The 72,089-nt window shown below is 38.2% G+C and overlaps 2 protein-coding genes across 2 annotated transcripts; both read right to left on the bottom strand.

Annotated features, from left to right (window-relative positions):
* Window positions 1–36,261: 36,261 nt before the first annotated feature.
* Window positions 36,262–37,410, bottom strand: LOC133792492 (uncharacterized). Its single transcript, XM_062230400.1, has one exon. It carries the CDS (start codon window positions 37,408–37,410, stop codon window positions 36,262–36,264), a length of 1,149 nt encoding a protein of 382 aa, XP_062086384.1.
* Window positions 37,411–45,790: 8,380 nt separating this feature from the next.
* LOC133792491 (uncharacterized) lies at window positions 45,791–47,018 on the bottom strand. Its single transcript, XM_062230399.1, has 2 exons — window positions 46,822–47,018; window positions 45,791–46,736 (listed from the first exon to the last, which is right to left on the bottom strand). Exons 1-2 carry the CDS (start codon window positions 47,016–47,018, stop codon window positions 45,791–45,793), a joined length of 1,143 nt encoding a protein of 380 aa, XP_062086383.1.
* Window positions 47,019–72,089: the final 25,071 nt, after the last annotated feature.

The raw sequence follows: 72,089 nt of genomic DNA, 5'->3' as shown, positions 1-72,089 counted from the left end.
TGGTAACGAACAAGTCAAAAGATTTAAATAATATAATTAACAGAATATTATCACTCAGAATTAAGATCGACTTAACTTATGGTTAATGTTGTGACATTGATTAGATTCGATAACAACGATACTTATTTATCAATCTATAAACAATATCTGTCCTAGCCGATGTAACCAAATACATCCGATTTTATCTACTTGGTCAATGCCTTGGACAAGTCATCACACCCCAAATGTGTAAGTAAATTATATCGTACATTGCCTAATCTGTGAAAATCCAATGTACTAATCTAATCTTAGGACTTGTTCTTTTGTAATGACCCAACTAATTCTAAGATCTTGGACAATTAAAACTACTAGATATAGCCACTATTTTTGAGAAAACATATATATGAAATAATCATAATTTTATTAAAAACATCAAAGTAAATATTAAAATACATAAATGAGTGATATGGGATCCCATTGTTTTAAAATAAAACACAACTTTAAACTAAAGGAAGTTGTTTACAAAGCTAAATGCAGAAAATACATAAAGAAACATAATTTAAAGAGATTAAAAATAACGTCGTCCTCGAATTGTCACGCAGTCCATCAAATCCCTTCATCCTTAATACACAAACCAAGCTTCCAAGAATCCTTCCGCCACCATATCTATTTTCCTGCTTGCATTAAAAATAAAGGAATGAGCCTAATGCCCAGCAAGGAAAATCTACTAACACATATAAGCATATACATAAAACTAAATCATAAACATATACTATAAAACATATATTCTATAAACTACAATGGCCATCATACCTCTTGGGGTTTGTTAACTAAGCAAGTCATATGCCCATAGATTTGTGGGGCTTGCGAGCCAAGCAAGTCAAATGCCCATAAATTATTGGGGCTTGCTATCTAGACAAGTCATATGCCCAAGGACTATATACTATACATAATGTAAACATAACATAACATAAGCATAACATATCATATAAACATATAAAATTCTATCCTATTTTCCTTACCAACACTGGGATATTTGAGAACAAGATGGGGATTTGGAACACTCCTAAAACCAACAATAAAAATGGTGAGTATTTCCAAAGATAAGAGATGATAAAGAAAAGAACTAAACCACCAAGAAGAAGCTTACCTAAAAGAAACCTTAAGTTCAAAGAACTTATATACCTAACCAAGAATAAAAAACAACGAGTTAGGATTTGAGTAAAGAAAACTAAGGAAAACTAAAGAACCATACAGAAATGAACTTGAGAATAAGAATACCTTTGGATGTACTAGAATTGATCTACACCTCGATATTGAAAACACACTCTATATCTCACTTCCCAAGTGTTTATAAAGCTAAAGATGATAAAGCTTTTATCCCAACCCAAGTGTTTATCACTTTATAGTAACCCTACCAGCTTGAAGGCTCTGAACAAAGCTTGAAGAATGAGAAGAATGGCTCGGTACTAGGTCCTATTTATAGAGTTAAATGAGTGAAACTACATCCTTTTAGCTTGAATAAAATAATGAATATTAATTGAAAAATATTTGAATATTCGCTCAACGGGTGCCTAAGACTCGGTTAAAAACGTTCAAAGGCAAGTCAAGAGGTTAAGGCTTGTTATCCAAAAAACAGGCATGGATGACATGGCAGACATTTGGTACACGTGGCTGACATCTGGCAGAAATCTTGTTCGACCACCGACCAGAAAGATTTCCGCGGCGCAACACTCAATCGTTATATATGACCAGCTTGGTCGTATACTTGTCATATTTGGAGAAAATCTTATGCAGTTATGATCATATCCGAAATTATCTCCCATGATTTCCTGAGTATCCGATTATTTAGGAAAGAATATCTGTAACAAATTAATGTAATCTTCCTTGAGCCTATAAATAGAGAAAAATGGCTCAAGGAAGGGACTTTTGGACTACTTTTGACTTTTTGGCTTTCTAATTACTTGAGATTAGAGATTTACGAGAGAATTAGAGCTATCAAATTTGATATTTTTTTTTGTTCTTTAGAGGTTGGTTAAACTCATTGAACCCTAGTTCTTTGATCACTCCTTTGAAATATTATATCAATAATAGCTCAAGTGGATGTAGGTTATTACCAGATTCTGGGGCCGAACCACTATAAATTCTTGTGTGCTTTACTGTTTTTGTCATTATTCTCATTTCAACATATCTGTCCACATCAAGCATTTTTGACTCCGTGTCAGTTGACCAAAATCAGGGTCAACATTCTGGTGCTTTCATTGAGAGCTTGATATAATATTGTTGAAGTATCAATGGCGAGAACAACAAAGAAGACTGGGCAAGCGGCTAGCGCTGCACCATCTCAACCGCCTCCTCCTCCAAACGTGACCGAAGATGAGCCACATTTGGAATTCGATGAGGAAGAACTAGATTCTGAGACGCTGAGGAATACCCTGGGGATATTGCAGGACGAACTGGCCAATCTGAGGGCCAGCCAAGAAAGTGTTGTCGAGATTATGGCACGGCAGCAACAAGATATTGAGCGACAGCGCCTGGAATTGAGTGAAAGGCAGGCAGAGAGGGACTGTCGCCAGAGGGAGGCCATGGCAGCCCTCGAAGCAGCCCTATAGCTGGCTAGGAATCAGGCTGCACCTGCATCGTAGCCTGATCAACCTTTAAATGGGCCACCCCAAAGGGGCTCTAATCCTAGCGCGTCGATCCAGCCCTCAAGCCCCCAAAGGCCCGAGCAGCCTCCAATGCCTCAGGACGATGTCCCTCTAAGGGATCCTGAAGCACAGCCTCCATCCCAGGCTGGTCGCGGTAATCCCCTGCAGTCAAGGCAGAATAGGGCCAGGTAGCAGCCCCGTAGTCCTAGATACCATAGGGGCGAAGAGCCGAACCCACCGAGCAGAGGGCAGCGTCCTTCTAGTAACAGAAGGAACTCGGAGACAGGCTCTGCGGTCTGGGTCCCCCCACGGCGTGACAATGCACGGGGACCCACCGACCAACGCAGGCCACCCTTTAACGCTCGGGACGTTCCAGCCCGAGGAGGCAACTGAAGGAACAGTCAATCCCACCATGGCCAGTCCAGGTTCAGAGATGGCCATGGTTATAATGAGACTGACTCAGGCAGAGGAAACGCCGGTCAGAGAAATGAAGAAAGAGGTGGGGACAGAAGCCCACCACCTAGGGATGACCAACCCGAAAGACGTGACGCTAGGGGGCAGCCCAGGCAAAATAACGTCTTCAATCGGCTCGGAGCCAGCGAGCACCAGAGAAGAGATGAGGATTTAAGAGATGTACTCAACGATCGCAGGGAAAAATACGATGAGTACATTCCCCCTGCAACAGAGGCCCTAGAGATTCATGGCGCCGTGCAAGCCCAAATTGATGCCCTCAACCAGGCAGTGCAACAGCTGGTCGGGGGAAGAACGTCTTATATCGATCACGATAGGAGAAAGGGCACTCCTTTCATTCAAAGGATAGCTATGGCAAAAACTCCTAGCAAGTTTAAGATGCCTACGCTTCCAAACTTTGACAGGTATGGTGACCCAGTATCTCATGTCAACAAGTTTGAGATACAAATGGACATTCAGGAAGTGTCTAAAGATGCTCGGTGCAGGATCTTTCCTGCAACACTTTTTGATGCTGCATAGGAGTGGTTTTTCATATTCCCTCCTGCAAGTATTGTTTCTTGGGAGATGTTCGTAAAGGAATTTTACAGAAAATTCTATGCGGGTCGTGTGCACCCAACTGAGGCAAATTAGCTGGTCGAAATACGCCAACAAGACGGAGAACCACTGAAGGATTACGTCCAGCGTTTTATGCGAGCAGCTGCTATAGCCAAAACAATGGGAGACAAAGGCAAGATGATGCCCATAACTGCAGGAGTTAAGCGCCGCACCCCTCTTTGGAGCAGCCTCAGAAAGCATGGGGTTAGGACTACACAGGAATTTTTGGATCGAGCTGGTCGATACATCAAGCTCGAAGATGCCATCGCTAGTGAAGGAAAGCCCTAGGCAAGGATAAGGGGACTGTCGAGCCCGCCAAAGCCGCCAATGGGTTAAAACCCAACGGCAACGGCAAAGGCAACGGGAACGGCAATGGCAATGGAAAGAATGGGGGGAAACGGCCACATAATGAGCCTTCCACCTCTGACAATAAACGAGCCAAGGGTAATCGTTATGAGCCACAGTTCACTAACTACACTGCCCTTGTTGAGTCTCGAGGAGAGTTATATCAGGCCACGAGTTCCAGTGTGCCTTATAAAAATCCCGCTCCCATTCGAAAAGATATTTCGAAGAGAGACACTACCAAGTTCTGTCGTTATCATAACGACTACCGACATGATACAAATGAATGCTACTAGCTGAAGGATGAAATCGAGTTCCTTATTAGACAAGGACACTTGAGAATATATGTTCAGGCCTCCGGAAATTCCTAACGAGAGGCTCCAGGTGGCAACGAGCATGCACCCACACGCCAACACTCGCCACCTTTGCAGCCTGACCCCGATGCTGGCATTTTGCTCACCATCTGTGGAGGCCCGCACCTCGTGGGAAGCAGTGGAAAGGCGAGGGAACGATCTGCTCGGACCCTATGTCACGACCAGGACATCGAGATGATGACTGTGGAGGACAGGGCATCAAAGAAGGCTCATTCAAAGGATGGCGAGATAACCTTCTCTGACATCGACGCCCAGCATGTTCGATTCCCACATTCCGATCTGCTGGTCGTGGACGTTCAAATCGCCAACATGATGGTGAAAAGAGTACTAGTTGATACAGGAAGTTCAGTGAACATCCTGTGCAAATCTTCGCTAGAATGCATGAAGTTGTCCGTTAAGGACTTGGAGCCCTGCAACCAGAAAATTTACAGCTTCTCAGGCAAGGGACTCGCCCCAGCAGAGTCAATCAGACTTCCAGTCATAGCAGGTACAACGCCTGCTACCAGGACATTGCTCGCTACTTTTATAGTAGTCGATTGTCCTTCGACATACAATGTTGTCATTGGAAGGCCCATACTGGTTGATCTTCGGGCCGTCACCTCAGTATGGCACTTGGCCATGAAATTCCCAACAGACGCAGGGGTAGGACGCGTGTTGGGAAATCAGAGAGAAGCAAGGGAGTGCTACAACGCCTCAGTTACAAAGGCGAAGAAGGGAACGTCGAAGAGCACTCCCCCAGATAGGTTGCAGATGGCAATTGATACACAAGCCCAATCCGGTGATGGAGTCACCAAATAGGGTGTTGCCTGAAGTGAGGATAGGGACTTAGATCCTCGCTTTGGGGATTTTGAGGAAGATGTTGGACCCGTCGAGGAAATGGAAGAGGTCCAACTTGACGAAAAAGACCCGACCAGAGTTGTGAAGGTCGGGAAAAACTTAGAAGCAACAACAAAGCATGCACTGGTGGAATTTTTGAGAAAGAACCAGGAAGTTTTTGCCTGGTCACACAAAGACATGTCTGGGATAGATCCTGCAGTTATCAGCCATGTCCTGAATGTTGACAGGAGTTTTCCACCCGTGCAACAGAAAAGAAGGCTGCTCGATAAGGATAGGTCGAAAGCCTTAAGAGAGGAAGTCCAGAGACTGAAGGAGAATGGGTTCATCAAGGTGGCGTTTTATCCATCGTGGGTCTCTAATCCAGTACTGGTTCCTAAGCCTAACGACAAATGGCGAACCTATGTGGATTTCACAGACCTCAATAAAACCTTCCCAAAGGATTGCTTCCCACTCCCAAGGAACGACCAGTTGGTCGATGCAACTACAGGACATGAGATCCTCTCCTTCATGGATGCATACTCAGGATATAATCAAATTAGTATGCATCCCCCTGACGAGGATCACACTAGCTTTCAGACCGATACAGGGTTATACTGTTATAAAGTAATGCCCTTCGGACTGAAAAACGCTGGTGCGACTTACCAGCGATTGGTTAACCACATGTTTCAGGAGTTGATCTGAGTAAAAATGGAGGTGTACGTGGACGACATGCTCGTAAAGTAGAAAAAAGCAGAAGGACATGTGAAGGATTTACAAGAGTGTTTCAATATTCTGAACAAATATCATATGAAGTTAAATCCTCTCAAATGTTCCTTCGGAGTAGGATCAGGGAAATTTTTGGGGTTCATTGTTAATTCAAGAGGAATCGAGGCACACCCCGACAAGATAAAATCCCTGATCGACATGAAATCGCCAGCAAAAATCAAAGATGTACAAAGTTTAATTGGGAGGATTGCCGCGCTCAGTAGATTCATTTCATAGTCGACAGACAAATGTGTCCCTTTCTTCAATCTACTTAGAGGCAACAAGAAATTCGAATGGACAAGAGACTGCGAGCAGGCTTTCCAGGCCTGAAAGGCCCACATGGCACAACCTCCTGTTTTATCAAAACCCATGGACGAAGAAACTTTGTTCATTTACCTGGCGATCACCGAATTTGCAGCCAATGCGGTGCTAGTACGAGAGGAAGAAGGCGTACAAAAGGCGGTTTACTATGAAGCAAGAGGTTAATCGGGGCTGAATTGAGGTATCCTCCAATCGAAAGGTTAGCCTTGCTTAATTTTGGCCTCAAGGAAGTTACGTCCTTACTTCCAAGCCCATCCCATCATAGTCTTCACTAACCAACCCCTTCGGCAAGTTCTGCAAAAGCCAGAGGCAGCTGGACGCTTGTTAAAATGGGCAGTCAAACTCAGGTAGTTCGATATCACATAGTCACCATGAGCAGCAGTAAAAGGACAAGTCGTGGCTGACCTTATCGCTGAATTCACTGATCTCCCAAACGATGAGAAGTGCGAAGAACCTAGTGCGCCTGAGCCACAAGTCAATGCTCCCTCATTGAGGTTATTCACGGACGGATCGTCCAACAAATCTCACGCAGGAGCAGGAGTGATATTGATAACGCCAGAAGGGCATCGATTTCATTGCGCTATTAGGTTCGACTTCACTACATCAAAAAATGAGGCCGAATATGAAGCACTCCTCGCAGGACTAAGGTTAGCCAAAGACATGAATATAAAAGTGCTTGATGTCTACAGTGATTCACAGCTGGTAGTGAATCAAGTCTTAGGGGAGTATCAAGCACGGGGTCTCAAAATGGTGGCCTACTTAAACAAAACTAGAGATATGTTGGCGCAATTCGAAAAGTACACCCTCCAGCAAATTCCCTGAGATCAGAATTCAAATGCAGATGCCTTAGCCAAACTCGCAAGTGCGAAAGACGCTGACACTTTGAATATAGTGCCATTAGAGAGATTATACGAGCCGAGCATACGAGCAGATGAAACTAATATGGAAATCTGGATGGAGGATACATGGATGGCACCATACTTGGAGTATCTCATAAATGGTGTATTGCCGGCAGATAGGAACAAAGCCAGAACTCTTCAAAGACAGGCTGCTAGGTATATTCTGGTCGATGATGTTCTTTACCGAAGAGGATACTCCATGCCACTGCTCAGATGTATTACACCAGAAAAGGCTAAAGAGCTAATGAAGGAAGTACATGAAGGTTTCTGTGGGGACCACGCTGGGGGGCAGAGCTTGTCATAAAAGATTCTGAGGCAGGGTTATTTCTGGCCGACTATGAATGAGGACTCAATGGAGTTTGTACGAAAATGCGATAAGTGTCAGAGGTTTTCCAAGATCCCACGCACAGCTCCCAACGAGTTAAAGTAGATGCAGAGTCCTTGGCCTTTCGCAGTATGGGGTATAGACTTGATTGGATCCCTGCCAACAGGGAAGGGTGGCGTACAATACGCAGTTGTAGCAGTCGACTATTTCACCAAATGGGCCAAAGCTAAGCCTCTCACTACCATAACGACCAAGAAAGTTCTTGATTTTGTCATCAAGAACATTGTTTGCCGATATGGTTTGCCTCGAAAAATTGTCTCAGACAACGGCACCCAGTTTGACAGCGACTTATTCACAGACTTCTGTGAAAGGCATGGAATTATCAAAAGCTTTTCTTCAGTCGCACACACACAAGCAAATGGGCAAGTCAAAGCAGTGAACAAAACACTTAAAGATACCCTAAAGAAAAGACTTGAAGACGCTAAAGGAGCATGGCCACAATAGCTGCCTGAAGTACTCTGGTCGTATGGAACTTCTCATCGAACAGGGACAGGTCATACCCCGTTCTCCTTAGCATACAGGTATGAAGCTATGTTGCCCGTCGAGTTAGATCTGCCCTCACATCGATGAATTACATACGACCAGGATCAGAATAGCCAACTGATGATGGAGTCCCTAGACTCACTTGAAGAGAAACGGGAAAAAGCCCAACTCCGAGTAGCTGCGTACCAGTAAAAAGTCACTAGGTATTTTAACTCAAAGGTGAAAGAAAGAAAGTTCAACATCGGAGATCTAGTACTTCGACGAGTTTTCTTGAGCAGCCGCGACCCAACTGCTGGAGTACTTAGACCAAACTGGGAAAGACCTTACCAGATTGAAGAAGTCTTTCATCCAGGTACCTATAAGCTTGCACGCTTAAATGGAGATCTCGTTCAACGCTACTGGAACAGAGAACTCCTGCGCAAGTATTACCAATAAACAATCCTTTTTAAAGGACTGGCTTGTATTAATTTTACTTTTTACAAGTTTTGAAAAAGGGTTAGCCACGTTGTATGGCTAATCGCTTATAAGTGTAAGATCTTTTTAAGATCACTCGTAAAGACATGTTTAGTCCATTTTTAATACGAGAATTATAAGGGACTTTGCACAGTCAGTCATTCTTGCCAACCTTTGTAAATTTATTTTTACAAGTATTTGTTCATTACGTGTGTTGTTTTGCTGTATTATAAGTGTTGAATTTCCTACCGAGCAGTAATGTTCGCACAGGTCATGGTCAAGGCAAGTGACCAAGGACCTAAAGCTCCTCGATCACTTGAGGGGCATATAAGGTACATCGATAGCAAAGCATACCAAGAGGTATGTAAACACACGAACAAAATAAGTGAAAGCATGCTACGATACTTAGAGTATTTTTCAAAATTTATATTTTGTTAAATCAAGCCAAAGTTCTATGCTAAGTTCAATCATGCGAACAAATGTTATAATAGACAGAAATATTATAATATCAAAAGGCATTCTTTTACACCGCGAGCAGTACTGCTCGGATGTAATTGTTTAATTAAAAGTAAAAAGCTGCCCCTGCAGCAACAAAAACAAATTGTCTTTATAATACGACCCATGGGCCGTGTGAAAACAAAATAAAAAGAGAAAAATTCTTAAGGAGCTGAAGGATCCTGGGGGTTAGGAGGAGTGCCTTGGTCAGCCAAAGGACCAGCTTCAACATCAGCACCATCAATCCCCCCTGCTTGGGAGGCAGGCACTTTGGCCTTTTCTTCTTCTTCCAGCCGGATGGCGCACTGCGCCATCAGAGTCCTCTTCAAACGTTCAGACAAGTAGTCGAAGTTAGCCTCCCGGTTATGCTTTCAGAATTCATAGAAGCAGAGGTAAGTGGCCTCCTTGTACTTCTTCAAATTCTTGGCCCCAGCCTCCTCGAGCTCCTGCACTCATTTTTCAAGCTCCCCCGTCTCCTGCCTGCTGGAAATCAGATCAAGCTCAAGCTGAGCACATGCTTGAGTGTTAAGCTTGGCACTTTCCCTGAATTTTTCCCGGGAGTCATTGGCTTTCTTCTGGGCATCTCGGGCGTCGAGAAGCTCCTTGGTGAGAGTAGCTTTGTCCTCGCACAGTTTTTCTTTCTGTTTGGACAGCTCCTTATTCTCCTCGAGCAGCTTGTTGTGGTCAGCCTCAAGTGCTTGCTTAGTCTCGGCAAGCCTGGAGTCAAAGTTCTTTCACTGAGAAACCAACGCCCTAACACGGTGCCAGCCAGCAGTTAAAGTTAGCAGCCCTCGAAGATAGAGAATAAGATAAAGTAAGGACAAGAAATCAGAAATAAATGATAAAGTAAACAGGAGATAACTTACGCTAACTATCTCATTCAGCCCTCTGTTGACGACCTGATCAGCCTCCATGGAGGCAGTTTCAGTAATGGTTGCCTGGCTGCGTTTGTGCTTGGAGAGATTGTATATCCTCTCCCTAGCTGAGCTGACCACGAGGCTGGGCAGGGAGCCTTCGGGCCAAGTGTCCAATGCCTCTTTGTAAGGAGCCTTGGAAGAAGGCTGTGGATCAGCAGGAGTGGGAGTCGCCTGCTCGGAGGAAGGTGGAGGTGGTGAGTTCTCCTTGGAGGGGGCAGTGGCTGGAACATCGTCTGTTCGAGCCTTCTTCGAGGGGGTCTTGCTACTTTCCCCTCGGGCCCTCTTGCTATCTTTCTTTTGAGTAGAAGAAGCAGCAGCAGCCTGGTAGTGCTAAAAATTATCCTCGGAGTCCATACCTGCACAAAAGGAAGCAACACAAAAAGTAAGACTAAATGGTCATGCAGGATAAAAGAATGAAAGAAAAAGGATTACAAGTAAAGTACCCATACTACAACTACTGGTTGTAACATTATTTACTGAACGACCTACTGCCTGGAAGAAATTTGAATTTAAGGAGGGAGCATTCTTAAAGTTGCCATCCCCATCAAATAGATGAGAGGGAATTGGCAAATGATTTAAAAGCGAGATTATTATACCATTTTCATCCAACGAGTCGTCAGAAAGTTCAGTAGGCTCGGCAGCCTTTTGTTTTCCTTTGTCCTCGAGGGCCAAGGGTTTCTCTGTTCGATGAGGGACGGCAGGTTCCCTGATCATAACCCCAGTTGGTCTCCTCCGCGGAGGAGACGCTTGGGGTTGCTGCTCGGGTTCCACTTTGGCTTGGGCATTTTCTGCCAAAGGTTCGCTCGTCGCTGGTTGGGGATTCCAGAGGCCAGCCAACCTAAGGTTAGCCTCAGTAACTAAATTTTTGACACTCTTATCAGCATTCGGCATGCTGGCTAAGAGTGCCACCCTTGACTCCATCCCTGGAGTTGGGATCGGATGTAACCATGGGCCTTAAACACAATGAAATTTCAAAACATTGTGGCAAAAAAACACTAAGCGAAGAAGCTAGTGACATAAGAATTTTTACCTCCTTGGGTGAAGGCCAAGTTGTCTGCGACTAAGTCGGGTGTAAGAAAGTATTCCTGATGATACCTCCCCACATTGGAGATGTGAGTACTCTTGGTTAGGAAAGTGCGCCCGGTTTCTTGATGGAAAAAATTGAAAAACCCCGTGCTTTCTTGGTTAAGGTTGGACTTAAGGTCAAAAAGAAAGTTGACCTCGTGGGGAGTGGGCTCTGGCCATTTTTTGAGTTTGTAAAGGATATAGAGTGCGGCCAGCATTCTATATCCATTTAGGGTAATTTGAAAGGGGGCAACTCCAAAATAATTTGCCACCCCCTGAAAGAATGAGTGAAGAGGCAAAGTGGCACCTGCCTCAATGTAAAACCGCAACCAGGCGCTGTAGACCCCTCCTGGCAGGTTGGCCCTCTGGTCAAGGGAAGGTCTAACCAGGGTCACCCCTGTCAGTTTATACTTATTTAAGTAGTTGGTGATCATCTTGATCGTCACTCTACTCTGGGGAACAACATGCCACTCGACATCCGGCTGAGTAGCGTGTCAAAGACGGGCATGCCTTTGTACATTGGCGTCAGGAACGTTTTCGCCTTGACCATTGGTCGATGGGACATCAGCAGTAGGCTAGCATGAGGAGTTTGGGATTTTCCTTTTTTCAGCTTTAGTTTTTGTTCGAGCCATTCTTTGGGTTGGAACTGGAGAAGTGTTTGGGCTAAGGCGAGAGAAAGGGATATCAGGTATCAGAGTAGAGGGGTTTTCTTCGCCTTCAAGAAGCTGAGCTAGGAGTTTGTCTTCAATGGGTCTTTCTCCTCCCCAAGGGTCTTGCATATGAACTGCAAACAAACAAAGGAGGAGATAAGACACATAGCCTGGGGAGTTACGTGGGAGATTGGGATAACGTTGCTCACGTCTATTGACCAACAGCATCCTACTCATACACTAAGTTTGGTGCTAGCAGTTTGAAAAACGGATCAAAAAGGAAATAAAACATTTTCTGAAAAGAAACTTTTTCAACTCCTAAAGGGCGGGAAAAAACCCAGTTTTTTCAACTAGCTTAAAGATAGAATTTTTATGTCGATCTTACGCCCTAAACCTAAGATCCTTACTATCGAACTAACTCCTAACTTATATAAAGAATAAATACACTCTCTTACCAAGCATCAGATGGTTTATACAAAATCTTCATAAATTTCTACTCAAGAACGCAGGAAATCACAGAGCACAGTAACTACATGCATGGCATCACATAAAGTTTGAAAGACTGAGAGATTACCTGGGCAAAGGTTGGAGATTCAGAAAAACAAAAATTTCAAGTTGGAAAGATCTTCGGCAGGATGTCTGAATTGTTTCAAAATTCTGGGATTCGGAGCAAAGTTCTTGAAAGTTCTTGATTGAAATGGTGAGTAAAGGATTATAAGGGAGATAAAAAGGTTACTTATAGAGGCTAAAGTATAGCAAAAAGTGACAATCATGACTTTCCCATTTTCAAAACATGGGGAAGTGTATAAGCCGTCGCATTGGTTTCTTGAAAACCGAAAAGGCTTGATTAGACATAATTATGTCACGGTTTTCAAAAACGTACGAAGACTCTGACAGATTTCGTGGGGCATATGAACGGTTGTTTCCCTAAAGTTTCTTTATTGCTAGTCGCATTAATCAAACTTGGGGGGGCAAATGTTATCCAAAAAACAGTCATGGATGACATGGCAGACATTTACTACACGTGGCTGACATCTGGCAAAAATCTTGTTCGACCACCGACCAGAAAGATTTCCGCGGCGCAACACTCAATCGTTATATACGACTAGCTTGGTCGTATACTTGTCATATTTGGAGAAAATCTTATGCAGTTATGATCATATCTGAAATTATCTCCCATGATTTCTTGAGTATCCGATTATTTAGGAAAGAATATCTGTAACAAATTAATGTAATCATCCTTGAGCCTATAAATAGAGAAAAATGGCTCAAGGAAGGGACTTTTGGACTACTTTTGATTTCTTGGCTTTCTAATTACTTGAGATTAGAGATTTACGAGAGAATTAGAGCTATCACATTTGATATATTGTTTTGTTCTTCAGAGGTTGGTGAAACTCATTGAACCCTAGTTCTTTGATCACTCCTTTGAAATATTATATCAATAATAGCTCAAGTGGACGTAGGTTATTACCAGATTCGGGAGTCGAACCACTATAAATTCTTGTGTGCTTTACTGTTTTTGTCATTATTCTCATTTCAACATATCTGTCCACATCAAGCATTTTTGACTCCGTGTCATGACCAAAATCTGGGTCAACAAGGCTATTTTTTAAAATTGAAAAACCGAACTTTAAAAAATACATAGGTGGGGCCGATATATCGCCCCCTATAGGCGATATATTGCCTCTCCCAATATTCTCGAGGCTGGTTTGATCGTTCGTGCAAAGTTGACGTGTTTTTCGTATCTCTCGTAGGTGATATATTGGCCCCCATGTTGCGATATATCGTCATACGTGAATATATTAAACACATAATTACACTTTTTCAACATAATTTGAATTGATTAATCAAGTTTGACTGAGTAATACATGATTCCAGCAAGTTTTGGAAGGGTCTAGAGCTTCTAGAAACTTCTATTTTTGAATTAACCACTTAAAATGCATAAATCCTCAAATAAACAAGATTGTGACAAGTGTCATGCTCTTATTAATTCTATCTAAACTTTATAGTATAATAAATGACATCTTTATAATCAGCTATATTAATCAAACCTTATGTTATAATTAATATTCTTAAACTATAGGTTAAACTTATAAAATCTATAGGACTTTGACTATCGGAATACTCTTGGACCGTAACTGCTTCATCCCTCTATCTAGGATGCTAACTGGTCGTTCCTCGTAACTCAAGTCTTTCTGGAGTGCTATTGTATCATACTTGAGGACGTGAGATGGGTCTGACACATACTTTCGTAGCATCGAGATGTGGAACACATTGTGGCTATCTGCTAGAGCTGGCAGTAGGGCTAATCCATATGCAACTGCTCCCACTTTGTCCAATATCTCAAAAGGACCTATAAACCTGGGACTAAGCTTGCGTTTCTTCCAGAACTACTTCACACCTTTCATAGGAGATATCTTTAGGAATACGTGATCTCTGACTTTGAATTCCACATCACGCTCTTGGTATCCGCATAACTTTTACGACGGCTTTGAGCAGCGAGCATACGCTTTCTAATTAGTTCTACTGCTTCCTGAGCTTTTCTAACAGCTTCGAGACCAAGAAATTTCCTTTCTTCTAGCTCGTAAGGTGCCATCCTGATCGTTGACGTGTAGCTATTGTTGTAAGAGAATCCTATCAGCGGCAAGTACTTATTCCATGATCCTCTGAAATCAAGTACACAAGCATGCAACATATCTTCTAAAATTAGTATGGTACACTCGAACTGACCGTATGTTTGAGGATGAAATGCTGTACTAAGACTTAACTTGGTACCCTTGGCTTGCTGCAAAATTCCCCAAAATCTCGATGTAAACACCGATCCTCTATCTGATACTATTGTCTTATGGATTCCATGCAGTCTTACTATGTCTTGAACATAAATGTCTGCGTATTGATCTGTTGTATATGAAGTCTTAACAAGCAGGAAATGAGCTGACTTAGTTAGTCTATCTATTACTACCCAAGCCAAATCATGCTACTTAATTGTTTGTGGCAAACCCATCACAAAATCCATGGCTATATCATCCCATTTCCATTCTGGAATGCTAAGTAGTTGGAATAAGCCTGCAGGCCGCTGATGTTCTGCTTCATCACTTGCTGGCATACTAAGCATTTAGACACATACTCCCCTACATCATTCTTCATTCCTGGCCACCAATATATTGCCTTAATGTCGTGGGTCATCTTGGTTGACCCTGGGTGAACTGAGTATGGGTATTGTGCGCTTTTTCTAGAATTTTCATCTTAATCCCTTGATCATTCGGCACGCATACTCGATCCTTATATCTCAATAGCCCTTGACCTGATATTGAGAAATCTATGGCCTTGACTTCTTTAACTGGATCCATATGTACTACTAATGTGTCATCCTACCCTTGCCCAATCCTTATTTCTTCTAACAGACTTGACTGGATGGACAAGTTAGCCAGCTTGCCGATGACTATTTCTATTTCGGCACTGATCAGGTCCTGCTGTAGCGACTTTCTATTCCAGCTAAAGTTTTTAGGCTTCCATAACTCTTCCTACTTAGCGCATCAACAACTACGTTTGCCCTTCTTATGTGGTATAGGGTTTCGCAATCATAATCCTTCACTAGTTCTAACCACCTGCACTGCCTCATGTTGAGCTCCTTCTGAGTGAAGAAATACATTAAGCTTTTGTAGTCTGTATAAATCTCACGTCGTTCTCCGTAAAGATAATGGCGCAAGATTTTCAAAGCAAAGACCACCGCTGCCAACTCCATATCGTGTGTTGGATAGCGTTGCTCGTACTCCTTTAGTTGTCTTGATGCATAGGCTATCACCTTATCATTCTGCATCAGCACATAACCCAACCCTTGCTTCGACGAATCCCAGTAGACTACAAATTTGTCGTTGGGTGTCGGTACACAAAGTACTAGTGCTGAGCATAGCTTATCCTTAAGCAATTGGAAAATCTCTTCACACTTATCAGTCCAGTTGAACCTTTGTTGTTTCTGGGTCAGGTTGGTGAGTTGAGTGGCTATCTTAGAAAAGCCCTCAACAAACCTCTGATAATAACCTGCTAATCCCAGAAAACTTCTTACCTCTGACGCGTTCTTTGGTCTTGGCCAATCCTTCGCAGCCTCTTCTTTAGATGGGTCCACTACAACTCCGTCCTTCGATACTATGTGGCCAAGAAATGCTACTTGCAAAAACCAAAATTCACACTTCTTAAACTTGGCATAAAGTTGGTGCCCCTTTAGTCGTAACAAGATCAACCATAAATGTTTCTCGTGCTCGGCTTCGTCCCTTGAGTATACCAAGATATCGTCGATGAATACTACGATGAATTTATCCAAGTGGTCTTTAAAGACCCTATTCATTAAATCCATAAACGTGGCTGGAGCGTTGGTAAGACCGAAAGACATCACTAAAAACTCGTAATGCCCATAACGAGTTCTAAAAGCTGTCTTAGGAATATCCTCTTCCCGCACTTTGAGCTGATGATACCCGAACCGTAAATCAATCTTTGAGAACACGGTTGCTCCTCAGAGTTGATCAAACAAGTCATCAATCTGGGGTAGCGGGTACTTATTCTTAATCGTCACTTTATTCAGCGCGCACTAATCTATGCATATCTGCATGCTTCTATCCTTTTTCTTCATAAAGAAAACCGGTGCTCCCCATGGCGAATGGCTCGGTCTAATGAAACCCAAGTCTAGGAGTTCTTGTAGCTGCGTCTTTAACTCCTTGAGTTTGGTAGGTGACATTCAGTATGGTGCCTTGGAGATAGGCTCGGTGCCCAATGCTAATTCGATTGTGAAGTCAATTTCCCAAGTCTACCGCAGCCCTGGTAAGTTGTCAAGAAATACTTCTGGAAATTCCTTTACAATGTGAACGTCTCCAACCTTTAGTGGTGTTTCCTTTACAACATTCATGATGCTGGCTAAGAATGCTTGACTTCCTTTTTCTATCATCCACTAAGCTTTGAGAGATGATATAAGCGATGTGCGTAGTCCTGAAACTTGTCCCATAAAGCACAGTCTCTGGCCGTCAGGAGTCTCGAACAACACTTTCTTGCGTTTTTCACTCGATGGTTACGCCATGCCTTGCTATCCAGTCCATTCCAAGTATCACGTCAAAGTCTTTAATCTCTAATTCTATCAGGTCTCCTTCTAGTTCTATGTCCTCAATCTTGATCGGTACGCCTCATACTATCCGTGATGATAAGACTACTTCGCCCAAAGGCAACTCTATTACAAACCTAGTTCTAAATCTTTCACAAGGTTTGTCTAAGTTCTCTATCATTCCCAATGAGATATACGAGTGACTGGCTCCCGAATCAAATAATTCAGAACATATATAATTGAGGATAGGAATCTAACTTGTGACTACTTTATTGCTAGCGTCAGCTTCTCCTTGGGTTAAGGCAAAGACCCTGGCAGGAACCATCTTGTCTTCCCTTTTTCCCTCTTGCTTGAGCTGAGGACATTCTCTCTTTCGGTGTCCTTCCTGACAACAATTGTAGCATCCCTTAGTATTTGCATGGCATTCCCCAGGATGTTTCTTTTGGCACTTAGCACATATTGGGTATTCTACCTAATCCGGCCTATTACTTCCATTGTTCATCCGTGCCCTTTTATCGTTATCAGATTGCTTATTGTCAGGATGTCGTCTCTTTTGACCATTACTATTGTTGCTAGACTGATTGTTGTTGTTGTTGTTCTGACCATTCTGAGGTTGACTTTGATGTTTCCTCCTCTTTACTAATACTCATCTGAAGCCTTTCTAATTCTATTGACGCTTCTAGAACATCGGCATAGGTAGTATTTCCCGGGTTTGCTAGCATAACCCCTAGCTAATTCTTTGGTCGAAGTCCTCTAACAAACTTGGTATCCCTCAGAAAGTCAGTTGGAACCATTTCTAGTGCAAACTTGGCTAATCGATCAAACTGCCGAGCATATTCTGCTACTGATAAGTTCCCTTGCTTCAGATCAACGAACTCCTCGACCCTTGAAGCGATGACTGCCGAATTGTAGTACTTTTTGTGGAACAGCTCCATAAATCTGGTCCAATTCATTGTGGCGACATCGTGAGTCTGTTGAACTAAGTCTCACCATATTCTAGCATCTTTCTTAAGCAGAGACGAAACACAGGATATGCAGTCTGCGTTGCTGAGATTCACGTGCGCTAGGATCGGCTCCACATTTCTGAGTCATTCTTCTGCCTCGAAGGGGTCTGTTGTCCCTTCAAAGTTTGGAGTGTGTTGCTTACGAAGCCACTTATAAATTGGCCCCATGTGATGAGCTAGGTATAGCGCATAGTTCGCCATTTGCCATCCCCCATATGGACCAACTTGTTGGGGTGTAGGAGCCATAGGCTGTGGTTGCGGAGGAGGGTGAGTCTGAGGCTGAGCCTGTTGTCGCTGTTGCTGTAGTAATTCTTCAACTTGCTGTCGTAGTCTGGTGATTTCTGCAATGTTGTCAACCGGCAGTGGCAGCGGCGGTGCATTTCAGTTGGAAATAGCACGCACTCCCCTTGTGCGAACTGGAGGGGCTTCATTGCTCCCATGAGCGGCATTGGAGGCATTGGCGTTGGTGCGAGGAAACCATCTAAGTGACATCTTCAGCGGAGTTCTAACAGTTAAGAAAAACATATTAGAACTTACCCTAATAGGCTTTAAGGCAAAAACTTAATCTAAGCAAACATAACTCAGACCTATTAATTATGATTTCTTATGAAAAGAATTATATAAGCCTTCTTTTAATTAGGGTATGTTTCTAAACTTAGAAAAATAAGCTATCTTTATAATTTACTAAGTCTGTTTCTAATCATCCTATATGACTTAATTCTCAGGCTCAAAACCCGTCATTGTTCCAAAGTTAACCATATTGAGGGAGGGCTGGGATCAGTAAAATCATTCCCACTACTATGGCCCCTTAACTCTCAATAAAGAACCCGGTTCATTGATTTGTATCCACCCTCATCGAATTTGGTCATTATTTATTAAATTTATTATCTATTATGATTGCAAAAGAAAAATTAAACTCATACATGTCATCAAAATAACGATGATATTTATTTGGAAAAACAGTTTTCACCAAGTACAATCATAAAAGCAAAAATAATAAATAAAATAAATAAAGAAACTATCTATTCTAAAAATTGGGATCTTCTACATCTGATCCTTCATCTAACATATCATCATCTATCTCCTCATAGTCATCATTATCTTGAGCCTCAAAATGCCCTCGAGGAAGATTCGTAAAGATTCTATGTTTTTGCTCGTTTGTGAATTGGAATTCCATTTTAGAAGTGAAACAAAGTATGAGAAAATAATATCTCATAGCTACCGGTAATTCATCTTCATCATCTATAGTCTCCCATATATCTTCTAAGGCTGCAATTACAGTAGGATAATCTTTAAAAAAGTCTAATCACTAAAACATATTACTCTGTAGCTCTCATCATGATTTGCTTAGTTTCTTGGAGGTGACCCATCTCCCTATGGAATAATAGTAATCTTCGAGTGATTTTTTCTAGCACTCCTACGATATTCTTGGCTCTCTAATTCTTTTCTAGGCCTTAATGGCTCGAATATCCTCATAGGTTAATGCTCCATTCATTCTTAATTGAAAACATAAGGCTAAAACGTTAGCTAAACATATAAACATAATCACTATAACATATATACTTACATTGACAGTTAGATTCAGAGCTTAAGCATGTGTATCAAGGAGAACTTCATGAGAATGAACCGTTTGCTCTGATACCAACTCTAATGACCTAACTAATTCTAAGGCCTTGGACCATTAATACTACTAGACATAGCCACTATTTTTGGGAAAACATTTATATGAAATAATCATAATTTTATTAAAAACTCCAAAGTAAATATAAAAATACATAAATGAGTGATATGGGATCCCATTGTTTTAAAATAAAACACAACTTTAAACTATAGGAAATTGTTTACAAAGCTAAATGCGGAAAATACATAAAGAAAAATAATTTAAAGAGACTAAAAATAACGTCGTCCTCAAATTGTCACGCAGTCCATCGAATCCCTTCATCCTTAATATACAAACCAAGCTACCAAGAATCCTTTCACCACCGTATCTATTTTCCTGCATACATTAAAAATAAAGGAGTGAGCCTAATGCCCAGCAAGAAAAATCTACTAACATATAAACATTAACATATCCAGGTCCAGGGCTCGGGTCGAGGAAACGAGGGGCGAGCATCAGACGGTTTTGGCCGCCCATCAAACTACCTTGGCCGCCCTGCAGACGGCCCAACAGAAGGAAAAAGAAGCCAAGGATGCTTTGGCAGCTGCGCAGGATGAGCTGGATGCAGCCCGTTCTAAGCTCCAAGAGGCCAAGGCCACCAAGGCCGCCCTTGCTGCCGCGCTGGCCGAGTTAGACTCTGCGAAGACTGGGGTCGACGAGGCTAAGGCCGCCCTGGAAACGGAGAAGGCAGCTTCCAGCTCCGTCATGGAGGACATGCTCTACCACTGCTGGGTCTATAACTCGAATGGCGACTTCTCCTTCTTAGGAGCGGACTGGGAGATGTTTCAGGAAGGGTTCAAAGCTCGCCTCCAGCAAGAGGCACCTTCTGAGACCGGGGAGGCCTCCGCAGCGGCCGAGTAGGAGGGCGAGACAGCGACCTCAACGGAGCAGCCCGGTGGAGCCTAGGGCCCTTCCTTTTTTCTTTTACATTATATTTTATTTTTGTAACTTTGCATGAGGTTTTTAACACCTCGAGACAACTGGTTTTATCAATCTTTACTTTTAATTGATTTACATCTTTTTGTCTCTATGCACTTAATAGTCTTAGTTTTTAAGCTTCTAAGACAAGTCCTGGTTGAATCCCAGACCTCGCTTTAAAAACCTAGTTCGCATTAATTCTTTGAGTAATATCTTGTGCTTTTTAAGAAAAACACTAATCAATCAATTTGAACCAACTTCTAAGTTTTAGGAGCTGGTTACATCCAGGACATTAGTTTGAAAACTTTGTTCGCGCTAATTCTTTGACTAATATCTTGTGCTTTTTAAGAAAAGCACCGATCAACCAATTTGAATCAACTTCTAAGTTTTAGGACCTGGTTACATCCAGGACATTAGTTTGAAAACTTAGTTCGCGCTAATTCTTTGACTAATATCTTGTGCTTTTTAAGAAAAACACCGATCAATCAATTTGAATCAACTTCTAAGTTTTAGGACCTGGTTACATCCAGGACATTAGTTTGAAAACTTAGTTCGCACTAATTCTTTGACTAATATCTTGTGCTTTTTAAGAAAAACAACGATCAATCAATTTGAATCAACTTCTAATTTTTAGGACCTGGTTACATCCAGGACATTAGTTTGAAAACTTCGTTTGCACTAATTCTTTGACTAATATCTTCTGCTTTTTATGAAAAACATCGATCAATCAATTTGAATCAACTTCTAAGTTTTAGGACCTAGTGACATCCAAGACATTAGTTTGAAAACTTAGTTCGCGCTAATTCTTTGACTAATATCTTGTGCTTTTTAAGAAAAACACCGATCAATCAATTTGAATCAACTTCTAAGTTTTAGGACCTGGTTACATCCAGGACAGGACTTAGTTCATGCTGATCCTTAATCAATATCTCGCGTTTTTTAAGAAAAACATCGATCAATCGATTTGAATCAGCTTCTAAGTCTTTAAGGCGACCTGGTTATATTATCCAGGTACCATATGCCCCCCAAGTAATTAGGAAAGGGTCTTTCGTGGTTACTTAAGATTACATTTGCAAATATATACAATCATGAACGAAGATTTAATTCTCATTGCTCAATGCATAAAAGATGGCCTTTCTGAGTAAGCCTTACAAGGGTGTCATTGATAATACTTCTTCAAGTGGATGGCATTCCAAGCTCGTGGGACCGTTTCTCCATTAAGCCGGACTAGCTTGTAGGTTCCTTCCTTTATGACCTCGGCTATTTGATAAGGTCCTTCCCAGTTTGGTCCCAATACTCCGTCTTTGGGATCCTTGCTGGCTAAGAAAACTCTCCTGAGGACCAGGTCGCCAATGCTAAAAGCGCGTTTTCGAACCTTTGAGTTGAAATAAAGCGTAATTTTTTGTTGGTAATGTGTGAGCTGGAGCTGTGACTCTTCCCGCCTTTCATCAATCAGGTCGAGGGATGAGTAAAGCAGTTCCTGATTGCAGTCCTGGTCATACGCCTGAACTCTATGAGAATATACTTTTAACTCAACACAAAGAACTGCCTCACTTCCAAAAGCCAGGGAGAAAGGAGTATGCCCCGTAGGGGTCCAATGCAAGGTCTGGTATGCCCACAGGACCTGAGGGAGCTGTTCTGGCCAGACTCCTTTGGCCTCATCCAGCCTCTTCTTAAGGCTCGCCTTTAGCGTCTTATTGACAGCCTTGACTTGGTCGTTTGCTTGAGGATAGGCCACGGAGGAGAAGATTTTCATGATGTCGTACCTTTCACAAAATTCGGTGAAGAGGTCGCTGTCGAACTGAGTCCCATTATCGAATACAATTTTCTTCAGTAGCCTGAATCTGCAGATAATGCTCTTGACTATGAAGTCGAGGACTTTCTTGGATGTGGTCATTGCCAAAGGCTCTGCCTCAGCCCACTTTGTGAAGTAGTCGATAGCCACCACGGCATAGCGGACCCCACCCTTTCCAGTTGGGAGGGCGCCAACCAAGTCGATTGCCCAGACTGCAAATGGCCATGGGGACGAGATCATCTTCAGCTCAACTAGGGGAGCTCGGGAAACTATGGCGAACCACTGGCACTTGTCGCATTTCTTGACATACAAGATCGAGTCCTTTGATAGAGTGGGCCAGTAATACCCTTGCCTTAATACTTTTAGGGCCAAGCTTTGCCCCCCCGTGTGATCCCCGCAAAAACCCTCATGTACTTCCTACAAGATGGTCTTCGCCTCGCCTGGAAGAACACATCGAAAAAGGGGTAGGGAATGCCCACGTCGGTACAACATTCCATCTATCACCGTATACCTTGGAGCCTGGTACAGTACTCGCCGTGCATCATTACGCCCCTCGGGTAACTTTCCTTCGGTAAGGTACTCGAGGATGGGGGTCATCCAGGTCGGTCTGGCGTCGATCATCTTGACCTCCACCCCGACCTCTTCTATACTTGGTTTCTTCAGGAACTCTACCGATACTAACCCCAACGCCTCCGTCTCCATGGAAGTAGCGAGCTTGGCGAGGGCATCTGCGTTAGCGTTCTGCTCTCGAGGTATCTGCTCGATTAAGCCTCGTTCAAATGCGAATAGTTCGACTTTTACCTTGGCCAGGTAAGCAGCCACCTTGGCTACCCATGCTTGATATTCACCCAGCACCTGGTTTACCACTAGCTGGGAATCGGTGAAGCACTGAACGGAACAGGCCTTCAGCTCCTGGGCTACCCTTAGCCCGACCAACAAAGCTTCATATTCGGCCTCGTTGTTGGAGGCCTTGAATCTGAATCTCAGCGCCGAGTGGAATCTATGCCCTTCTGGGGATATCAAAATGAGTCCAGCCCCGTAGCCGTTCTCATTAGATGAGCCGTCCACGAAGATCTTCCATGGCGCCTGGGGTGAGGTGACCTAGGGTGACTCTTCCACAGGTTCCTCCCTGAATCCTGTGCATTCTTCCACAAAGTCGGCTAGGGCTTGACTCTTTATGGCAGTTCAGGGGGTGTACAAAATCTTGAACTGACTAAGTTCGATAGCCCATTTTAACAGAAGTCCTGATGCTTCAGGTTTTTGCAAAACCTGCCTTAAAGGCTGATCGGTCATGATGTGTATTGAATGGGACAAGAAATACGGCCTGAGCTTTCGGGAGGCCGTGATAAGACAGAAGGCCAATTTTTCCATCAACGGGTACTGGGATTCGGCCCCGAGAAGCCTCTTGCTGATGTAGTAGACCAGTTTCTGAACCCGGTCTTCTTCACGGACCAATACAACACTAGCAGCGTCTTCTGTGACAGCTAGGTAAAGGAAAAGAGGCTCTCCTGCCTTTGGTTTGGACAGTACGGGCGGCTCGGCCAGATGTGCCTTCAGATCGAGGAAAGTGCTCTCGCACTCCTTGGTCCATACGAACTTCTTATTTCCTCGGAGCAGGTCGTAGAATGGCAGGCACTTGTCGGAGGATTTTGAAATAAACCGATTTAGGGCTGCCACCCTTCCTGTCAGGCCTTGGACGTCCTTTTGCAACCTAGGTGAGGGAAGCTCGAGCAATGACCTGATCTTATCAGGGTTTGCCTCAATTCCCCTGGTGTTGACTATGAAACCCAGGAATTTTCCAGATGCAACCCCGAAAGTGCACTTCTGAGGGTTAAGCCTCATGTTGTATTCTCTTAGTATCTTGAAGAAATCTCCTAGGTCGGAAACATGGTTATCGGCAGTCTTTGACTTGACCAGCATGTGATCAACGTACACTTCCATGTTCTTCCCGATCTGGTTGGCAAACATCCTATTCACTAATCTCTGGTATGTAGCACCGGCGTTTTTCAGTCCGAACGACATGACCTTGTAACAATAGACGTTAGTCGGTGTCATGAAGCTGGTGTGCTCCTGGTCCGCCGGGTTCATGGCGATCTGATTATAGCCTGAGTATGCGTCCATAAAGGACATGAGATTGTGCCCCGCTGTGGCGTCTACCAATTGGTCGATCCTCGGCAAGGGAAAACAGTCTTTGGGGCAGGCTTTGTTCAAGTCGGAGAAGTCAATGCAGGTCCGCCATTTCCCATTGGGCTTTGGGACGAGCACGGGATTGGCAACCCAGACCGGGAACTTAGCTTCATGGATAAAACCGCACTTCTTGAGCTGGGCTACTTCCTCCTCGAGGGCTTCAGCTCGGGTTGTCCCTAAGCGCCTTTGCTTTTGGGACTTGGCCGGCATGCCCTTATCAAAATGAAAGGTGTGCATGATGATACTTGGACTGATTCCCACCATGTCCTCATGTGACCATGCGAACACATCCAGGTGCTCGTGCAGAAACTTGATCAGCTTTGCCTTCCTTTTGTCACAGAGGCTATTCCCAAGCTTAACCATCCGTGAGAGATTCTGTGGATCTATATTCACTTCCTCGAGCTCTTCAATCACTTGGAGCTCGGACTTGTCCTCGCCCATTCGGGGGTCGATATCCTCACTTATGACGATACTTTCCCCTTCGGCGCTCTGAGGTTTTTCAATCTCAGGATCAGTGAAAGGCTCCTGAGATTCCTCTTCTCCACCTTGGACGACCATTGTTTGCTGCCCGGGTTTTAATTTTCCCTTCATGGAAATGCTATAGCATTCCCTGGCAGCAAGCTGATCGCCACAGACCGTGCATATCCCTGTGGAAGAAGGGAATTTCAGCGCAAGGTGGCATACAGATGTGATGGCTTCAAAAGCTACAAGTGTAGGTCGACCCAAAATGGTATTATACGCGGCGGGATAGTCGATGCCACAAACTCAAGGAGTTTTGAGACTGTCCGAGGTCTCTCTCCTAAGGTGATCACCAGCTCGATTGTCCCTATGGCCGCTGATCCTTCTCCCGAGAAATCGTAAAGCATCATGGAGGACGCCTTCAGCTCGGCGACAGACAAACCCATCTTCTCCAGCGTGGATTGGAATAGAAGGTTCACTGAGCTCCCGTTATTGATCAACACTCTCCTAACTCTCTGATTGGCGAGTTGCACGGCTATGACAAGAGGGTCGTTATGAGGGAACAGAACATGGCTGGCATCTTCTTCAGTCAAAATGATTGGTTACCTTTCCAATCACTGCTGTTTTGGCAATTGTTGCTCGGGGACGAACTCTACTCCATTATGAGCCATGAGTTCGTTGACGTACCTCTTTTGGGCACCTCTGCTTGTGCCAGCCAAATGAGGACCTCTAGAGATTGTGGATATCTCTCCTTCTATCACTGGAGGAGGGACGTCTTGGTCTACCCGGGATCCGGGCTGATTGATTGGGACTTCCAGGGCAAGTCGGCTTGCTGGAACCCTGTTCCACGCATATTGAGCCAAGGGGCCGGCTTTGATGAGAGTCTCGATCTCATCTTTCAGGTGTCTACAATCGTCGGTATTGTGGCCAACGTCGTTGTGGAAACGGCCAAACTTGGAGGGGTCTCACTTCCCTTTCTGGTGCTTTAACGGCTCTGGCTTCTTCCAAGGGAGGCGAGCAGAGTTTGCTAGGAAGATGTTCTCCCTAGAGTGGGTGAGGTCCGTATAAGTCGCGTAGACCGGCTGCCCTCGCTTTTCCCCTTTCTCTTGCCCCCACCGAACTGGTTATTCTATGTAACGTTCTGGGTCACTGTCACGACCTCCGTTCCCACTCCAGCAGGCTGCTCGGGGACCTGGCTGGTTCCCGCAGCTGAGGCTTGGGCTTCTTCCAAGTTTAAACACCCTTGGGCCCTATTTAGGAATTCGTTTACCGAGCTGACTCCTTTTCCCTGTATTTCATTCCAAAGTCCCCCTCCAATGAGGATTCCAGTCCTCAAAGCCATGAGCTTAGAGCTGTCATCTGCGTCACTGGCCCGAGCGTCGACGTTCGCGAACCTGCTCAGGTAAGCCTTCAGAAGTTCATCGGGTTGCTGCCTCACATTTGCTAAGGTATCGGCCTTGACGCGGGCAGCCTGGGAGGCTCGGAATGCTCTTTTGAAGTCAGCAGAGAAAGTTTTCCAGGAGCTGATTGACTGCTTCTTGCTTTGCTTAAACCACTGCCTGGCTGGCCCAATTAAAGTGGATGGAAATATCAGGCACCTCAGCTCGGGGCCAATATTGTGGGCCATCATCAAAGTATTGAACATGCCCAGATGATCTGACGAATCTCCGTCTCCGTTAAATTTGGACAAGTGCGACATACGGAAAGCGGGCGGATACGCCGTTGCTGCTATGCTGGGGGCGAAGAGCTTAAGTTCGTCCCGGGAGTCGTATTCGTCCTTTTCTTTCTCTAATATAAGCTTCTTCATCAACTCCTCCATTTGATCCAGGCACTCAAGGGTTTTGTCATGATTTCCTTGGTTATTCCGGGGCGGCTCCACAGCTCCGGATCCATTGTACACGTTTGGTGGGTTATTGCCCATCCTATCCTGAGATAGGTTATATGGGGCGTTCCCACTGTCGCGTACCTCGGACAGGTCTTCCCTTGGGCGGGCACGGTTGTCGTTTCCTGCTAGAGCCGTCCTCTGAGAGTTAAGGCGATCTCAGAGATCGCCCCTCAAAGTGGTTTGAGGGCATTGAGCGAAGCTCAAGCATTGGCGCAGGTCTCCGCCAGAAAGGTCGCTTCGGCGAATTTCGGTCCAATAGCTCCCGTTTGAGATGCTTGGAGCCCGCCTCTGTGGATGAGGATCCGGGACTTCTCTGGGCGCCCTGCCACGGCGGGAAGGTCTTGCGGAAGGTGGGTTTCTTCGACTGATCCCATGAGCTGGAATATCTCGGATAGGTCGAGGAGGAGAGGGATATCTTATCGGTGAAGGAGGATGCCTGATCGGGGATGCAATCCTAGTTCTGTCAGGGTGAATCAGGTTAGGTACGGGCCTTTCGGCCTTGCCAACTTGCGGGTCTTGAGCTTGGCGATCTGAGCAGGGCGTAGGACGGCTGGCCGAGAAGGGTTGTCGCTGTGAGCTCTCCCCGGATCTCCTTCTAGAACTCCCTCGAGCCCTTCTGGGTGCACTCGAGGCTGGTTGTGAGCTGGGAGTTGAAGTTCGGACCGAGCGGCTATACTGTTGCTCGGTCCTGGGTATTTCTTCGAATACTGCCTCTCGGCGGTGCGATAAGGGGGTAGAGTTAGACGTCGAAGGTCTGGTCGACCGGCTAGGCCTGGACCAATTACCCCGGCGGGACTTATGAGTCTCGCCTTGCCTCTTTCCGACGTTAGCGTCGGTTGTAAGAGGGGGTAATCGGGCCAACACCTCCTGAATCTGCTGGTTAGCTTTCGCCAACTGACTCCTCAGTTGTGCATTCTCCATCTCCACCACCGTGTAGAAATATGGATTTAGATTAGGTGGCCGAGAAGCCGAACTTCCAGTGTCATCTTCACCTATTGGCTGTTTGCCTGGCCGCTGTTGTACCTCAGGGTTCTGATCATCGGAGACGGCGGCATGATGGGCCTCCTGCCCATCACGTTGGTCTGCCTCGTTACCATGTCTTGAGCGAGTGACCACCATGGTTGGGTATTTACGATAGCACCAATCTAAAAAGCTCTCAACGAAAGCACCAAACTGTTGACGTGGTTCTTTGCCAACAGGTAATTAAGAAAATAAGAGAATGGGATTAGTGCTGTAACGCCCTGGATAGCCAAGACCGTTACACTGTGTGTTTATAAAGTGCTAGACTTGCTAACCAAGTCATTAAAGTAAAAATGTGTTACTGAAACAGTAAAGGATCTAGGGTTAAAAGTGTTTTGGTCTCAAAAGTTACATTTTCATTACTAAACATTGTTTCGTTACATGGGATCCCAAAAATGACAGTTTCAAAGGTCATTTACAAAATTTACAAGGTTTAAATACATTAGCGGCCGTACTAAGGCAAAATGAGCAGTTAGGTAGTCTCTGTCCTGACACACTCCTCGACCATGGTGATCGAACGGCTGGCTATGTACATTACACCTCGGAGCTCTCCACCTCAGGCCTGGTCCAGCTTGCCCTTGCCCTTGCCCTTACCTGCACCACGAAGCACCCGTGAGCCAAGGCCCAGCAAGAAAACACAGCAATAACAGAGCATGAACAACTAGCAATCAAGTCATTTACTCATATAGCATCTCATAAATTTCAAGTATATCATCATTCAAGCATACCACATACTAAGGATCTCATCTCATAAAACATAATGCACAGACGATAACCAGGGCTAGCGCCCACAGGCTGCTCCCTCTGTTATCCCAATGTTTCTAGCTCCCAGTGGCCAATTCGCGCCCCGTGCGCTAAAATCATGAACGGTACTCTTAGACCGTTTAAACGTGTCCCTTGGCATAATACCAACGATGACACAATACAACTCTCGGGAGCACTTAGTCCCATTCACAACCATACATTCGGGTGCAGTTTTCTTACCTTTCAGTTCACTGGTTTTCGAGGCCACGTAGCCGCAAGCACGGTCCTCCTACCCCGAGCCACTCCAAAGTCCTATTCATAACACAAATAATATTCTTTGTCATTAACCAATCCAAGACTACCTTCCCGGTACCTAACCCACACTCTCGGAACCCCCAAAACCTTAGAACAACACCCCGGAGACATCCCCCGAACCCCCGGGGCAAAGGCCTAAAATTGTCAAAAATCACACCCTGAAATTAGCCTTGTGCCGCGGCACCACATCCTTGTGCCGCGGCACCCACCAGTCAGAGCCTCCAGGCCGCGGCACACAAAACCCGTGCCGCGGCACGCCTTCGCAGCCCAGAATTCTGGGTTTTTCCTTCGCGTTTTTCCCGAGCCTAACTCACTCCAACTCACCCCAACTTCATACCCAAGCCCCAAAACTCATTTGAAACCCCACATAGACCAACCAACAACTTATAAACACTAAAACCCAACTCAACTACACAATCACCCACAGAATTCATACCTAAATTCAAACTCTAACACCTAAGCTGAAACTTGAGTAAAGTACAAACCAGGCCCCTAAATCTTTAAACCATAACAGCTATGAAATTGCAAACACACTTAATACCCTTACCTCAAATAGAAATTCGACCTGAGCTTCCTCCAATCCAAGCTTGAGCTGAATTCCACCTTAACAAACCAGCTGAATTCCATACAAGAAAAACCATGGCTATCTCTCAATTCTTTCAAAAACCAAATTCAGAACTTAACAAAACAGAAACCAATCCCTTACCTCAGTATAAACCTTGATATATGCTTGATTCCACACCCTTAAGCGCTTCTCTAGCCTCAAAGAACTCAGTTCAGTTCCTCTCCCACCTTGCCTCTTAGGTTCTTGATTCTCCCTTTCCTTCTTGACCTTTCTAACCTTTCAAGACTTAACTTCAGCTTTACTTAGCATAAATAAATCGTACCTATCTTTTTCCCTCAGCCAAAGACTCTATATTACTGCCAAAAGACCATTTTAACCTTCCTCAAATATCCTTTTCTAACTAAACCTCAAGGGTACACTTGTCTTTTCACCAGCTTTGCAAATCTACCATTTTCCCCTTAAAACTTGCTACTCTCTATAGTTACTAATAGTTACACAGGTTACCAAATTACCAGTTACCACTATCTAGCTTTCTAGGACCGTCTCGGCACGTGCATCACATTGGTATCACGGCACCCACGCAGTACAATACACACATCATAATTATCACATAATGTAATTCACATAGTCATATAACATGCCTAAATCATAATCATGCATCTTAAACATAAAAATCACACATAATTCCCATCATGCCCTCCCGGCATACTAATCAAGGCCCTTAAGCCTTATTAGTGAATTTGGGTCGTTACAAGTGCTAAGTGTTGAACCGAAATAGATGAGTAATCTTAATGTAATATGACAATGCAAACACTTTTTTTAGGTGGTTCAAAGGTTAAAATCCTTCTACTCCACCAGCCACTATTATTGCTATATTTATGATATTCTTTACAAGGTATTCTATTACACCATTGAATCCAACCCTTTGCCACTCCGAGCCTTTCCATATTTATAGGAGAAGGCACCTGGGGGTTGGTAAGAGGGGTCATCCCGTGATCTTCTTACCCATCATGTCACCCCTGTGACATTCATGATTAATTCCTAAAACCTGACACATGGAGTGTGGTCTAATCAATAAAAAGGGGATAATGGGCCGCACGGCCCATCTCAGTCGTGGGTGCCTGAACACGCACGTTCCTGCTGCATGTCCGAGAATTCAGGGATATATCAGACACGTGATGTCTGATATATGTACATTTACATTGTGTGGTTGAATTTATAAAAGGTCATAGCTTCCAACTTCAACTCGAGCCTCGAGCTAGACGCCTTCGTGGCCTGCGGTCTTCATAATCCTGACTCGGCCCTTGATTAGTCTTGACAGACCTTTGGCTACCTCGAGCTAAATGGGTAGGACCTGACAACAGCGGCTCGGGCCACGTGGGATCCACGTGGTTGATATAATTACGTCATATCTCAGCTCTCTAGTAGCCCGTGGAAAATTAGGGTGTACAAATAGTCTTATCATATTAAATAGCATAGAAAACTTAAGATATTTTTCTATTACAGTAGAACTTCTATATATGAATACTTTATATATAAATTACATCTATTTTATTATAAAAAAAATTTGATCCCAAATTCGGCAAGTTATTAATAGGAATAACTTCTAAATTGTAATAAATTATAAATTTTTTAGGACTCTTATTATGAAAATCTACCTCTATATAGGGTACCACTGTAGTAGGTATTTCTAGTACACATATAAGTTGCAATTCTATTTTTTTTATATGACGGTGTATAATGTAGTTACTGGGGACCTCCCAGTACAAAAACCTTGACTTTTAGTCACAAAAACAGTTGTGACTTAAAAGTTTAAAATGTTGTGACTAAAAATTTTAGTCACTAAAAAATATTATTACCACGTTATCACTAAAAAGTCAGTGGCTAAAAGTTTTAGCCACACTAAAAATATCGTTGTGACTAAAAGTCACTTTTAGTGACAACAATTATTTGTAACTAATAGTCATCACAATTAGTGACAACTTTCTTTAAGCCACAACACATTTATTTTTAGTGATAATTAAATTATCACTAATATTTCTTTAGTGACAACAAAAAGGTATCACTAATACTTCTTTAGTGATAATTTTTTGTTGTCACTAATAGTCATTTAATCATAAAACAATTCATGAATATATTTAATTAAAATGGAGAAAAAGATAAAAGGATACCAATCAATGCAATCTTTTACACAACTAGAAAAACAAAACCTGAATATAATAGCAAGTAGCCATATTCATTAGCATCAGGAAAGTTAAGCATATTGTTATACCACTAATATCTTAAGTATTACAGCCAAATCAAGTATGAGACCAACTAAGAAAAGCTAGCAAACAAGCTAAGAAAAGCTAACCAACAAGCTGAGAGTTCAATCACAGATAATGTATTTTATTGGGAACCAAAAAAAGATTAAAATTCACAAACATCAAACACTTTTCCTGTAAGGCATCATACTTGGCTAAATAATATGCAATTACTTCACTCAATCTTTCTTCCATTTCTGATTTCATCTCTTTTTTCATTCTCTCCATTTCTTCTTTCTTGGCTGCCTTTCAAGTTGAACCAAATCGTTCTAAACAGGCAAGTTTTTCTGATCCTAAAACTGGTGAGAAAATCTCATCTTCATTTATGGAGGTGGCTCCATCCTTTGAGAGTTTACTAGTAATCTCATCATCGTATTTGGCCTGAAAGGAAAGGGATTAAATAACACATAATTTTATCAACCATGTGTTGTCAAACAAGATAAATATCAAATAATTATAATATTCATACCATGATATTTTCTTAAGTAGAATCAACCCAAGATCCATCTTTTTTTCTTGTGGATTATAACAAAAAACTCTCTAGTAGAGAGCTCTTTACCTTTCAATTTTTCCTGTTATCACAATTATAACTTTATGAATATATATATAATAATCAATTTTATGTCATTTCATATCCAGAATTTTAATGCCAACAAAAGTACTAAATAGGCATAATAAAAGCAACTAAAGTTTACAACTTCACACACCAAAACTCAAAACCCATAAACCAAATCAGAAACTCATTTAAAATACAACATACTAATGGAAATGACACAGTAAAAATGTCCTAAAAAAATAAAAAACTCAAAGTCAAACACGAACTAAGGTTACAACTATTGAGAAAAAACAAAAAGATTACATAATTAACATGAGCAACCTATTAAATATTATTAGGGAGCCCTAAGACCTCGTAGATATATTAGATCATTAACAATATTAACCACAAATTTTTCTTCAAAGCCCATTTACATCTTCACACACCTCGTGATAATGAGGCAACAAAGATGTAACAATGAAGAAAAATTAAGGAGAATTTGTTCCAACAATGAGATTTTTAAACAATAATTACTCAGATAAAGCTTTAATAGGGTGGGTTCAAATAAAGCTGTCTAGGTTGCATGTCCATCAATTAACGCTGCAAAATAACTAGTCAAAGCCAAAACCCATAAACCAAATTATTTTAATGAAGCTACAGCTACGACACATTTTCAACTTAACATAAAATTCAATCAAGTATAATGCATACCTCGTCAACTTTAATCCACATGTAACTCTTGGAACCGGAAGTATGTGCCATATCCACATGAGATAGATTTTTTATATTTCTTGAACTTATTTTCTGCATTAGTAATACTTAACAGTTAGCAAGTAATAAAATTAGTTATCTATATAAAAAATTAATTTATACCTTAAATTCTTCTGAAGACCAATATGAAATAAGCAATTTCCATTATTCTTCAGGAATTGATTTCGGACGAATTTGAGTCATCTCATTATCAAAGTATTTGGCTTTTAACTTGTATCTTCTATTTAGATACCTCTCGCGACATAAGTCCATGACAACTTCCTTATCTTCCTCTTTTACTTCAAATATTTCCTATAAAAATATGAAGAAAAAAAACCAAAATTTTAAATGCAATAAAATGCTTAAAGTAATTGAATTTTGAAACTTACCATTACAAGCTCCCATATTTTGTCCTTTTTGAATTTCTCAATACAATCCCAAGTAGGAACATCGAGAGGAACATTTGAAGTGTTTTTTAAGAGCACTCACAGTTGAGTGATGAAATATTGAGCAGTTTTTTCTATTGGTTTTCCCATTTTGAATTTAAGTGGCACTTTTTTGTTTCTGTATTCTTCTAACACCTCGAGGTTATGAGTTTCAGAACGCACTTTCTTCTTAACACCACCTGTTACTCACAATAGCAATAAAAGTGAAGATAGATATAATATTTAAATATAAATTACCTAATATAATAAAAAAAAAGTAAGTTTAAATAATTATTCACTCATACTGCTGCTACTATTTTGCCCCACTTCATTCTGTTGGTCTTTATGTGAAGTTGTTGTAAATGTAATATTATCTCCTATAGATTCTTCTATATGTGAAATTGTTGGAAAATCTTGACGTATATTCTTTCTTCTAGCTTTGTTTACCATGATTCCTGCAATATACAAACCATCATAATATAATGTAAATATAATAATGGCATATTAATGTAAAATAATAATTTTGAACAAGCCTGTGTTAGTACATAAATATATATACATGTACCTTAACAAAAGATACCATATACAAATTAAAAAAAAAATAATCATTCATCATATAGCATTGTATCATTGTGAAGCTTATTTCCATCATATTCATCTATACTTTGAAATATAGCATCATCAATCATAAGTCCTAGAATATCATCTCTTTCCCATATAATAACTTATGTATCCTCATCTCTATTTTGCACATTAAAACTCACATGAATTGATGATTCATTTTGTTGGTATGGCTCTAGATCTTCATATACCTCATCCTCATTATTGTCATCTTCTTGAATTGGAATATTATAGAAGTCTCTAGGTTCCATTATCACAACTATTAACCAATTTAAATCTTTGAGATCTCTTAAATAGTAAACTTAATCACATTGGCATGCCAATACAAATGGTTCATGAGTTTTCAATAATCGTTTTGTGTTCACGCTCACAAACCCATATGTATCAGTAGCGATTCCTTTAGCAACTTCAACATCCCACGAATCACACTTAAACAATGGAATCTTTAAGTCTTCATAGTAACAGAGTTCAATTATCTCCACTAAGACACCATAATAGTCACGAGTATCATTATTATGCTCTACTCTCACAACAACAACACTATTTTGAGTAGTCCTTCTACTTGAATACCTTTCGGTGTGAAATATAAATCCATTAATGAGAAACCCATCATATGAATTAACTATATGAGAAGGCCCTTGAGCTAGTGAAAATAGTTCATCATCAGCTTTCCCAATACATCACAACTCCATCACCTAATTTATTTTATAATAAGTTGTTAGTACTTGTACATGATAACATCTAACTTTTATATAGAATATATGATACATAAGACATACTCTTTTCTCAAACCATTCTAGAAACATTTTGTTGAATATTGCCTCTATATTTTCATCTCCATTTCTCCATTATTCCTCTCTAAAGTCCCTATTTGACAAAAAATACATCACTCACTTTATATCTATAAAACTTTATATAGAAATAACACAATAAGTATACTTACTTGACAAAGGGTTGAACTTCTTGACAATTTTTTAATACATAAAGACGTAGTTGGAGCCAATCATCTGATGCAAGAAATGTCATGTCTATACCTCTTCTAATAACAACCGAAATTTTTAAAGATGGATAGTTTCACCTTATTACACCTTAAATCCACACCCTCATAGTTTCTTCCAACTTGGTTAAACTTAGTATCCACACCATGGAGATATCTTGAACAAAATGTAAGACATTCATCAATCAAGTATCCTTCTGCAATGGATCCTTCTAGTTGTGCCTTATTACGAACATACTCTTTCAATGTACGCATATACCTGCAAAAACATATATATATATACATGACTAAATATTCTTTTCTAAAATGGAAAACTATAAAACAAAACATAGAGAAAAACTATAAAAACACATACCGTTCAATTGGATACATCCAACGATATTGCACAGGACCACCTATTTTAGCTTCACTAGGTAGGTGAACACATAGGTGAATCATTATATCAAAAAATATTGGTGGGAATATTATTTCATGTTTACATAGTATCAATGGAATTTCTAAATAAAGTTTGTTGAGATCATCCATCTTTAACACTCGACGACAAATTTCTTTGAAGAATGTACATAACTGAATAAGAACATCACTTGCATCCTTTGTTAATGAACTACGAAGTGCATAATAAACGCTCGAACAAGACATGACAATCATGGCTTTTAAGTCCTATAATCTTATGTTCATTCAAATTAACACATCTTGATATGTTTGACGCATGACAATTAGGAACCTTTATCTTCTTCAAAAACTCGCACAATCTTTTTTTCTCATTAGATGACAATTTGACATGCAGTTGGAATCACAAGTTTGTCGCCCTTTTGTATTGGATGAAGTACTTCTCTAATACCCATGTGTTTGAGATCTAGTCGAGCATTCGCATTATCTTTTGATTTTCCTTCAATATTCATTAATGTACTAAGTATATTTTCAGAAAAAAAAAATTTCAATATGCATAACATCCAAATTGCTTCTTAACAATAAGGTTTTCCAATAAGGTAATTCAAAGAAAATACTTTTCTTCTTCCAACCATTTTGATGCAAATATTCTTCTTGTTTTCGTTTTCCAAATAGAAGAAATTGAAGATAGCTTAATTAATTGAGCACATCATTTCCCGAAAGAGGATTTGGTGCAATATTCTTTTCATTGGTGCCATCAAACAACCAATATTGAGTACGCCATCTATGTCGGATGGGTAAAAAGCAACGATGTCCCATGTAACACTCCCTATTATTGTACTTTAAGCATCTAAAACGAGTATCTTTATTACAACTAGGACAAGCTAACTTCCCTCGATTTACCCAACCAGATAAGTTTCCATAAGCAGGAAAATTATTAAGAGTCTATAAAACAACTACATGCATCTTAAAATTTGATTTTCTAAATGCATCATATGTATTAATACCAACATCCCACAATATTTTCAATTCCTCAACTAAAGGTTGCAAATATACATCAATATTATTTCTTGGAGCAGTAGGACTAGGTATTAGCAATGACAACATAAAATATGGTTGTTTCATGCACATCCATGGAGGTAAGTTATAAGGAACGAGAACCACTGGAAAAGTACTATGACTACTGTTCATATTACCAAATGTATTGAATCCATCACTTGTTAACCCAAGTCTAACATTATGAGGTTCTTTGGCAAAGCTTTCGTGCATCATGTCAAACTCTTTCCATGCCTTAGAGTTTTCTGGATGCCTTAGCAACCCATCTTTACTTCTTCGATCATGATGCCATGTCATTTTTGAAGTTGTGTTTAATGACATGTATAACCTTTGTAGCCTTGGTGTTAAAGGAAAGTACCGTAATTTTTTATGAGGAACTTTTTTTACTTTTTTGTGTTCTTCATCTATCTTCCATCTTGATAGTCCACATGTTAGACACTTTTCTTCTTTTTCATTATCTTTCCAGTACAACATGCAATTGTTATTACATGCATATATTTTTATGTATCCAAGTCCTAAATCTTGCACCATCTTCTTTGCCTCATAATAACTATTTGGCAAGGTATGACCTTTCGGTAGTATGTCCTTTAAATACTCCAACAACTTGGTAAATGACTTGTTACTCCAATGGTTAAGACACTTCAAGTGAAGTAACTTAACAACGACTGATAGTCTCGAATATTTCTCGCACTCTGGATATAACTTTTCATTGACATCTCTTAATAATCCAAAAAACTTAGATGCTTCATCATTAGGCTCTTCGTGTTCATATCTATCAAAATTAACACCTACCCAATTATTAATATTGGGAGCTCCAAAATGAGCCTCTAAAATATCATTCATTGATTCTTCATCTGAATCTTCACTAATGTCCTCATTTACATTACTTACATTTTCAATTTCCCTTTCCCCATGCATAAACCAGTGGGTATAGGTCTTTTGAATTCCACGTATGATCAAATCATCCTCAACATCTTTTCTAGTTTTAAACAAACTATTTTTGCATTTCACACAAGGACAAGAGATCAAATGATTCATTGTGTGAAAATGAAATATCAAGAAATGATTTAACTTCTTTTTCATACTCATGACTTAGTTTATTTCGATTTTGAATCCAACTCTTATCCTGTAGATTCCAAAGAACTTTACTTAGCTAGTTAGATAGTAGTATAATAGTAATAATAGTATTATTGATTATGACTGTGGATTTTGGTTCAGACCAGGATTTATTTGGATAGTCATAGTAACACTTGTAGATTTTCTAAGTTTAACCTATAGTTTAAGAATATTAATTTTAACCTAAGGCTTGATTAATATGATTGATATTGAAGGTAATATTTATTATATTATAAGGTTTAGATAAGACCCAATAAGATAATAGCACATGTCATGTGTATGTTTAATAATGATTAAGTATTTTGAGGAATAAATTTATTAAGGTCAATATCTGAATATCCTAGGGTCTATCAGCTGCTTTGAAAACGTTAGGGGACTTAGTCAAGGCTATTTACTCAATTCAAATTAAGCTAAAATTGTGTAATTTCATGTTTAAATATTCAGCGTATGCCGATATATCGTAACTATAGGGGGCGATATATCGAAGTACGGGGATACGAAAAACACGAAACGTCGCACGATTGCCTCGGGCATACTGGCCCAGGCGATATATCGCCTCCTTCAGGGCATTTTGAAACTTTTTGAAAATTTTCTCCATTCAAATCTTCAACCTCTTGAAAAGTCCAGCATCTTTCTGAACGAGTCTTCAGCTTCTGCTGAACGATAATTCAAATATTTTTCACTTAAAAAGCCATTATTTTTATTCAAGTTAAATGAAGATCTTTTCATTCCTAAACTCTATAAATAGGACCTAGTACCCAGCCATTTATTCATTCATCAAACTAAGTTCAGAGGCTGCTAGTTGCTAGGTTATTGTGAGAGTGTAAACACTTGGGTTGGGGATTATAAGCTTGATCATTATAAGCTTACCAAACACTTGGGAAGTAAGGTTTATAGCATTTCGGTTCAAGGTTTAGATTGGCTATAGAATTATTCAAGGTATTCCACACTCTAGTTCATTTGGTATTATTTTTTTTAAGTTCTCATAGTCTTTTACTCAGCATTCTAACCTTATTCTTTATTCTTGGTTAGGAAATCTAAGAAATTGCACATAAAGTTTTGCTAAGTATATTCTCAATGGTATAGTTCTTCCATTCTTTTCATCTCATTCTCTTTAGTATACTCAACCTTCCATTTATGGTTTTTAGGAGTGTTCCAACGTCCCAAAACTGTTCTCATATCCCGGTATTTTTGGTAAGGAAAATAGGATAGGATTCATGTATTATATGATTTATATGTTATGATAAATGCTATCTTATGATTATGTGTTATGTAATATGCTATAATATGTATAATTGTAGACTTGGGCATATGACCCGTACAACTAACAAGCCCCAATAAATTATGGGCATATGACTTGCTTAGATAGCAAGCCCCACTAATCTAATGGGCATATGACTTGTTTAGTTTATGGGACCCCAAGTAATAATAGCCATTATAGTATGTATGTGACATAAGTGTTATGATATGTTTTATGTTACATTATGAAATTTATGTATATGGTTTATATGTTAGATTTTCCTTGCTGAGCATTAGGCTCACTCCTTTTATGTTTATATGTGCAGGAAAATAGTTTTGATGATGGAAAAGGTTCTTGGTAGTTTTGGGCATGTGTATTGAGGCGGAATGGATTCAAAGAGCCGAGAGTTTCGATTCGAGGATGAAGTCTTTACTTATGGTTTTATGTGTATTTTTCCGCACTTTATTATGTAATCCCTTTTAATTACAATTATGTTATGTTTTGTTTTTTAAAACAATGAGATCCAATATCCTACTTTGAGTTTTATGTAAGTTTAACATTTGTTTTTACAAGTTTTGAATAAAGTTATGATCATTTCACTTGTAAGTGTTATTAAGGATTAGTGTCTATGTATAGTTTTCATTAATGGTCCAAAGTCTAGAGTAGTTGGGTCACTACATATCCATTCATGTATTATTCAATTAAATGTTGTGTAATAAACAGACATTTTCCTTTGTTGCTTGAAACAAGGATCACACACGTCCAACACCAAATCTTTCAAACCTGAATACAAATAGTAACAATGAATCATTATCAAATGAGTGTAAACAAAAGATCAACGGACTTAAGAGATATGACACTACCACTTTACTTGGAGGTCTTGTCTCTCAATAGTGGAATAAGAGATGAAAATGGTATCTAACATACTTGTCTTAATTCTTTTAATAGGAAACCTAATCTAGATTGTCAATAAGTTGATTATGTGCATATAAAGATATGTTATTGTAATGAAAATTAAATAACTTTGTAAAATTAGTAAAATATCCTCAATTTTTAATCATTATAAGAATTTCAGGAAATATATGACTTATTATGGGTATTTTACCTTACATGATATACCAACATATATTAAAAAAAATGAGCGCAAGTCCCATAATTAGCAACATAAAATACGCATACTCAATATTTGAACATCATTGGCGAAATAAATAGAGAAGCATGAAGACACGTATTAAAACACATGTATTTTATTAAGAGTAGTACTTTTTTTTTACTCTTGTCTCTAGAATATGTCTTTTATTAAGAGTAATAACACTATAGCATTTGCATATGTACTAAAGTATTTCACTTGTTTAAAATATAACATGTGAGAAAGACTTAACCTTGGTATGTGATATTTTAAATGTAAATGTACTAAAGTAATGAAATGAATATTTTTAAAATGTAAAATAATTAAGTGAATATGTGAAAAAGGAAAATGTTGTTAAAGTGAAAGAGATAATTAGCATAAAATAAAATAAGTACAGTATAATAGGGAATTCTTCTATAGGGGCTTCACTTCAAGCCCTACCGGTAGGGCTCTCAGTGTTCTCGACCCGTGAATAGTTTTTGGCACGAATTTTTTATGACTGTGTATATTGTAGCTATTTAGAGCATCCTGCAAATTTTCAAAAAATTCTGAATAGTTTACAGTACTGAAAACTAAGTTCAAACATGTTGCACCCGTGACTAATTTTTTTTATGCGTGTGGAAAGCAACATGTTTGAACCTAGTTTTTCGGTATTGTAAACTATTCAGAATTTTCTAAAAATTTGCAAGATGCTCTAAATAGCTACAATATACATGGTCATAAAAAAAATCGTGCCGAAAACTATTCACGGGTCGAGAAATACTTAGAGCCCCACCAATGGGGCTTAAAGTGAAGCCCCTATGGAAGAATTGTCCCAGTATAACATACTTGTACTATTCTTCTCTCTCTCTCTCTTTTCTCTGTAAGTACTCTTTCGTTTGCCCTGTATATTTGTGTTTTCTCTCTCTTTGATTGACTATTGTTGGAGACTCAGAACATTAGCCCACAATTCAATGAAACTAGTTCTCTCTCTCTCTCTTCTTTTTGATGAGTGTTATCTACTTGACCTCTTTTCCACCATCTCTCCCACCACTTCTTCCCCCATAGTATGAACTATTTTGGAACCCATTGTATTAAAAGACAGAATCATAATAGTAGAATTATATATGATGACATAATAAATAAACAGACTGCTGGAGAATATGTTAAGGGGACATGAGGTCGAAGATAATGAATATATCTCGATTGTATGTTTTCAAAAGTTTGTGTTGGCTTGCAATCTGTAAGGCCCTAACTTTTTCTTTAAAAACCATTCAAAATAAAATATATAAATAAACAGTACTAGATGTCGCCATATTTACTAAATGTAAAAGAAATTTCGACAAAATGGGATTCCAGTAAAAAAAAAAAATCTTAAAATAAACATAGCAACAATCTTTATTGAAATAAATAAATAAAGTTGGATTGTCTGAGATCTCCCCATCGATTATATAGTCCTCACATGATACAAACACTTCTGGATCGAGTCTCAGCTTATTGCATCTGTCCTAAAGTTTCACTTTTTATCTACACAAAAGACAAATAAATGAATGAGCAACTAAAGCCCAGTAAGGAAGTGATTTATGAATACACAAACAAGAAATCTATCTTCATAAAAATAAAATCATAACACAAAATTTATAGCATACTAAGTTTCAAGCAATAATATATCAACAACAATAACACATATTTCTATCACAACAAGCAGTGTATAGATGAGTTGAGGAAGCAAGAGATCATGATTCTGTTGGGAAAAATACCCCTAAGACTATACTTGGTCAAAACTGTGGACCTACGCGGTCAAATACTTTGGACCTACATGGTCAAAAACTCTCATCTCTGTACAAAACTCAACAAGAAAGACTAAATTTACATAAAACAAAGACTAGTTCTATCTAACTTCCTTACCATAGAAAAAAAAATTATTATGAGAGAACTTAATATGAGGGATTGCAGAAAGCAGAACCTATATCATCATAAATACAATCTCATTAGTATCTTCTCCAAAACTAACTAAATCATCAATAACACAAGAGAAAGTCTTGCCTTAATTACTTGTTCTCTGTTTGTTTTTCCACTTCACTATTTTCACTATTGGCTGTCTCTTTTTTTTTTTAACTCTATACGTGAACCATATAGCATATATATATAATTATCTTTATGTAAATCAAAGAATTTGAACATATATATATATATAAGTATATAACCGCCCATTCTTTACCCGAGAAACTCTTAAACTATTCTTCCTATAATCTCTTAACTATTTATGGCTCTACCAAATCTTAGTGATATAATCATTTTTTTTCTCTTAAGTCCTAACCATCTGACTAAAACCTGATTCCCTACTTTCTCATTAACCAAAAAAATAGGAACAATAACACATGTATATACCAACCAAAAAAAAATAATATCTATATAAAAAAACTAAAATTCAAATCTTAGCCTACATAAGTTAACCGAATCAACCATGCACTATCATATCATCATCTTTATCTAATCTGATAAATAAAATAAAACAAGTTAATCTATTCCAAAAATAAACACAACACACGTGTGTCTAAAGGTATTAAATTCTAGGCAACTATCTCTTTTATTTAATTAACAATCTATACACCCACCAAGAAAATTAAATTAAAAAAATAATTTCTAGACTAAGATAAATATTAATTTATCTAATAAACTAACTTTATGCAACTCTATGCAATTATCTTATTTTTCTAACATTACTCAAAATAATACCACAACTAAAAGTAGTGTTACCAAAATTCCTGAACACAGCATAATCAAATAACAGACAAGTAATCAGTTAACTAGGCTACTTGGGCTCTACAATCTTCCCTCCTTAAAGAAATTTCGTCCTCGAAATTTTTCTTACCAAACAATTATGGATATCGCCCCTTCATGTCTTCTTCCAACTCCCACGTAGCTTCTTTAACCGAGCCATTTCTCCAAAAGACCTTAACTAGTGGAATTTTCTTGGATCTCAACTCCTTGATTCCTTTTTCTATGATTTGCATTGGTTGCTCATCGTAACTCAGGTCCTGCTTTAATCCGAATGGTTCATAATTAAGTACATGTCCTGGATCTGACACGTATTTCCTCAACATAGAAATATGGAACACGTTATGCGTTTCGGCTAGAGCTGGTGGTAACGCCAAACGATAGGCTACTTTCCCCACTTTGTCCAATATCTCAAATGGACCTATAAATCGGGGACTTAACTTCCCTTTCTTTCCAAAACGCATAACTCATTTCATAGGCGAAACCCTTAGAAATACTTGATCACCCACCGCAAACTCAACATCTCGTCGTTTATTGTCTGCATAACTCTTCTGTCTACTTCAGGCAGTTAACATCCGTTTTCTGATCTTTTCTATTGCCTCACTTGCTTCATTAACCGCTTCTGGTCCCAAAATTCTTCTTTCTCCTACCTCATCCCAATGCAAAGGCGATCTACACTTTCGTTCATATAGCATCTCATAAGGAGCCATTCTGATGGTGGAATGATAACTGTTATTGTACAAAAATTCTATTAGCGATAGATAACGACCCCAAGATCTCCCAAAATCCAGAACACACGCTCTTAACATATCTTCTAATATTTGTATCGTGCATTCTAACTGTCCGTATGTCTGAGGATGAAATGTTGTGCTAAATTTTAACTTTGTACCCATTGCCTGCTGTAAGCTTTCCCAAAATTTAGATGTGAAAATAGAACCTCTATCTGACACTATGGACTTGGGCACCCCATGCAACCGTACTATTTAACTTACATATAACTCTACATACTGGTCCGCAGTATAAGTGGTTCGTATCAGTAAAAAGTGAGATGAATTTGTGAGTCTGTCAACCACCACCCAAATAGAATCTTGCTTCCTTGTGGTTCTAGGTAGTCCTACCACAAAATCCATCGTTATGTCTTCCCACTGCCACTCCGTTATTTCTAAAGGTTGCAATAGCCCGGCAGGTCTCTGATGTTCCGCCTTTACTTGCTGGCACATAAAACACCTTGCTACATATTTCGCTATATCCTTCTTCATTCCTGGCCACCAATACAGAGTTTTCAAATCATTGTACATCTTAATAGACCCCGGGTGCAAGGAATATGGAGTAGTATACGCTTCTTCCATTATTCTCTTCTTTAAACCTTCATCATTTGGCACTTACACTCGGGATTTATACCGTAGCAATCCTCCCTCAGACATAGAGAAGTCACCATCTGCTTTTTCTTGAGAAAGTGCCTCTTATTTAAGTAAGGCTTCATCATCCTTCTGCTTTTCCTTCACTTGCTCTAATAAATTCGATTGTATTGTAAGATTTGCTATCCACCCCCCCCCCCCCCCCCCCCCCGTTATTAGTTCTATCCCAGCCTTTACTATTTCCTGTTGGAGTAGTACTTCAATTGTTTCCAATGCCAATAAGCTCCCATGGCCTCGTCTGCTCAAGGCATCTGCTACCATATTTTCCTTACCAGGGTGATACAATATCTCACAATCATAATCCTTGACCAATTCCAACCACCTCCTCTATCTCATATTCAGTTCCTTCTGCATGAAGAAATACTTGAGACTTTTGTGATCGATGTATATCTCGCATTTCTCTCTGTACAGATAGTGCCTCCATATCTTCAATGCCAAAACCATTGCTGCTAACTCCATTTTATGAGTAGAGTACCTTTGCTCTTCTTCTTTCAATTGTCTTGAGGCATAAGCCACCACTCTATCATTTTGCATCAATACACATCCTAACCCCTGTTTAGATGCATCACAATATACCAGAAACTTGTCCTTGTTTGTGGGTACACATAAAACTGGCGCATATACTAATTTTTTTTTTAATGTCTGGAAACTGTCCTCACACTTATCTCTCCAAATGAATCTTTGCTACTTCCGCGTCAAGTTTGTTAAGGGTGTAGCTATCTTTTAGAACCCTTCAACAAATCTTCGATAATATCCTGCCAATCCTAAGAAACTTCTTATCTCGGTCACATTTCTAGGTCTTAGCCAATTCTTTACTACTTCAACTTTAGTGGGATCCACTGCTACACCATCCTTTGATATTATGTGACCAAGAAAAAAAACATTCTCTAACCAGAATTCACATTTTTTAAACTTTGCGTAGAACTGGTGCTCCTTAAGTCTGGTTAGTGTCATTCAGAGATGCTCTTCATGCTCTGCTACCGACTTTGAGTAGATTAGAATGTCATCAATAAAAACCACTACAAACTTATCTAAATAGTCTTTAAACACTCAATTCATTAGGTCCATAAAGGCAGCTGGAGCATTGGTCAATCCAAATGACATTACCAAGAATTCATAGTGCCCATATCGTGTCCTAAATGTCGTCTTAAGAATATCCTCCTTCCGTACCTTCAATTGATGATATCCCGATCATAGATCGATCTTAGAAAATACTTCTGCGCCTTATAGCTGATAAAAAAGATCATCAATTCTCGGTAAAGGATATTTATTCTTAATAGTAACCTTATTGAGCTCCCGATAGTAAATGCACATTCACATTGTCCCATCTTTCTTTTTCATGAACAAGATTGGTGTACCCCAAGGGGAATAGCTTGGTCGGATGAATCCTTTATCCAATAGTTCTTGCAATTGTGTCTTTAATTCATGTAGTTATGTTGGCGCCATTCGATAAGGTGCTTTTGAAATCGGAGTTGTGTCTGGTGCTAGCTTAGTGACAAACTCTATGTCTCTATCTGGTGGTACTCCAGGTAAGTCTTCTAGAAACACTTCCAAGAATTCACACACTAAGTGTACATTTTCTGGTCTTAGCTGAGTTTCTCCCGCCATGTCTACAATGCTGGCTAAGTACGCTTGACACCCCTTGTATATCATTCTTTGTGCCTTGAGTGTCGAGATAAGGGGCATCCGTAATCCCGTTGTTTCACTCATAAAGAAGAACGACTCTCCTCCTTTTGGTTGGAACATAACCATCTTTCACCGATAATCTATTGTAGCTCCATGTTTCGCAAGCCAATCCATGCCCAGTATAATGTCATAATCCTTTATCTTTAATTCGATTAAGTCCCCAAGTAACTCTCTATTCTCGATCATAATCAGGATGACTTGCAACCATCTAGAAGATATCATTTCTTCCCCAGATGGTAAGGTCATGGCAAACTTCATTCTAAGATTCTCACTAAACCTACCTAGTCTCTCAATCATTTCTAAAGAAACAAATGAATGTGTTGCTCCAGAATCAAAAAGGACTTTACAAAGTTTATCGATAATAAAGATCTGACCAATCACCACCGTATTGCTGGCCTTTGCTTCTTCATGAGTTAAAGCAAACACCCGAGCTGGCACTAATTTAACCCCTTTCTTTTGTCCTTCCTTTTGATCTTTCTTGTGCTGTGGGCACTCCTTCTTCATATGACCCTCTTGTCTGCACTTGTAACAAACTTTCAGATGTGCTTTACATTCTCCCCCATGTTTGCGGTTGCATTTAGGGCAATTAGGTATCTCTCTGTAGTGACCTTGGGAATTATTATTTTTGTTGGGCTCTCCTTTGGCTTTCTTATCCGCCAAACTTCCTTGGACATTCTGGAATTTTCGCTTGTTATCACCTTGGCCATTATTTCCTTTATTAGGATCTCTTCTTGCGTCTCTCTCCTTCCAAATACGGTCCTCCAAAAGCTCTGCCTCCAAAGCTCTTTCAAGAGTTTCAGCATATGTAGTTACCCCAACACACGTCATCTTTACATTACGGGAAATCATAGGTTTTAATCCTCTGACAAACCTATGAATTCTTATCACTTCAGTGGGCACTAAATCTTCTGCGAATTTTTCCAGTCTATCAAATTTTTGTGCGTACTCAGTCACAGTGGAGTTTCCTTGAGTTAATGCTACAAATTCATCTACTCGTGCAACCAATATTGTTGCACTATAATATTTTTTTGTTGAAAATTTGCACAAACTCATTCCATGTCATGGACGCCACGTCTCGAGTTTGTTTAACTATGTCCCACCATAGTCGAGCATCTTTCTTCAGAAGGTGCGAGGCACACGACACCCTATCTTCATTGCCCAACCTCATGTGGTCAAGAATAGATTCTATCGACCTCAACCACTCTTCAGCTTCAAGTGGGTCAGTGCTCCCTTCAAAGTTTGGTGGGTGTTGCTTTTGAAAACGCTCATAGACAGGTTCAAAATGGTTCTCTAACATTTGCACAAAATTTGTGAGCGGTAATCCCCCATTTGCCACCAGTTGTGGCTCTACTGGTGCCTGTGGGTTTGGTTGCTGATATTGATGGAGTTCTTCTTCTCGCTTCCTTAACTGCTCTCTTAGTTGCACATTTTCTCTTTCCAAATCACTTCTTCCTGATGCACGAGCATCTGGAACCTCAGGGGTGGCTTCCCTTCTTGGAGTGGTAGGTACACCCCTACCTCAGCCCCTTCCTCTTTTGGCAGTAACTCTTCCATTAAGACGATCAGATCTTCTCGGACACATGATGAGGAAAACTAAGATCTCCACTAATCTCTTCTAAAAGAGATATAAAAAAAAACAAATACACAAAATAATAAAAACTTGACTTCAACATACAATAAGACAAATAAATAATGCATAGATAAAGATAACAAATAACATTATAAATAAATCAAAATAAAACAGCCACCAATCCAAAAATAATAATAATAATAATAATAATAATAATAAAAGAAATTCTACTAAAACTCTAGGAAAAAAAAAACAAAATACTAAAGTACTAAGGAGTTATACTAAACCCCATCTAACAAAATAACCCAAAAGTTACTAACAATTTACCCTAGTCCTCCACATCAGACCCTTCTTTCAATATATCCTCTGAAAATGCCAGATAATTTTTATTTATATTTCTAACATAGTCATCCAATGTAGTGGTCGGTATAGTGCTAATTACATTAATCCTAGACTCATCAGCAAGCCTATGCTCCATAGGTTGTTCTTCTTCTATTAGTCCATCGATTCTGAATGCGATGGTCTTTGCTTGACAATAATACGAAATGTGTTTGCAAAGCGAACTATAAGAGTTCGATACTTTTCTTGTTCTAATATTCCTTCATAATTGATCTCCCCCCATATTGTTTTTAATGTATGTACTCCTGAGGGCATATGGATTGCATACATAAGGGCCAGATATTTTTCTTGGGCCCATATTAGTACCCCCCTCCGGTTCACTAAATCCAGCATCTTTTCGTGGATTGCCATAACCTGCCTATATAGTTTCACCAACTCATTATCATCATGCGGCGCTCTAATTCTTTTTAGAGATCCTATCTCCCTAAGAATTGTTTCCCTCAAGGATTTTGTCATAGGAGGCATTTTAACAATGCAAACACACTACCCCAGGTCAACAAACTTAAATAAAAATTCAAATAACAATTATACTTATAGAGCAATAAGTTGAGCCCTTTTCCAACCCTTATGTGTATCTTGTAAGAATATTCGGGACCAATATAACCGTGGCTCTGATACCACTTGTAAGGCCCTAACTTTTTCTTTAAAAACTATTCAAAATAAAATATATAAATAAACTGTACTAGATGTCGCCATATTTACTAAATGTAAAAGAAATTTTGACAAAATGAGATCCCAGTAAAAAAAAACAAAATAATCTTAAAATAAACATAGCAACAATCTTTATTGAAATAAATAAATAAAGTTGGCTTGTCCGAGATCTCCCCATCGATTATATGGTGCTCACAAGATACAAACACTTCTGGATCGAGTCTCAGCTTATTGCATTTGCCCTAAAGTTTCACTTTTTATCTGCACAAAAGACAAAGGAATGAATGAGCAACTAAAGCCCAGTAAGGAAGTGCTTCACGCATACACAGACAAGAAATCTATCTCCATAAAAATAAAATCATAACACAAACTTTATAGCATACTATGTTTCAAGCAATAATATATCAACAACAATAACACATATTTCTATCACAACAAGCAGTGTATAGATGAGTTGAGGAAGCAAGAAATCATGATTCTGTTGGGAAAAATACCCCTAAGACTATACTTGGTCAAAACTGTGAACCTACACGGTCAAAAACTGTGATCTTTGTACAAAACTCAACAAGAAAGACTAGATTCACATAGAACAAAGACTAGTTCTATCTAACTTCCTTACCTTGGAAAAAAAAGAATTTATTATGAGAGAACTCAATATGAGAGATTGCAGAAAGCAAAACCTATACCATCATAAATACAATCTCATTAGTGTCTTCCCCAAAACTAATTAAATCAAAACTAACTAAATCATCAATAATACAAGAGAAAGTCTCTCTCTGTTTGTTTTTCCACTTCACTATTGGCTGCCTCTTTTTTTTTTTTTTTACTCTATACGTGAACCATATAGCCTACATTTATTCTATATAATAAGTGTGTAGATAACGGAAATTCTTGATTTTAACGGTTTTTTATTTTTTTAATGTTAATTTTAACGGAATATTCTTATATTTAAGATAATATTCTTATATTTAACGGTAGTTTATAAACCTTTCAACTTAAATAAAATAAAATAAATAATTAAAAAAATTAAAATGAGATTTTTTTGATATATTTTACAATGATAATTATTTAAAAATAATAAACAATTAAACAAATTAAAATATGATATTTTTCAGATATTTTATAATGATAATTATTTTAAAATAATAAATAATTAAACAAATTAAAATGTGATATCTTTAGATATTTTAATAATTATTATTTAAAAATAATAAAATCATATGTTTTATAACTTAAAATTTGTTTAATTAAACTTAAACTCACTTATTACAATAATATCATATTAAATATATAAATAATATACTGTGAATTAGTAACAAATCGTCTTTTAAAAAAAAACTAAGAATAAACTTAAATTTGAAATCCACGTATAATATTTAATATTACATTCAACATATAATATATAATCTCTTGTTGCCACTATCAAATTCAAAAACCACAAACATAAATTTAAACAAAAATAAATAAATTATTTAATTAAAATAAGATATTTATTTCAAAATTTATGACATTAATATAAATTTAATAAAAATAATTAATAAATTTTATAAATAAAATTAATAAAATGTGCAATATATAAATATATATATAAGTATATAACCACCCACTCTTTACCCGAGAACTCTTAACCTATTCTTTCTATAATCTCTTAACTATTTATGTCACTACCAAACCATAGTGATATAATCATTTTTTTTCTCTTAAATCGTAACCATCTGACTAAAACCTGATTCCCTACTTTCTCATTAACCAAAAAAATAGGAACAATAACACATGTATATAGCAACCAAAAAAAATAAATAGCTATATAAAAAAACTAAAATTCAAATCTTAGCCTACATAAGTTGACCGAATCAACCATGCACTATCATATCATCATATTTATCTAATCTGATAAATAAAATAAAACAAGTTAATCTATTCCAAAAATAAACACAATACACTAGGCAACTATCTCTTTTATTTAATTAACAATCTATACCCACCAAAAAAATTAAATTAAAAAAATAATTTCTAGACTAAGATAAATACTAATTTATCTAATAAACTAACTTTATGCAACTCTATGCAATTATCTTATTTTTCTAACATTACTCAAAATAATACCACAACTAAAAATATTGTTACCAAAATTCCTGAACAAAGCATAATCAAATAACAGACAAATAATAAAATTTCCGAACAGAGCATAATCAAATAACTACAATAGTTTAATTGGCTACTTGCGTTCTACAATCCAATCTATATATACACCAAATCCATAAGAGGAATATAAGAGAGCTAATACCAATTTGGTTAATAAGTTCATATCTAATAAAGAGTACATGAGTTTGAAACTAGAGTCAACTATTTCAACTCACTTCAGAAGACCTTTAGTATGAAGGTGAATGTAGACCACCAAGATAAGTCAAGAATCACCAAACTATGTAAACATGCCCTTTGGTAAAAATTTTGTTTTTGAATTTTTTAAACACAAAAATAAAAATATTATTTTATTTTTGTTTCTTTATTTTTAAAAAATAAAAATATGTTTGGTAACTATTTTTGTTTTTTATTTTTAAAAACAAAAATTAATAAACGCGTTTGATAACTTTTATTTTTATTTTTTGTTTAATAATATAAGATGTTGAATTGAAGAAGAGAAGAAAAAAAAGAAAAGAAAAATTAAAAACTGTTTAAAAAAATTTTGAAAGTGAAAAAATTCTATTTTCAAAATTTAATAAATTTTAATTAAAATTTAAAAAAATAATAAATAAAAATAGAGTTACCAAACACATTTTATGTTTAATTTTCAAATTTTTAATTAATTAAACAAAAAATTATTTTTTTAAGTGTTACCAAAAACACCGTTATAATCACAACTGTTTCAGGTACTATTGACAGATATCAATTTACCACAAGCAGAACACAACACAAGGTATATCAATTTACACCAAATCAACAATGTGAGGAAAGGATGTCATGACCATAGAGCCTTACAAACAGAGATACAAACACAAAAATATATCAGGATATGAAATTGCTAAACATCACATACAAGAACAGAGGAAACACTAATCTCAAAATTATTTAAGGAATAGTTTCAATTCAAATCTACTCTGAAAGTGATTATATTATTCATTGATAATGAAAAATAACATTTCCATATATTAAAAAAAAAAAAACATTATAGAAAGATGCTCAAATGGAGTGAGTCATACCTTGAGTGACATTTACTGTGTAACAATTACGGATTCCTTCAGGGAAGGCCCTCAGATGTGCAAATCGTTTTGGATAGTCTGAGTCATAGCCACCTGCACTAGTGTACCCCTACAATCAATGCTAAGGACTCCTAAGAAAGGTGACACATTAACCAGTGCTAATACATCATCATCACCTTATCTATCCAATTGTATAAATATATATGTAGATTACCTGATTGATCAACATTAATAAATATATATATATATGTATATATAAAACTATATTAGTTAAGAGGAATCGATAGAGTTCATATCTAATAAAGAGTACATGAGTTTGAAACTAGAGAGTTTATAACTGTGGCTCCATTTCTGTGATTATCCCCTTGTCCAGTTTGAAACTCTAAGAATAAATGAAACAGAGAAAACACATTGAAATGCATGGACCCATAGTATAATTTTCTTGTTCTATTCTTATGCTTATGAACCCAAAAAAGTTATATAAAAATATAACTATAGTAGAAATGAAAAAAGATAAACTAGAAGACAATAATAAGTAAAAGCATAATTGAAGCACCACTAATAAGCAATTCATATTAAGAAGCATAATATCTATCAAAACATTATAAATTTAAAAAGGAACCTAATTTGAACATGAAAGCAAAATCTATTAAATGTGAAATTATAAATTAGATTGGGTGAGAAAATAAACCTTGCTGGAATAGGAAAAATGGATATATATATATATATATATCTTAGATCCTTGTAATTAGTCCTTGTGAAAGCTAGAGTTTATAGAAAAGACCAAACAAAAAAGAGGAAACTTTGCTACAACTAAGAAAGAAGAGAAGCTTCAGTCCTTGAACTTGATCGGCGACGATGTTTAGGCGGCAACTATAATGCCCCGGATTCCCTATTATGGTTAATGGCTGGATTAGTAGGCCGGGAGGGCCATAACTGTTTAAATATGCCATTAAATGTGTTTATGCATGTCTATGAGAATTATATTATAATATAATGTTAAATGCATGCATGTGAGACCACTTTTGCTTACAGGGGTGTTATGGTAATTTGGCCCGTTGAGGGTATAATTGTATACTTGTATGTGTGTTAATAATATATTGTGAGACCACATTATAATGTGGATTGGTTCGAGTATTCCGACATGAGACGATCGTTAAACGTGATTATCGGTTTGGTCATAACAGGTTTGAGCTCGGGGCTCGGGGTGAGTCTCGGGGTGATATTAAAGGTTATAGCGTTACCGGAGATTTTAGGGTAACGAGATATGAATTATTGGTGGTTGAGGATATTGAGATTAGCGGGAATTGGGAAGCGTTAATTATGATTAACGGGATAAGTGAAATGTGCCAAAATTACCCTTGAAGTGGCTTTAGAGGCTATAAAAGACCTAGGGGTATTTTAGTCTTTTGGCTTGGATATATGTTAAGCTTGGAAGGCTGTAGATTAACAGAGTAAAACAGAGGTAATTTCCTTCTCTTCCCGTACCTTCTTCTCCTTTATCTTCCTTGTGAGATTTTGTGAGCTTGTTGAGGATTTGAGCTTGGAAGCTAAGTCTTGATACCTTGGGAGAGTGTTCCATTGTTGAAGAGCACCATAACTTGAGCTTAAGGTAAGCTTTGATCATTGAACTCAAGCTATGCTCTGTTTTCGTTTGGGATTTTAACTCATGGATTTTGATGTGGGGAGTGAGGATTAAAGGGAGTTTTTATGTTGTTTTGATTGGGGTTTGTTGTAGGTAAGTTAAGGGTGTTGTTTAGGGGTTCAATTATATGTTTGGAAGGGGTTTTAAGATGGTTTGAGGGACTGGTTTGAGAGGAAAAACGCACAGGGAGAAAACTGGTTCGTGTGGCCGACTTAGCCAATCTGGGCTGAGCGCCGCGGCGCAGCAGGGGAGCGCCGCGGCCCTTGGCGCCTGGCAGATGGGGAGCTTCCCTGTCAGGGGGGGGCGCGCCGCGGCGCAGCAGGGAGGGCCGTGGCCCTTAGAGCCCATTTTGCTAAAATAAGGTTTTTAGCTTGGAGATTCAAACCATAGGCCTCGGGGTTGGACCTAGTACCCGGTTGGGTAGTATTTGATGTCTCGGGGGCTGGGATTTGGTTTGGGAACCCTTGGTTATCATTTTTATTGATGAATCCTATATTTTGGTTATGACCAGGTGACCGTCGAGGAATTTAAAGGTTGATCGTTTTCAGGGGTCGTTCATATTATAATACTCACTCGAACCAGAGGTAAGAAAACAGTGTATGAATACAGTTGCACCCTGTATAGAAATATGGCATGCGTGGTTTGATATTTGAGGCATGCTGGTTGATATATGTGGACATGGATTGCATATTAAATGCTATTGAATGCCAATTACCTGCTTGAGACACTGACTAGCCAGGGACCGACTCTAAAGTCGAGAATCATGCATTGAATGGCTCTATAGCATTAATGCCTGACCGACCCTAGGGTCGAGAAACTTACAAGCGCTTGCCTGGTCTACGACCAGATGACTATAGCCAAGGTATATGACCCCGGTGACTGTTTGTCACAAGGCTAAGGGACGTTGTCCATAGTTTCGACTCTCGAGTCGTGAGGAAGGTTATGTTGGTGACCAATCACCATGCACCTGTCCTGAGCAAGTTTATGAAAGAATCACCTATCAGTTAAGCCCTGGTGACCCTATCGTCACATGGCTAGAGGGAGCGATGCTCATTATTGTGACTTTTGGCTATTGTCACCTATTTGTTGGACTGATAGTCCTGATGGAATAACTATGATTATTGTTGATATTATATCATGCTATATTGTGTTTTCTTGCTGGGCCTCGGCTCATGGGTGCTATGTGGTGCAGGTAAAGGAAAGGAAAAGCTTGGCCAGCCTTGAGTGGAGAGCTTGGGCGATGTAATGTACATACAGGGCCGCTTGACCGCCACGGTCAAGGAGTTCTCAGAGGGACTAGGGGTTTACCCTATTTTTGCCGCTTAGGCCGGCGGGGATTGTATATATGAACTGTAGCAACTCTTTTGTAACATGGACTACTTGTAAACGTTTTAAAAAGGCTCATGAGCAGTGTATTTACTTAATGAAAAGTGCCATTTCCTTTTTACTGGTTTTATACCTTAACCTGTTAATGACACTTAGATCACGTTTTTAACCAAAGGACTCGGGTAGCGGGTCAAATTTCCGGTTCACCGTTCACCGTAACTGTTCTGGGGTAACCAGGGCGTTACAGCAACGATGTTCAGCAAGCGATCAGGTGTAGATCGCTGGTGGAGATCCGATTCAAAAATGTAAGAGAGTGAGAGGAAAGAGGCGAGTTTAGCATTTACTGTTTTATTTAGAAATATATCTTTTATGTTTTATTTTTAAAAATTAGTCATAAATGTAGAAATAGCTGTGACTAAAAGAAAATTGTTAGTCATAACAAATTAGAGTAGTAACTAAATATCAATTAGTCATAAAAATTTATAGGTTGCAACTAAATGTACTTTAGTCACAAAAAAATGTTGTGACCTTTTAAAAATTATAGATTTAAAATTTTTAATTATTGCCACAAATAATTTGTTGTGACTAAAGTATAATTTGTCACAAATTATGACTATAAGTATATTTAGTCACAAGTATTTTTTAGTTGTCACTGAAAAGTTGTGACTAAATATCAAGTTTTTTGTAGTCTCACAAATTTTCAAGAAATTCTGAATAATTTAGGAAGCCGAAATTAAGATTCAAACAACTTGTTACAGTCGTGCTCTTATTTCAATAATATTTATACGTACGTGTAATAAGCTATTTAAATTTTGATTTCGGCATCTTAAATTATTCTAAATTTCTTGAAATATTTGTGAGAGGTCTCCTGTAGCTACATTGTTTTACGTCATGTAAAAAAAATAAAGATACAACTTATCGATATACCAAATATACTAAAAATACCTATCAGCCCAAAATTTTGAGGAAATTACACCAAATATGGGATTTTTTAAAAATACTTTGAAAAATATGGAACTTATTTTTTCATAAGTTTTTTATGGCATATTTTTCTTGTTTATATTTTTATGGGAGTTTTTTTACATATATTTGTATACCATATACATATTTTTATATAATTTTAGTAGCTAGTTTTAATATGTTTTGAGATCATTTTTATAATTTTAATCTATTTATATTATTTTTTTATCATTCATATTTCATAAAACATTTTTTTTTACATTATTGATTGAAAAAAAAAAATGAGACCTTCATCACCATGCGCTTTATTCCAATTTCTACTTCGTTTCTTGTATTTTTATCTTCTTCAATCAACATTTCTCCGCAGTAACCGGTTACCACTATCAAAATAATTTTAATTTTTTTGTGGTGGTAATAGTATGCCACTGTCAATATTTCTAGTGATGTGTGATAACCGGTTACAACTATAAAAATCAATTTTATTTTTTAAGTGGTGTTGTAGTAACTGGTTACAACTATAAATTCTTTTTTTTTTCTAGTAATGTACCATTATAAAAATACCAACTGAATTGTAACTGGTTACATAGTGAGATTTGGAAAAAAAAAACAAAAAACTGATATGAAAAAAATATTATAAATTGATCGTGAAGGTAACTGGCTACAACTAGGTCTGAAAAAAATAGATACGAAAAAAAGAACAAGTTGTGATTGTAACTGGTAACTTAGCCAGACTTGGAAAAAAATAAGATCAAAACTAATCATAATCATAACTCGTTACAACTAGGTTTAAAAAATAAGAATTAAATCTAAAAAAAAACTAGGCGTCATTGTACATGGTTACTTATTCAGGTGTGAAAAGAAAATCAAGTCTAAACAAAAGAATCTAAATTAATTATTATTGTAACTGGCTACAGCTAGGTCTATAAAGAATATATATATATGATATGAATGAAAAGAATCAGACTCCATGATACTTGGTTACTTAAACAGACTTGAAAAAAAAAACTAGAAATCAGAACAAATTGTGATAGTAACAAGTTACATTTAGTTCTAATGGAAAAAAAAAATCAAATGTGAAAAAGAAGAAGAAGAACCAAAATAATAAGAATAAAACCATATTTGAAGAAGAAGAAGAACCAAAGGGGCAGAGGTGCGTCACCGTCAGGGGTGGGGGCGAAGGTCGCATCGTCGGCGGAGGGCTGAGAAGAGGGAGCCGAATGAGGGAGGAGAGAGGAAGAAAGGAGAAAAGAGAGAGAGAGAGAGAGAGAGAGAAAGAGAGATGGCGATAGAGAGAGGATAGAGGAGAAAGTGGGAGAGAGTTTTATATAATTAGGTTTATGGTAATCTATTTTTTATATTTTATGGAATTACCATATTTTAAACTATTTTTTCTTCCAAACTTACCATATTTTGTATAATTACTTTTTTCCCACAAATATAGTAACTATATTTATTTTTTCCATATTTATGTAAACTTCTCTAGTTTTTCGACACACATACACACACACACACACACATATATATACTAGGTACAATCAACGTTCAATGCAATTTTGCTTAGTTTTGTTTAGAAAATTTATTAATTATTTTTATTAAGTTTTTATAATTGTCATATAAATCTTAAATAAATAAACAATATTATATATAAAAGAATGACATAAACATATTAAAACAAAAATGTAACCAAAACATTGTTTATGTTTTTTCTTAAATAATACGACAACCTTTAAGATCACAAACCACCATATTTAAGGTACAAAACATTAATGATATTATTCAAATCATAACTCAATGATTGGAAAAGAAATTTCTTTATTCTTGATAGAAGATAAATGTTATTATAATTTTTTATTTAGTTACATAATCATACAATTTGTACATATACGATACTTATATATAATGTATTTATTATGTATTATATATCATAACATTTGAATTAATATTAATATAATTATTAAATATATAGTTTGGTATTAAATATTATTATAATATTTGAATTTATGTTAATATAATTTCTAAATATTTATTATTGAAATTTTTTATAAAAATTAGGATTATATATTATTATAGTAATTGTTAAATATCTATTTTTGTATTATATATATAATAATGTTATTTTATAATATTTGAATTTATTTTAATATAATTAATAAATATCTAATCTAGTATTAAATATTATTATAATAATGATATTTTATAATATTTAAATTTATATTAATATAATTAATAAATATCTAATGATATTTTATAATATTTAAACTTATATTAATATAATTAATAATTATTTATTTTTAATTAGTTTTAAAAGTATATTCAATTAAATATTTTAAATATTCTGTTAAAATTATCAAATCTACATATTTTTTTATATAGAAGAGATCCTTCTGTATATGAGATTAATTGTACATACAAACGTGACAATAACTCTAAGGAGTTAATGGATGTGTCAAACAACTTTACCAAAATATTTTTTAAATAATAATATTTTTTTATAATAATTCTAAAGAGCTGATGCTTTTGGGTAATCAGAATTTTTTTTTCTACTAATACCTAAACATTAGGCACTTTAACTAAATAATGTCAGCGACCGTACCAATCATAAACATTAAGGACTTTATTCACTAAAATTTTTAATTGGGACATTATTTGCAACCATTGCAAAAAATAGGAACTTTAGCCACAAAAAATTCCCTCGAAAAGAAAAAAGCACAAAATTTAACCAACAAATTTTTTATTAAGAAAATTCGCTCTTATACGTTTAGAAGCAACAACTACTACAACTCTTCAAGGATAAATAAATTTGGCAGGTCTAAGACTTCCTACTAAACTATTGGCTACAAACATTGGTAGTTAGTGAGGATGTAACTATAATAAGGTCCACATAATAAGTTAGCGTGAGTTGATAATTTATTATTTATTGTTACATTTTTTTTATCAATAAGAAAAATTTAATTTCATTGAACAAAACAATTAAAACAACTTGAGAGCCAATCACTCAAGTACAAACAATCTGTATAGCCAGCTAAAAAACCAGCAGAGCCACTCTCTTAATTACATTGAAGCTTCCTTATAAAAATTTGCACTTGAACCGAAATCTTCCTATTAGTAACTAAGTAAAGTCTATACTTAACTATGTTCATTACTTCCTTAGCTAGGCTATCAGCTGTCAAAGAATGACCTTAAAAAATACACCTATTTCTATTCCGCCATATGCTGTAAACAACAGCTGCCACTACCAAGTTCATAATTGAATCCATTGCTCCATGTCGAGCTCTAGCAAGCCAGACACCCCAGCTACTGAAGTCACTGGGCCAAGCTTTGAATCCTAGCCAGTCAAATATGATATTAAGTATCTGCTTAGAGAGGCAGCACTCAAAGAAGAGGTAAGGATGACTTTCACAGTGACTCCCACAGACAGGACAAAACAGGTTTGTCACCTGAATGTGTATCCGGGTTAAGTTGTCCCTGGTGAGAAGCTGAGCATTAACCACCTACCAAAAAAGAAATCTATGCTTAGGAAGGGTAAGCTTACACCAGACTGCATGACAATATCCCACCAGTTGTTGATTTAAAGAGATGTTATAAAGCTTTGAAGGCTGAAATCTCCCATGAAAACCAGCAGCAAGAATCGCAGCATGACTATATTTTTCCCCTTAGATGGCATAACTTCCTCCAATACCAGCTACTATCTAGTTTCAGGGTATAATTCCAGAAGTTAAAACCTTTCTGATAAGTAGCATTGATCCATTTAACCCATAAAACTTCAGGACTTTCAAAAATAGCCCAAATATATTTAGCTAATATAGCTCTATTCCAACTGGCTCCGTCTCTGAAACTGAGACCTCCATAGGCTTTTGGGAGGCAAACCTTCTGCCAAGAAGCAAGATGTAGCTTGCTCCTATGCCCAGAATTACCCCAAAGAAAGCAGCGGCAAAGTTTCTCAACCTCCTTAACAATACTCTAAGGTAAAACAAAGATACTCATCCAGTAATTACAAAGCCCGAATAAAATTGAGTGAATGAGTTGCATTCGGCAAGCAAAAGAAAGATGCCTGCTAGTCCAAGACTGAAGTCTTAATCTAATTTTCTGAAGAATTATTTCACAGTCTTCATGTCTCCATTTAGTTGGCCTCATAGGCACCCCAAGGTACTTAAGTGGAAAGGTACCTTCAGGGAGCTGAATCTCTTGAGCAATATGCATTCTCTCTGTGGCAGTGACACCTCCAAAAAATATATGAGATTTTGTTGTATTTATAGATAGACCAATAGCAGCACTAAATTCCACAAGAACTTCTTTAAGAATGCTAACAACTGAACGAGTACCTTTACAAAACAAGATCAAATCATCAGCAAAGCAAAGGTTCAGAAGCTTAAGACTTTTGCACATAGGGTGATATCTGAATGTAGAGTTAAGAGCAGCTAGTTGAAGGCTCCTATTCAAATACTTCATTATAACCACAAACAAAAGAGGAGACATAGGATCTCCCTGCTGCAGCCCCTTCTTGCCTTTAAATTTTCCTTGAACACTTCCATTCATGAGCAAAGAGTAAGAAGTATTCCGCAAACAAACCATAATCCATCCTATAAATTTCATAGGAAAACAAAGAGCCCTTAATAGATCCTCTAGGAACTGCCAATCTACTGTGTCATAAGTCTTACTTAAGTCGAACTTGATTACACATCTTGGTGAAGTAGAAGCCCTCCCATAGTTTTTGATAAGGTCCTGAAGAATCATGATGTTATGAGCAATAGAACGACCCCTAATAAAGGCTCCCTGGTTTGGCTGAATGAGCTCAGGAAGGACTAAATCCATTCTCGAACATAAAAGCTTGGCAATACATTTGTATAAAGTAGAGCAACAAGCTATAGGTCTATAGTCTATAGCCCGGGATGGATTAGCCACCTTAGGGACCAGCGACAGAGTAGTTTCGTGAAGCTTAGAAGGAAAACTTCTTGTGTAAAAGCATTGAATGATGGCTGGGCAAACTTCATCCCCTATATTGTGCCAGACTGCCTTGAAAAAACCAGAACCAAAACCATCAGGTCCCGGGGACTTTGTGATGGGAATACCAAATAAAGCATCACAAATTTCCTTACGAGAAAAAGGCTTTAAAAGCATCAGTTGTTGATCAACCGAGAGCTTGGAACCCATCTCTATACACTATAAATTTATTTTGCCAGTGGCAAAACTCGGGCTCCCCAAATAGCCTCTGAAATGCTCAACAAAGTGAGAAACAACTTCAGGAAAATTATCTACCAAATTACCTTGATCAGTGATATAGGAACCAATACCATTTTCAGCTCTACGCTTCCTCAAATAAGCATGGACAAAAGAGGTGTTCATATCTCCCTTCCTTAACCAAGTTATTTTACTTCTTTGAGTTAAGAAACTATGGTACATTTTCTCATGAACTGAAAAAGCTACAGCAGCTTCCTCCTCCACTTCTTGAAAACTATAGTCATAATAAGGATGAGATTGAGCTTGAAGTTGAAGTTGAGCTTCTTGGTAATTCTCCTTAGCCTTGTGATAATTCAGCCCAATGTCACCAATATTTTCTCTGTTAAAATATTTTAATCTATGCTTCAGCCTCAAAGTCTTTAAGTAGATAGTCGTTAAACCAGTTGCCTTAATAGGAATCCTCCAGCTGTTCATAACCACCTCATTGAAGTCATGGTGATCTGCCCAAAAACTATAAAATCTGAACAGTTTAAAACCCAATTTCTCCATAGGCAGGATGTTAACAACACAAGAGTAATGATCTGAAACAACTTCCCATCTAAAAACAGCATTAGAATGAGGAAAGAAATCAAGTCAATTCTCATTCATTAAAACATGGTCAATTTTAGAATAGATTCTTGCTGGACCATTTTTGTTATTAGTCCAAGTGAAATAAGAACCTAAACTCTTAAGAGATTCAACATGAGTATCCGCAAGCCAACGAAGAGAATCAACCAACTCCAAAGTTGAAATTGGATTCCCTCCAGATCTGTCCATTCCAGAGAAAGGGGCATTGAAGTCCCCTAAGATAATCCACGCTTTATCGAAAAGAGATAACCGTTATAACCCTTCCCATAAACTCCTCATTCCATCTATCGAATTAAGTATAGATAAAAGTAACATAAAAAACTTGCTTCTGACCAGCCCTCTTAACCAAGCAATGAACAAACTGATTAGACTTCTCAAGAATCGTAACCCTTACAAAAACCTTCCTCCAAACTATCAAAATTCTGCCTTCAGTGACCAAACTAGTATAAAACTCCCAGTTTGGAAGTTTATGCTCCATGAACTCTATAATTTTACTCCCCTTCATTTTAGTCTCTAAGAAACCGCCCACTCCTATTTTATTCCTACTACAAAGATCTATAACTGCATTATGCTTATTAGAACTCTTCATCCCTCCCAAGTTCCAACTCAATATATTGCAATTATCCATTGGAGGAAATAGAAACGAGATTACCTTCTTTGCCACCATTCACTTGCTCTTGAAGCACCTCAAATTTATTCATCTTCTTTTGCCCTTGCCCTGAAAGCTTAGCATTATTATCTGCTACCTGACCTTGTTTAGAATGAGTAGCTACACGTTTGGGAGTGAGCCAATGTTTACTATCCTGAGTACCCTTGTCTTCAACAGCATTAACCAAAGTTTTAGGCTGAGAACCGACAGTATTGATGACCTGAACCCCTTCCACTTCAGTACTAAGCAAGACCGCAGGCTCCAGACCTTCAGCATCTGCACCAGCCATTGGAGAATTAGCACCAAGAACCATACAGATTATTGCCGAACTCCAATTCGCAGATTGAATTTTGACCTCCTTAGCATCTACCCTAGCATATTTCCGTCCATCTTTGCATAATGGTTCAGAAAATTCGAGTTTCTGGTCAGAAAAGGAAATCTTACTTGCCGTAAATTGCTGCCATTGACGGTGAGCTGAAGCCTGAAAATCCTCTTCCTCCACCTTATCCACCCATGAAGCCGTATTTGACATCGAAGTAGCTCTCCCATCTCCCGTAATATTGATTTCCTGAGATCCATTATCTCCAATCAATTGATCCACTTCGTTATTGAGAATCAAACCCTCATCTCTAACCTCATCCATATTATTCAATGCAACAGACACAGGGCCTTCGATCACCATACCCTTGGTAACGGAACAACATGGAGCCTTCTCGTCCTGAACAAGCAGATTATCTTGCTCTTCTACCCGAATCTCAGGCTTACGTATCAACTTCTTCTTCTTCGCCATGGAAGAGAACAAACCGAGACCCGATTGTGTTTATGTTATTTATTGTTACATTACATGAAAAGAATCTTAAAAAAAAAATATTGCAGACATTATGAGGATTGAAGCAGCCATTTGTCATGTTGGAATAATGACTTTTAGGGCCTGCTTGAAACTTGGATTTCACAAGGGAAAAGGGAAAAAAAACCGAGGGAAATTAATTTTTGTTGTTTGGAGATAAAAAAATGTGGGAGAAAATAAAAAAAAAAAAGTTGGAGGAAGTTTTTTCATAAATACACACTTTTTATTATGTTTTCTACATTTTTTATGAAAATTAGATTTGTTTGACATTGTCTTTCTGTTTTTTGTTTTCAGAAATGAGAACAGAAAACCGTTTTTGTAGTTTTCAAAACACAACAGCTGTACGGCTAATGTTTTCTAAAAATAATTTTATGGTTTTATTTTTTAAAAAAATAATCTTAAATAAAAAATTAATAAATATATTTAAAAAAAGAAAAAATCTTTTAAAAGTTTGTAATAAATAATGACATAAAGTAATGTGAAAGAAAAAATTATGAAAAATAAGGAGAGAGAAAGTATGGAGAGAAATTTTGAGGAAGAAAAATTGAGAAGAGAGAAATTGATTCAAGAAAATAAATGAGAGAGAAAATAAGGAGATCAAAAGTGATGTTAGAGAAAGTGAAGAGAAATAAATTAATGAGACAGAAAGTGATGTGAGATAATAATAATTAAAAAAGTTATGTGATAAAAAAATTGACAAAAAGAAATTTGAGAACAACTAAAAATAACTTTTTGTTATTCTCAAAATTTTCTGTTTTTTGTAACTATGATTTTAAAAATTATTTTATGAAAACAATGTCAAACACCCCTACTTGTTTTCAGAAAATAATTTTTAGGTTTTAAAAACAAAAAACAGTTTTTTAGTTAAGGAGTCAAGCATCCTCTTACTTTTTTAAAATTTTACTAAATCAACTTTCTAAAAGTACCGTTCTCCAAGTTTTTTATTTATAAAATATAGTGTCAAACAACAATTTAAAATCAACTAGACAACAACTTACAATAATACAATGTTGAAAAAATAATTGCAAATCAAATAAATATCAACAAATTGCATAAACCGAAAATAAACTAAAACAAAAAAAAACCAAAAAATAACATTGAAAAACTTAATATTGTATTGTAAAATGTGTAAAAAATAAACTAAAAATATATACTAGAACAACTAAAAATAAAATCGAAATCAACTATAAAACAATTGAAAATTAACTAGATATTTATCCAATGTAATATGGTTCGAAAAAGCAACTACAAATTACCTAGACGTCAACTCATTGCGTTAACCCAAAAAAAAAAAAGCTAGCTTGAGAAGATAGGTCATGATGAATTACATATGATATTTTAATAGAATGTTTGATTAAATAAGTGTTACAAGAAGTGATTATTTAATCTAAGTGGAGGAATGTTATATTATTTTATATAATATAATGTTTGCTGAAATAATGTGACAAATGTGATTTGTCACACTTTGTAACATAATATTGAGAGTTATAAAATTGGACATATGTGTGTGTCCAAGTGTAATATATATTGGAGTTACAAATTTGTAACTTCCAGATATTACCAAATAATGTGTAGATTGAGAATTACACATTTTTTATTGAATTTCATAAGACCATAATGTGATATGGCTATTGAAGATATATTTTTAACTCCCATTAGGTGTATGGAGGTTACAAATCATGTGGGAAATATATTAAGACGTTTTGAAAAAAAGGTGTGAAATTGGGAGGCTGTAACACTCTTCAGGCCACGGCCTGGGAAGCAGTAGCTCACAATCGCGGCTATGGGTGCTGGGAGCAAAATTCCATTTTGCCTTTTTTCCAATTTGGGAGATTTTAACATCCCAAGTGTTGTACCCTAAAAATACAAGCTCAATCATCTTGTTTGATGTACATTTGGTGAGCAATAAATGAAGGTTACTGGATTTGGAAGATGTCTTATTAACTCTAGACTAAATAACTCCAGGTTACGTCACCGAGTTTGCTATTTAGAGATTCTCAAGATCGTCTCATATGTGTGTGATAAAGATCGAGTAACACAACTTCTAGATCTCCATCATCAGGCTTCGAGCATCACTCTAGTCAGATCGCCCTGGCGTATAACCTTTAGTTCAAGGAACACATTCAGCTCGCGACAGTCTCGGAGATTGATATGCACAGTTAATATTTGTAACTTTTATCTAATAAATGCCCAATATTAAGGGAATCAACATATTAAATGAATTTATGTATTTGAGAAGTTACCAAATATTGTACGGTTACCCAAAATTTTCCATCAACCTTCTATAAATACAGAGGGAATTGATAGTAAAAGAGAGAATTTTGTAGGCAATTTCTCCAAGAGTGTCAAAATAGAATAACATAGAATCGTGGACTAGGTGAATTTTAAGAACTGAATCACATAAAAACTCCTTGTGTTTTTTATTTATGATTTATGAAAGCCTAATAATATTTTTTCAGATTTCTTAATCTACTGTTGGCGAAAAACTACATCAACATATTGATGCTTTCGTTGAGAGGTAGACTAGGCTTGCTGACAATTCTTCCAGAAATTTTCATCCAAATATCAGCATGGTGGTTACACAATCAATGCATGATAATGAGTCTAAAAGACCTTTAGATCAAGGAGAATTTTGTACGGTAGAACCTGCTAGAAAACAACCCCAAACTACTAGGATGACGACCATGGTGATACTGGCAGCTCAGCTTCGCGCTACCACAACCCTAATCCAGGTTATCTCACTGCTATGCAGATGGAGAATGCTCAACTGAGGAGCCAGTTTGCCCAAGCTAACATGCAAATTGATGAAATTATGTCACGATTAGTCCCTCCTACAATCGACGATGATGTCAGAAGGAGAGCATGTGGGTCCCACAAGACTAGATCCCACAGGCATAACCATCCTAATGTGAACTGCTCTATTCACATCGCAACTCCAAGCTTTGTGCCATCAAAACAGGCTCCCAGAAATAACCAGCTTACTCACAACCCCAGGAATAAGCAGACAAGTCATGTTGCTAGAAATCAACCTAATCAAACGGATCGAGCAGAGACTACATATAGGTAAGCGGAAGTCCCCATGAATCCTCCAGCACCAGCCCGACCAGCTAGTCAAGTACAATGAAATGAGGAAACATTACACACTAGTCCGAGATATTGGAGTGGATAACGGGGGACGTAGCTTGGTGTGCCTTAATGGAGGACAGATTGCCTTTGCAATAAGGCACCCACCATCGCTGAATCGTCATCTGACACCCTCGCGAGCATAGGATAATACATCATCTTGTGGAAATAACTGAAGAAACTCTGCTCACATAGAAGATACGCATGCTTCATGATCTTGAGAAACTTGGGTCCGAATTCGTATAAACATCCAAGCTCCACAACCTCATCCGTGAATGGTGAGCTTTGCAGAAGGTAGTTACTAGACGGAAAGTCATCGTGAGGGAAATTTGAAGAGTATTTGCAATACACACTCTCAAAGGCAGGAAACTGATTTAAGAAATTAGCTGAATTCAGCTCAGAGTCTATGCTCTAACCATCAGTCTGAATTGAGTGATCACCTAAACGCCTAATGAGGACAACCAACCAACAACAACGATTTGAGTTATAATCAGAATAGGGACAATCCTTCCATAGTGCATGATAATTGGAACGTCTCGATTAATCGAGCTCAAGCTTGGAGAGAAAATAACCCAAATAACACGTAGAATGGGATGGGAGCTAATAATCAACTCCCAATTAACCCGGAGGTGAAGGATCCAACCCTTGAGTGACTCACTGTGATGGAAGAGAAAATGAAGTGTCTTCTATCCAAGAAAAATCAGGACGACTGTAATTCTAATGAGGAGCTCGAGCCAATATCCGACAGGATTTAAAATGTTGAACATGACCACCTATGACGGGACTAACGAGCCATTGAACCACATTGGGACTTTCCATACTTTAATGAGGGCCCATAATGTTAATGTTGACCTACATTGTGTCTTGTTCCCAAAAACACTAACAAGAAGAACCAAGTTCTGGTTTAATAAGTTCAAAAGGCATTCGATCACTTCCTGGCAACAACTTTCAATGGAGTTTAAGAAATAGTTCCGAGCTTCGAAAAAGGTACGAGTAGAGGCCAACTCCTTGGCCAATATAAAACAACAACAAGGTGAATCTCTCAAGGCTTACATCAACCGGTTCACGAATATAGCAGCTCGAGCTAGGGATGTTGATGACAACTCCAAGTTCATTAGGAATCACCATAGGAGGTGAATTGTGGAAAGAGATCCAAAGGAAGGGAGTGAGGAATATAGAAGAGTTCTTGGCCCGAGCTCAAGAATGGATAAACCTCAAGGAGGCAGAATCTACGATGGCCAGAACTATCCAAATTCCCGCTCAGCTCACTAAAGTGGCAGCGGATACTGTAGCTACGGATCAGCTCACTACCTCTAACAACCATGCAAGGAATAATAATAAGAGAAAGGGAAATGGCGAAGGTGACAAGGCAGGGTCAAAGAAAAATAAGGTCATGGACAAGTACACATTAATATTCACTGCATATATCGACATAACAAATACGCAGGAACAAATATACCTGGAAAATTTTGCCTGCCTTCCTTGGTGGAAGCTTGAACCCCTAAGAAATCAGCGGGAAAAAAGAGATCCAACTAAGTTTTGTTGTTATAACAACGACATCAACCACAATATAGATGATTTCCGTTAACTCAAGGATGAGATCGAAACACTCATCTGAGCTAGACCGTTAGCACAGTAGGCTCAAAATTAGGTAGCTCCCAATCTTCTAGCTCTACAAAATCCACAACCAGCTCCAGGACATCAAGTGAATCCACTGCCAACTCTCCCAACTCCAAAGACCCAACTCATCCCTCCTCCTGTAGAGGGAAGAGACATAGCCACGATCGCAGGCAGACCTCATTTGGCCGGCATGAGTAATGGGCCCCAGAAAAGATATATCCAGGAGTTAAAAACCCATAATGGTGTAGTTTTCACCCTAGAGAAACAATTGTCAAAGCAACAGCGAATGGACAAAGAACCCATCATTTTTACGGAAGAACACACTAGCCACATCCAATTCCTTCATAATGATCTACTTGTAATAACCATTCAACTCGCAAATTGAAGAGTTAGAAGCATTTTAATCGATAATGGGAGCTCAAAGAATGTGTTATTCAGGTTCACTCTAAAGAAGATGTGGCTATTAGTAGCCGATCTAAAGGCGACCTCCACGACTCTATATGGGGTTTCAAGAGAAGGAATTACACCAATCAGAATGGTCGAGCTCATAGTGAACATTGGTGATGAAGCGGGAGCTGTGGCGAAGATACTCGAGTTCATTGTAATAGATTGTCCAACTGCCTATAATACCATTTTGGGTGACCACCATTAATGATGTTCAAATCCATAACTTATGTCCACCATTTTCCCATGAAGTTCCCCTTGCCCTCATGAATATGCACTGTAAGGTGGAACTAGCTCGCTTCTAGGGAATGCTAACATTTACATGAAGGGAAAATCACAACTCGGGTAGAAGGCCATGGTGGTAATTGAAGAAGCTAAGGAGCCTTAAGCAATGGTAGTTGTTGAGGAGGCGGAAGAACCTCAGGTGGTAGTAAATGAGGTCACCCAACAGAAAGAGAATGATCTGAGGGTAGGCAAAGATCGATCTGAGATCCAAAATTTGGAGGAGTAGAAGAGGTGATTAACCCAGAAACAACTTCAAAAGTTGTAAAAATTGGAAAGAATCTCAATGATGAACACAAAAGGGATCTGGTAGAGTTTTTAAGGAAACCCTCGACGTCTTCGCCTGGTCACATGCGAATATGGTAGGAATCAGTTCGAGTGTGATTATGCACACACTGAATTTGGACAAGATTTGGAGGAAGAGGTAGCTTGACCTCTTAAAAAGGAAAAACTTTCGAGGAAGAGGTACCCAACTTGGATAGCCAATCCCGTCCTGATTCCAAAGCCAAACTAAAAATGGAGGACCTACATTGACTTCTCCGACCTCAGTAAGGCCTGTTCGAATGACTATTTTCCTCTGCCAAGAATTGATCAGCTAGCCGGTGCCATAGCACGTCACGAGCTCATGTCCTTCATGGATGAGTATTTTTAATATAACTACATGGCAATGAACCCTGGAGACCAAGAGCACACCAGCTTCATGACCGAGCATAATGTCTACTGTTACAAAGTCATGTTGTTCAGGCTAAAGAATGCTGGAGCAACCTATCAGAGATTGGTAAACAAGATGTTCGTTGACCAGGTTGGGAAAAACATGGAAGTGTACGTTGATGACATGCTTGTCAAGTCAAATACTGCAAATAACCATGTATCGGACCTAGAGGAATGTTTTGGTGTATTAAGAAATTATGATATGAAGCTAAACCCCAAAAAATGGTCTTGTCGGGGAAGTTCCTCGGCTTCATTGGCAAATCAAGAGGAATTGAAGCTAATTTTGAGAAAATCATATCGTTGTTAGAGATGCCATCGCCCAAGTCGTGAAAATAGGTCTATAGCCTAAATGGGAAAGTCGCAGCCCATAATTGGTTCGTGTTAAAGTCTACTGCTAAGTGTCTCCCCTTCTACAATTTTCTAAGGGGAAATAAATGATTCGAATGGACTGAAGAGTGCGAGAAATAATTTCAAGACCTAAAAAGGCATCTAGATGAACACCATGTCATATCAAAGCCTATTGCTGAAGAAAATTTATACCTCTTCCTGGCTATAACTGAGAACGCAGTGAGTGTGTATTAGTTCAATAGGAAAATTGAGCACATAAACTAGTGTAATATATTAGCAAAAGGCTACTGGGAGCTGACTCACGATATCCCCTAATCGAAAAACTTACGTTCTATTTGATCCTCAGTACATGGAAGTTGAGGTCGTAGTTCCAGTCCCACTCCATAAACGTCCTAATCGATCAACCTTTAAGGAAGGTTTTGCAAAAACATGAAGCATCGAGACATTTGTTAAAGTGGTCCGTAAAACTCAGTCAGTCCGAGATTTTATACAAGCCACGAACAACTATAAAGGGTCAGGCTCTCGCTGATTTTGTGGCCGAGTGTACCAGTTTCCAGGAAGAGCCTATAGGAGAATCGGTTCAAGAATTGTGGAAGCACTGGTCATCTTGAAATCTCTAGCAACCATGGGCTTAAGTCCTTTCATAAACCTTTGGACTTGCATGGCCTCAGTTGGTACTATTTCAGGTGCAAACCACGCCAATCTATCCAACTTCTGAGCATAATCAATAACAGAATGGTTTCCTTGAACCAAGGTCACAAACTCATCCACCCTAGTTTCCAGTACACCTGCACTATAATGCTTTTTGCTCAACGATTGAATAAAATCAGTCCAAGTCATAATGTTTAGGTCACAGGTCTACTTCACCATGTCCCACCATATACTTGCATCCATTTTAAGTAGGTGAGCTGCACATGAAACCCTTTGATGATCACTCAGTTCCATGTGATCAAAGATGGCTTCTACTGACTTCAACCAATCTTCTGTCATTATAGGGTCGACTCTCCTTTTGAAGCTAGGTGGGGCTTGCTTCCTAAAGCGTTCAAAGACTAGCTCAATACCGTAGGCCATTGGAAATGGTGTAAATGGTGGTACTGGACGCTTAGGCTGCGCCAACGGTACTTGGGACGGTTGGGGTACTTGCCTAGCTTGAGCAAACTCCTCGTCCCTCTACCTTAACTGTTCCCTCAATATTGCTATCTCTGCAGCCAAATCTATAGCTGGTGCAGCTCAGGCTGCTGGTTGGACTGATGACATTATCAAGTCAGGGATTTCTGCAACATTAGCGTTTGCATAGGCACCTTTTCCTCGACCTCTTCCTCTTCCCTCGCCACCTCTTGCTCTTCTTCCTCTTGTCAAAATTACGAAATTCTAAGGAACCAAAAGAAGATCATAAGAGAGGATAATCTGCATAATGTTTTGGTCACTTTAAGAGCTAGTCGTATAGATTGTCATACATACTCATATCCATACAACATTTAGAGTTTGCAAGAGAGAGAAAAGGTAAAACTTATAATATCCAAAGTTTTCTCAAAAGTGCCCCTATAATGACCTGACTAACATAAAGACCTCAGACCATTATTACTACTAAGCAGAACTACTATTTTGGAATACATGCATAAAATAATAGACTTTATTATAAAAATCCAAAATATGGGATCCCATTGTTATTACATAAGGAAAACAAACTCTTTAATTAATTGTTCAAATACTAAGTGCGGAAATAAAACATAAATACATAATTAAAAAGACTTGAAACAAAACGTCATCCTCGATCTGTCCCATCAGCCCATTCATTCAGTCTTCACCCAATACACATGCAAAAGCTGGCATGAATCCATCCTGCCCTCCAAGCTTATTTTCCTGCACCATCTAAAATAAAAAGAAATGAGCCTAATGCCCAGCAAGAAAACTCTACTAAAACATATCATAAATCATAAGACTAAAAACATAAATCATAAAATGTATGACGTAAAAAACGTAAATCATAAAATCTAGGACTACAATATTAATGGCTATTAACTCATTACTGTAGTATGTGATAAAAACCATCTTGATCCTCTTGCTACTATTCGAGGTAGATTTAAACACAATATAGTATATGATAAACCATCTAGGTCCTCTTGCTACTATTCGAGGTAGGTTAAATCATAACTATAGTCTACGATAATGATAAAAATCTTGGGATTTTCTTATTTGCTATCTAAGCAACTACATTTCCCAAGCGACTGCAACATAAAACATATACATACTTACTTACATACACATAGAGCACATAAACATAATCTGTTAGGGTTTTATGCCCTAATTAAAACCCAAATTCTTTGTAATCTCATTTTATTATCAATAAAAGAATAGAAATCATTTTTTGACTTGGTCAATCACTTTGCTCATATGTTTTATTTTCATGATTATTTGTTTAATATAAACGTCTATTAAATCCCGAGCATATAGCTAATCTTATTTATAGTGACGTAATCACAGTGGAATATAAATATGATTATATGTTCAAAATAAGTTAGTCCTAAGATTAGTCAGTGCACAGGATTTACACTGACTTGCCAATCTACAATATGATTTACCTACACATTGCAGTGTTATGTTCTTTCCAAAACATTAGCTAAGTAGATAAGATCGGATGTATTTGTTACATCGGACTGGACCGATATTGACAGTAGATGATAAGATAAGTAAACATACTGTTATTATTTATTCTATTCATATCATATAGTTGACGATAAGTCAATTCAATCTCAATTCTGAGTAGTTAGTATTCTAATCGATTGTA

Source organism: Humulus lupulus, chromosome 7, assembly GCF_963169125.1.
Source record: "Humulus lupulus chromosome 7, drHumLupu1.1, whole genome shotgun sequence".
Classification (NCBI taxonomy): domain Eukaryota; kingdom Viridiplantae; phylum Streptophyta; class Magnoliopsida; order Rosales; family Cannabaceae; genus Humulus; species Humulus lupulus.
The sequence above is the reverse complement of the archived record's forward strand: the minus strand, read 5'-3'. Positions and strand labels throughout refer to the sequence as shown.

Bases quoted from the DNA above. Each gene is read 5' to 3' on its own strand.
- LOC133792492 (XM_062230400.1), bottom strand. From the start codon at position 37,410: ATGAATCATTTGATCTCTTGTCCTTGTGTGAAATGCAAAAATAGTTTG.
- LOC133792491 (XM_062230399.1), bottom strand. From the start codon at position 47,018: ATGTTAGAGAACCATTTTGAACCTGTCTATGAGCGTTTTCAAAAGCAA. The intron at 46,737-46,821 runs GTGGGACATAGT...AAAATATTATAG, and splicing joins AAGAAAGATGCTCGACTATG to TGCAACAATATTGGTTGCAC.